This window comes from Clarias gariepinus, chromosome 8, assembly GCF_024256425.1.
Source record: "Clarias gariepinus isolate MV-2021 ecotype Netherlands chromosome 8, CGAR_prim_01v2, whole genome shotgun sequence".
NCBI classification, from domain to species: Eukaryota; Metazoa; Chordata; class Actinopteri; order Siluriformes; family Clariidae; genus Clarias; species Clarias gariepinus.
The window spans coordinates 34,105,341-34,177,429 of NC_071107.1; the positions used below are offsets into that span (position 1 = coordinate 34,105,341).

Genomic DNA, 72,089 nt, shown 5'->3' on the forward strand with positions numbered 1-72,089 from the left:
GTGCGCATTTTTCAACTCAGATTTATGTTTTTTTTTTTTTTTGTAAAATATTAAAATACTAAAAACCAACCTACAAACAAACGATTCTTTGTTAAACATACAGTCCTGTGAAGTGCCCTTATAATCTTACATTGTGTTCTAATATAAGTAAGGATGCTAGCAGTATTTCATATCGCTCTGTTATAAAGCATCATGCCAGAAGTTACAAAGCTAGACATGTTGTTTCTGGCTTGTGATAAGTGAAACACACAACTTTATGTATAATGTATAATAAAGAAATAAATTATAGTAGAAAAAGTGGGGAGGAACAAAAAAAACAACAAAGCACAATACTTATAAAATATTGAATATATAAAATATAAAAACAAGCTTAAATTTTTTCCCTCTTTAAATTTATTGCATAGTGTGGTGGTTAGCACTGTCGCATTGCACCTTCAGGGTCCGGGTTCGATTCCCAGCCAGGGCCGATTCCCACCTCTGTGTGTGTGGAGTTTGCATGTTCTCCCTGTGCTTGGTGGGTTTCCTCCGGGTACTCCGGTTTCCTCCCACAGTCCAAAGACATGGAGATTAGGTTAATTGCCGTTCCCAAATTGTCCGTAGTGTGTGTGTGTGTGTGTGTGTGTGTGCCCTGTGATGGATTGGCACCCTGTCCAGGGTGTATCCTGCCTCATACCCTAAGTCTCCTACTGTAGGATAGGCTCCAGGCTCCCTGAATACAGGATAAAGCGTTATAGAAGATGAGTGAGTGAGAGTGAATTTATTACATTTCAGCACCTCATCTTCCAAACTATTGTTTGTGATCTATTTACATTTTTTAATTCGGTTTTATTCGTTTATTCATTTATTGATTTATTTTTTTATATTATGCGCACTAACCTGAATGGTCCTTTTTGTTTTTTTGTTTTTGTTTTATTGTTTGTATTCTTCAAATGACATTACATTCCTAAAATTAATTCGGCTTTAGAAGACCAATTTTAATTATAAATAAATAAATAAATGAATAAATAAATAAATATATGGTTTAAAACAGTGTTATAAGTAATATTTTCAACATAAAACTAATCAAACTTGTTTTTTTCCAGTATAGTAACTAATTACAGTAGTAATTATAAGTTAAATTATAAAATCATTTTAAATCATCACTGGGTGATTAATCACATATGACTTTAAACTCAGCAGGTAGATTTAATGTAAACATACTGAAGACTAAGTAACTAGACAATAATAATCTTAATATTCATATTAGTCATAATGCAACGGCTCCAGCTTTTATTCACACTCAGACACTGGGCATGATGGAGGTTAAGTGATAGATATCTTTAAACTGGAGCGCCTCTTCATATTAATGCACTTATTTATATTAATAAGATTTAATAATAAATTCTGTAGTAACAACGTGGAGCTGTGCGATAGAACATAATTTGTTGTCTATAAAGAAATGTTTATTTATTTCTCAACATCTATAGGGAATGAGTCTCCAGTGTCAGTCAGGTGTAAATCGCTTAACGTTACTGTTATACTCTTACTGTTTATAGCTGCTTTAATTTAAGCATTAAAATGCTCTGGGTTGAAAGGAATGCGTAATTTCAAATATTAAGATGGTTTAGATGTTAGATGGAGAATAAGTGACTCCTCTATCATAATTCCCATCATTAAAGTCTCTCCATATAGCGATAATTCTCCACACGCACCGCGACTGCCAAAGAGGTGATCAGAGGTGTCATTAATTCTGAGGCGAAGTCCTCATTAACGCATAATCATCGTCTTTACCCAGGCGTATTTTAACGTGAGGGGTTTCGACCATGTCTGTAGGAGCACCTCTCGCTGAATCTGATTACAGGGCACTCGTGTGACAGAGATGCCGGGCAACTGGTGATGCAATCCCCGAAGAGAAAGCCACCATTCATTAGACAGGTCTAATGCGATCGAAAGCACTTGTGCAAATAAACAGGCCGCTTCGAGTCGACGGGGAAGAATCCCACAGTCCGCAGGCCTGCACCAGGCGGTGACTAATTCGGCTCGACCCCTTTTGTCGTATTAATCCCGTGCAGCGGCGTTCGGTGCTCCTTATAAATTGCATCTAATAGGCTTCAAATCAGGGCCTAATTAAAACTGCATTAGCTGTAATGAATCGGAAAAACGGAGAGCCCAATTTATTGAAAGCTGTGTTTAGACAAGAGGGCGCTTCGATAATACATGACGCAATCCCAGCTCTTCGGGATCATCTCCTCTTTCTAATGCAAACCTCCTGTGTGTGTGAGAGAGAGAGAGGGAAAATTTCAGAGAGAGAGAGAGAGAGAGAGAGAGACTGGCTAAGCATAAGTGTCATCCCCGTTTGGGCCCTAATCATTACAAGCTTTGTTAGAGGTTAACTTAGCAACATTAAGACATCTTTAGCATCAGGAAAACACAGATGGAGCGTGAGTGTGCCAATCAGCATCACAGGTGCTCATAATTGTCCGCCTAATTGCTTCATTATTCCTCGCAGGTCCCCGGTCTCGGCTCGGCATCTGCGGTTCCATCACTCCGGCGTTCGGCGGATCCCTCGTCAGCACCGACGAGATGCCTCTCCAGAGTTTTAACATGTATCTGCATGTTGCCCTTATTTCCCCCGAGGACCTCGCTTTTATTTATTCCTCTCGACTCGACGCAAATCAACTAGACTCTAAACCTCCCTCCGCCCCCAAAGCCGCGCCATACTTTTTTAATGCGGAAATTCCCACGGTGCAGGGAATGATCACGACGCTTAGGCCAAATTTGTTGTCGGATATCTTATTAGGGAAAAATAGAGAGCGCTGCGTAGAAGAGAAGGGGAAAATCCCACATCAATTATATCCGTTAAAAGTGCTGCGTGGTGTAGTGTGTGTGTGTGAATTAGGGCAGGCGACAGCTCATGGAAAAGACAAGAGCGTTCCCAGGAGAGTCCCTAAACAGAGCGAAGGTGGCGGGGAATCACACGTCTCGAGTGGGTTCGGCTCGGCGGAGATGATGGAAAGAGAAGAGAAAAAATTAAATAACATTGTGATTTTTGGTCAGTGAAGCAGCTGACAGGTTGCGAGTGCGTGTGTGTGTGTGTGTGTGTGTGTGTTTGAACTGACTTTGTCATGTGTGTAGTAAAGCAGTCACTACTGTGCCTGGGTGGTGTTGAGTGCATTAAAATCAACAACTCAGTTTATTTCACTAACATCGAACAGAGGAAATATGGATCAGCAATCAAATCCAGAAATTAGGAAAAGACATGGGGAAATTAAAAGGAAAAGAAATTTGTTATGGGGAAAGATGGTGTGCCGGACCAAAAAATGATCAATAATAATAATAATAATAATAATAATAATAATAATAATAATTATAATAACTAGTGCTGGATTCTTTTTTTTAGGAAAAAATAGATTATTTTGTCTTATTTAGTTGTAATCACTAAAGCCATGCCATTACGCTATGAATTGTTGTCTATGAAAAAGTTACAAACCAATTTGTACGATCCATTTATGAACCCTTGTAAATAACTAAAGAACGGGCCGCGGCGTACGATAAAGTGGGGATAGGGGTCAGGGGTAGCTCAGTGGTTAAGGCATTGGACTACGGTTCGGAAGATCCCAGGTTCAAACCCCACAACCACCAAGTTGCCACTGTTGGGCCCTTGAGCAAGGCCCTTAACCCTCAACTGCTCAGATGTGTAATGAGATAAAAATGCAAGTCGCTCTGGATAAGAGCGTCTGCCTAAATGTAAAATAAAGTTATGAACTGCCTTATATAATAAGGTCATGAACTGATGTTTTTGAGAAAGTTAAGAACCGTTAGCATACCTTAAAGTTTGATTGTGTACAACAAAGTTATGAACCCTTTTACACAATATAGTTACGAACTGTAGTGTACGATACATTTACGAGCCATTACGTAGACTAAATTAGCTCAGTGGTTAAGGTGTTGGACTCTGGTTTGTAAGGTTCCAGGTTCAAACCCTCGCGCAACCAAGGTGCCACTGTTGGGCCCCTGAGCAAGGCCCTTCACCCTCGATTGTTTAGATGTAAAAATGAGATAAAATGTAAGTCGCTCTGGATAAGGAAGTCTGCAAAATGCTCAAACGCAAATGTGTAGTTACAAACTATTGTGTACAATAAAGTTACAAATTCGTACGATAAACCTTTGAACCGCTGCATAGGAGAAGATGATAAGCTGTTGTTTTTAAGAAAATTATGAACCGTAAGGATGCCATAAAGTTACGAACCATTGTGTATGATAAAGTTATGAACGACCTTGTGCAATAAGGTCATGAGCTGTTTTTTTTATATATATATATTAAAGTCACATACTGCTGTAGATAATAAAGTTAGATCAAATCAATCATCGGTACAACAATGTTCTGCTGTATAAACAGTTTTAAAAATCATCACAGTCTGTAGCTTGCTCATAACCTACTTCATCAATACATTATAAAGTCATTGTGGGTATATGGGGAAAAAAACCCCTTATTGGAGAAACCTTTTTCAGTACTGTTTACTGCCCCAGAGATCTTCCTTTAAAACAACAGCATCCTGAGAAGGTGAGAAGTCTGGTGATATCATACGAGGAGCGATCCCTGTGCAGCCCTGAGCACCCCGCTGCCCACCCACGGAGTCAATGAGGCAGTCATGTATGCACGTTCATGCTCCAAGTCTGGGCTTGTGCAGCACAGGACCGGACCAATTATCTCAGGCCGAGTGGGAATACACACACACACACACACACACACACACACACACACACACACACACACACACACACACACACAGATGTACGCAGACTACACCCACGACCCATGATCCCCTGCTGCAAAACGCCTCCGTGTATCAATCACATGCCTTTTGTTTGACTGCAGGATCAAAATACACCCTGTTTGAGGTTTTTCTACTTCCCAAATGCATTCTGGGTACTGAATGACTCCCTTATTGAGTAGCATCATCCAGGATCACCTAAAAATCTGCTAAACTTGCTAAAAATAGCTTCTTCTTTTTTTTCCCTGAGCATATTATTTATGCAATACTAACAGCTGTGAAAGTTGAGGAAGGGTGGAGTTTTGGTGCGTTTCCCATCCTAATGATGAAATAAAGGATTGTTGCCTCAAATCAGGGCTGTGCAGGACCTTCTTTAAGCACTGACTTCAAAAAAATTTAACGTGGTAGCACTGAGATAGAAAGTGGATAATGATACAGTATTAGGTAATAGAGCTCACGTGTGGCAAATAGGACAATTTATAATCATTATAGTAAAAAACCAAACAAAAAAAAAAAGCTAAAATCACCTTTAAAAAGGCTTTTAAAAGTCAAATTGCCATTTCCCCCCTCTTTTGAGTAACATAGAAAACAGATGCACAGAATAACTACCACAAATCGTCGAAAGATCAGAGTTAGCTTAAAAAATATTTCATTACGTTCATTATTTTAATATAAAAGTAGTGCCTAAAGTTGGTTTTAATTTCTTAGCCAGTAACACATGTATGTTTTATCCATTTATACACAATATACATAACATTGGTATGAAATATCTATTAGAGAGATACAGTTGAGCGCAAAAGATGTTTTAAAATTTTCTTTCAAACAGACTTTCTTGCATTTTTAATGTAGAAGTAAAAAAAAAAAAAAAAAAGATCTCCAGGCTTCCTGTTGGAATAGATGAGAGGGGAAATGAGGCTGCTGCTGAGGTCGTTATATAAATAACAACTAATTTTTAAATCGTCTAAATCTTTCGCAGTGACACAACAAACCTTTTGTTCCCATTTCTTTAGTTTGGTTTACATCATTTCATTCCAACTGAAGAACAGGGTGGGTCAAGACTTTTACACAGCACTACACAGTGCCATCTTTATCACTCCTAAATGTTAATCCTTAAACCATCATTTCGTCACTTTCCCTTGAAGAATAAAACAAGTGAAAAACCACAAAAGTACCTTAAAGAAAATATTACCAAGAAACCACAAAAGTGTAAACTTCCTCCGCAAGACTTTCCCAAGGCTCAAGACATCGAGACCCCGGAGACTCCTTTTGGAAAATACATACGTAAACATTTCCGTAGACCGTGCAGCTCAGAGCCTTTGAGTCATTGTATGTTTGACTGTTATTTTTTTTAATATACATATATAGGGCACATATAAGGATATAGAGTTAAAAATATATATATATGAGTATCAATATGATGTAATTTATATTAACCAACTATACAAACTGAATAAAAACAGAAAAAAGAGGGTCAAATAGGCAAAAAAAAAAAAATAAAAAAAAAATAGCACAGATACACAAGATCATGTGTTTTTATGTTTGTTTTTGTTGGTTCTACTTTGGTTTTAAGCTTTAAGCAAACTTATCATATTAATAATTAATAATAGTTTGTAAAAATTTATTACCACATTTTGTAATAATTCTTCGATGATGAGCTGTTAAAGAACTTAGTTAGAGGAACAGTTACATATTAGAACATATACTGTGATTTATATATATATATATATATATATATATATATATATATATATATATATATATATATATAATGTATCCATGCAATCACACGACAATGCTGAGATTCTCTGACTTGCTGTAGGAGGGAAGCTCCTCTGGGAATCTGTTGTGAACGTGTTTATCCACTGATCAGTCAGGGTTATAAACCATCCTGACACATGTTTTTATTTGTTTCCAGCAAAACTTTGACAAACCTGTTGCCTGTTCACGCCGTTAAGCTCATCCTTAACCAATCCGACTCTCCTGCGGGGCCTGAGCGCACAAAACTGCCATCCGGTTTTGACGACACTGTCTGGTAAACAACAAGTCCCACTTTCTCATGCAAATCCAAATTAGCAACAGATGTGTGTGTGTATGTGTGTGTGTGTGTGTGTGTGTGGATCATCCTGCGGGAAGGAAAGAGTTAATTAAATTACCGTCTGTTTTTAAAAAGGAAAAAAGCCCAGGATGTTCGTGTCGCCGCGCCAGATGATGATGGGCATGTCTACACCTGTCCCCGCTTCCTTTTGGCACACGGGAGCTACCAAGTGTCACACACACTCAGGTGTGTTTCCATACTAGGAGCCTTTCACACACATTTACCATGATGGAGGGTGCGCGATCACAACACTCCGGGCGTCATTTAGAGCAGCGAACATGACTGCTACTGCGGAAAGCTGCCAGAGGAAGTGCAAAATCATTTAGTTTGGTTACTTTATATTTTATTGGGTTTAAAAAACAAATAAGGCCACCTGTGCTTACGGGGCTTGTAGCAAATATTACCTATACACCTCAGGCTGTTTATGAATGTGATCAAACGTAAAATATTGATAAAGACTCTTAAGGTACTGCACCCTAATAGCAAGCGTCATGGTGATATGTCTTGTGGGCGTGTACCAAGCGATCCAAATTTTTTTAATACAGCAAACAGCTAACTGTAGTATAAATGATTACTACCACTTTTGTTTTGTTTATTCTTGCTTTGTTGACAAACTAACAAAGTTGGCTTATTGTGCTAGCTTCAGTATGTACAGTACACTCACCAAGAGCGCCAACCATCTCTGCTACTTCCTTCCAAATGTTATTTTAAGGTTGAAAATGGTTATTCAAGGGCTGACCTTATTAAACATCCTCAATGACACAGGGTTAGGTGTAGCATTGTTGTTGTTGTTCTTAGTCTTTCGGCTACGCCCGTTGAGGGGTCGCCACCATCTAATCAGTGCAACAACTTGGCACAGATTTTTTAGCTGGACGCCCTTCCTGACGCGACCCTCTCATTATATTAGGGCTTGGGACCGGCAGTGTATCGCAGAGGCTGGGGTTTGGGCATTGAGTGGGAATTGAACCCGGGGCTTCCACATGGTGGAAAGAAACCTACCACTGAACCATCAGTGGCCCTTAGGTTTTGTGTAGTATCATTTGTCACTTTAGCTCCCTCTGTCTTACTGATGTGGAACTGCAGATAAAGCTAAGATAAAGTTTGCAAGCTTCTTAGCATTTTTGTACTCCTGACTGGTCACGGTACTGTATGGGCTCAGAGGTGAAGTTTTAACCCACTTGGTTCAATAAGAAACTGAAGTCAAATGATGGTCAAATAGGTTAAATTTATATTTTGATTTAAAATGAAATTTGGTGTTCTAAGATCGAATCAAATATCTTAGATGTCTCACTTAAAATTTGTATTAAGATGTGGAACTAATTGGGGTTAATGAATTAATGAAAGGTTTTCTGAATGATTTAAAAGGAAAATGTTATCTTCCCAAGTCCAAACTGTTGTTTTGGGAAGTGATTATATTTCTTTGAGCAATTAAATGCCTACTAAAACTTTATAGATTTATTTATCTATTTGTTTGTTTGTTTGTTTGTTAAAGGAGCTCTCTATGGAAGCACTCATCCTCAGGATTGCATAGAGAAGTCATGTTGATTGCTTTAAAAAAAAGGAAAAAAATCCTTCGTCTGTGGTACGAGAGAAGGAAGAGAAACAATATGAAAAACTCGATTGATGCCAATTATTAATTTCAATTCATGTAACCCCACTTAGTCCCGCAGTTTAATTAATGAGCCTCGTTATCATCTGGGTTTAGAGGTAATGGACAATTGCTGAGTGTTTACCATGCAGGAGCCGAATCCCGCCTCACCTCCTTGTTTTTTTTTTTCTAATGTACTGCCAGCAAAAGCGAGGGATTAACCGTGTTTGTCATTCTTCCCGCAGCTGTTTTCTAATGCAAAACATGGAGCTGAAGGAGGAAAAGTATTGTGCGGCGATAAAATTGGAAGCGCTGGTTTGAAACAGCTCCCATGGTCAGAGGAACGGGCTAAGCTCAGCTTCACCTAATCCACGCTGTAATTCCTGATCTAATTAGTAAAGAGGGACGGTGAAAAGAGAGTGAAAGAGAGATTAGTTCTGTGCAAACACGGCTCGAGGAACTCCTGCAAAGTGTGTGTGTGTGTGTATTCTGTATGAGAGACTTGTGTGTATTTATATATATATAGGTATGGGAAATTCTAGAATTAAGGATACATTTTGCATCCCCCAGATAAACCTTTTGTTATTAAAAAAAAAAAAGTTATTTAACCCAGTTTTAAATAATAACACAGATAATATTAACTTAAAGACTTCCACTACAGTTATTATTGAAAGTCTTTGCCTCCTGATTCATACTTTTAACTGGAATAATCGTTAAATAATTAGGTCGAATTTTTATATCTTTCGTGCGTTTTTCTCCATCAACATACATAAACAAGTGCACCAAATATCTATTTTGTGCATCATATGTAATTTCAGTAATCAAAACATACATTTTGTGTCTGTCCCTAGGTTCTGGTCAACTCTGTTATCTTTGGTATAAAAAAAAGCATAAAAATCTTTAAAGCATTTATAAAAAAAACATTTGACTTTCACCAAGTGATATCCCTTCTTCTGGCGGGAAACTCTGGATATGTCATTATTCTTCTCTTACTAATTTGTACAAAATGTTTACTATTAGTATGCACCAATAGTATATTAATTATCTGTCAAATCTGTTATTGTGATATTGCAGTGAATCTCTCATTTATCTTTTAAAAAACAATAATATCATGAAAATCCATAAAATTCTGTTTTTAATCATGCCATGTGGTATCTGGCTTGAGGCTAGCATCTTGAGCTAAAGCACAAAATAGTGGAAAATGTCAACTCTGTTATTGTCAACTCCGTTAGTGGGTAAAAATGTCTAAGAATAACAGATTTGACAACGTGTCAAATATTCCCAAATCACATTTAAACATTTTGCATCACTTTATCTTGTTTATGGATTCTGGGTAATTTTGCTGTACTGTAAATTATTTTTTTTTAATTGTCATTAGGAAGAAAGAAAATTAAATGATAAGTAAGTGAAGCTGTCAGCAGCAGAAAGGCACAGGGCATGGCGAGATGGCGACCCTGTAAGGAAGGCGGAAAATTTGAAAAAAGAGAGAGATGGCACAAAAGAAAAAATGCAATGCATTTTGTCCTTGGACAGTGGTACAGTATACTATCAAATATGATGTTTACATTTTTTGAGACCATTGTTAAGCTCAATGAGACCCATACAAAGGTGACATGCATAAAAAAAAGTGGGAAGAAATCGCTTCTTCTGGCCAAACCATGAGGATACTTTGTGATATCTCATTGATCATCCCTCAACCAATCATAGTTATGGCACATCATGTAGAAATAAACAAAAGAAATTGCCAATAACTGGTTTGCATGACCAGGGTGTGAGGGAGCAGCTATTGCATTTTATGTTCCCATTCAGTAATGCATAAATTACATGCAGTTAATTTTCAACTTCGTGAAAGAGCTGTAATTCACATTTATTTTTTAGGATTAAATAGTTGTTTTACATTTCAAATGGTTTCAATAGTTTTAAAGACTGGCAAAGTTTTGGTCTTTTAAGTAGTTGATTGATACCAAATCTGTTAACCTAAATGTCAACTCTGTTCGTTTAAGGTTTTCCTTAAAAAATGTATTTTTGGGTTGGCAAATCGATCAGAAGCTGATTAGCCTAACTAGTACTCTTACTACGTAAAACATTACAGAATTTCATAATTGTTTAAAGCTACAGTATGCCTCGAAAAAAATGCGCACCAGCTTGGCAACTTTTCAGTTAAATGTGTTGATATTTTTACTCCAAAACAAAAAAAATTATATCTTATTAGTCTTAAAGTTAATTTAATGGATGAAAAGACAGATTATCTCTTAGGGAAGACCGGGTTTTAAATTGTACCACATTTAGTTTTACTGTATATTTGATCCATTTTGTCTACAACAGAGTTGACAGATTTTTCTGTTAGTACATTGATTTTTAGAATAAATATTTTAAATCTTACAAGTTTAAGATCAGCAAATATAGAAAATGGTAAGTTTGAAATGTGTTCTATAAAAATAAACTAGTTTAACCAAATAAAATCCCATTTAAAAAATTCTAATTGAAATGTACCTGCAATTCTGGAATTAGTCATATACAGTGGTGGGAAAAACTATTTGCCTATTTCCTGATTTCTTTTTCTTTTGCATGTTTGTCACACTTAAATGTTTTTGCTCATCAAAAACCGTTAACTATTACTCAAAGATAACATAATTAAACACAAAATGCAGTTTTTAAATGAAGGTTTACGTTATTAAGGGAGAAAAAAAACTCCAAATCTACATGCCCCTGTGTGAAAAAGTGATTGCCCCCCTTGTTAAAAAATAACTTAACTGTGGTTTATCACACCTGAGTTCAATTTCTGTAGTCACCCCCAGGCCTGATTACTGCCACACCTGTTTCAATCAAGAAATCACTTAAATAGGAGCTACCTGACACAGAGAAGTAGACCAACAGCACCTCAAAAGCTAGACATCATGCCAAGATCCAAAGAAATTCAGGAACAAACGAGAACAAAAGTAATTGAGATCTATCAGTCTGGTAAAGGTTATAAAGCCATTTCTAAAGCTTTGGGACTCCAGCGAACAACAGTGAGAGCCATTATCCACAAATGGCAAAAACATGGAACAGTGGTGAACCTTCCCAGGAGTGGCCGGCCGACCGAAATTACCCCAAAAGCGCAGAGACAACTCATCCGAGAGGCCACAAAAGACCCCAGGACAACATCTAAAGAACTGCAGGCCTCACTTGCCTCAATTAAGGTCAGTGTTCACGACTCCACCATAAGAAAGAGACAAGGCAAAAACAGCCAGCATGGCATGGCAAACCCTCAAATAAAGCTGAATTACAACAATTCTGCAAAGATGAGTGGGCCAAAATTCCTCCAGAGCGCTGTAAAAGACTCGTTGCAAGTTATCGCAAACGCTTGATTGCAGTTATTGCTGCTAAGGGTGGCCCAACCAGTTATTAGGGTCAGGGTGCAATTACTTTTTCACACAGGGCCATGTAGGTTTGGATTTTTTTTCTCCCTAAATAATAAAAACCATCATTTAAAAACTGCATTTTGTGTTTACTTGTGTTATCTTTGACTAATAGTTAAATGTGTTTGATGATCAGAAACATTTTGTGTGACAAACATGCAAAAGAATAAGAAATCAGGAAGGGGGCAAATAGTTTTTCACACCACTGTATATACATAAAGATTTCGTTTTAACCAGTGTAATTTAAGTATAATTTATATATAATACTGGAAATTTTAAATTAACTGCACCATAATTACAAATTTTAAATATTTCTAAATAACATGAATGAGTTCTACATGTTCTCTGTAGTTCCATACTAGCCTTTTTTATTTGCATTAAAAAAAATAAATAAAAGCAAGACCAATTCAGGAAGAAAAAAACATGTTTGGAGGGTGTGATTTATAAGTACAGTATGGGCAGTGGGGTGCACAAACTTTCACAAACAATGTTAATTTTTTTTTTCAATGAGAAAATGTGAATTTTACCATAAAATATACCTGATTAAAACATTCAACAATTAATTAAATTAGGAAATAAAACAATACTATCATTAGAGTGTGTATAACTTACCAGTCTAAAGTTTGGACACACCTTCTTTTTATTTAGTGATTTATTTGCTATATTCTAGAACAATACTGGAGATTTCAAACCTATAAAAAAAAACACACTAGTAATTAAGGAATGACAAAGAAAAAAATTTTAGTTGTTATTTTAAGACATAAAATAGTTCTTGCAAGAACAGTATTGTGTCGAGTGCATTTGCAAAACCTACCAAGCTCCATGATGAAACTGTCTCTCATGAAGACCTTCCCAGGAAAGCAAGACCGAAACTAACCTCTGCTGCAAAGGAGACATTCATTTAGAGTCACCAGCCTCGGAAATCACCAGTTAACAACCAGCACCTCAGATTAGAGCCGTTATAAAGCTTTACAGAGCAGAAGTAGCAGATATACATCTCAATATCAACTGTTGAAAAGAGCAATACACACATACACACACATCCACTCCAATTCTAGTCATTACTCTGCTATTATTTATTTAACATAAATGTGGGTAATACTAAGTAACCCCTTATATAGTAAGGGTAAGTTGCAGCCAGATTCTGCGAATCATCAGCCCTTGATTAAGATCATCAGCAGGTGTACAGATATCTATAAAAATTTGGAGTTTTATGATCTACCTTGAGAAGATTATTTAGATTATTTGATATCAGTGTAAAGCATTCAAGACAGTTGCCAATCTTCCCAGGAGTGGACGTCCCAGCACATTCACCCCCAGGTCAGACTCCGAACACAAAAAAGCCCCAAGAGCTACATCTCAGACTCTACAGGCCTCACTGAGCAAGTTAAATGTTAAAATTTAAGAAAGCCATTTAGAAGACTGAGCAGACCCTCTTGTGTCTGAATTTTGCTAAACTGCATCTGAACCAACTTCAAGAATTCTGAAAAAAATGTTCTCTGGACAGATGAGACCAAAGTGTAGCTGTTTGGCATTAATGCCCAGCACTATGTTTGATAAAAACCAAACAGCATTTCAGTAGAAACAGCTTGGACCCAATGTCAAGCATGGTGGTGGAGGGGTGATGATTTGGGCTGGTTTTTGCAGCGACAGGACCTGGGCACCGCACAGTCAGACTGTTGTCTGACCGCTAAAACTTGATTGAAATTGGGTCATGCAACAGGTCGATGATTAGGGCCTGTATTCACAAAGCTTCTTAGAACTCTCTCAGAGAGCTAACCTATCTTAGCTTAAAAAGTCATAGCTGGGATTCCTAGACTAGAAGTGAAAAGTGAAACTTCTCAGAGCAACTTCGAGTAAGAAAAGTACAAAAACCTTTATCTTAGTAAGGAGGTGAGGTCAACCTGTTGTTACGGATGATGCAGCAATTCAAGGACTGTGATTGGTTGATAAAAAAATAACCTCTGACCTTTGTAAAGGTCTTGAAAAGCGCTCTTTGTGAAAATGGAAAATATGATAAGAGAATAGTCAGTGAAATCATCGTGTTTGTATATAATGACATTGTATAATCATGACTACAGGCTACTTTATGCAAAGTTTCTGTTATAGGCCAAATATATACGAGTTAATTAAACAACCAAATGTTGAAAATGTGTCCACTTTTGAAGCAACCAGTTTCCACGCAGTAGTTACTGTATTTATTTATCATACTGATTTTATTACTTTCAATCCATTTCCGATTGATGGGAGCGAAATGGCTCACATTTCACCAATTTACATGACTGCAGGACAGTGTGTTTAAGTTTCACTTTTAGATGGTTCTTTATGTTCAGTGAGAATATTTTTTCTTTTCATTTTGTCCTCTGCTATAGAAACTCTTAAGCCTCTTAAAAGTCCTCCTCTCTTCTCTTAGCTTAGGAGCTGTTTTAGGGCTAAGATGCTTTGTAAATCGTTTTTTATCTTTACTAATATTAAGTCATAAATTTAAGGAGAAATTCTAAGAAAATTTCATAATTCTAAGAATAAAAAAAATAAAAAATAAGTCCAGACCTCAACCCAATTGAAATGCTGTGGCAGGACCTTAAGAGAGCGGTGCGTATGCGAATTAACGAAAACTTTGATTAACTGACATAATGTTGTAATGAAGAATGGGCTAAAATTCCTCTACAATTATGTGAAAGACTGATATCTTACAGTCATACAGGGGAGAATTCCTTTAAGTTATTGCTGCTAAAAGTGCATACAAAAACTACAAAATTATTTTTATTATTTATTGTTTTTTGCTTCATTTTTGTTAAATAAATAATGTCACATTGAAAAAAGTTAAACATTGTTTAAAAAAAGGGGGGAACTAACTTTTGAACAGATAGATAGATAGATAGATAGATAGATAGATAGATAGATAGATAGATAGATAGATAGATAGTGATCAAATGTACAATATTTATACAGTGGCTTTTGAAATAATAATAATATTATTATTAATACTATTACTAATAATAATAAATAGGAATAAAAAACAATATTTACTTTAATAAGTATTTATTTACTTATAATCTACAATAATAAATAAATCAATATGTTATGTACTTATTGAAACAACAGGTTATGTACTATTGAAGGTTATGAGCTCAAGTCCCAAAAGTAAAATTGAAAATATTATAAAACATAAGTGGTAAAATTCCGTCCGCTTCCTGTGGGTTTTAAATCAAAGACTCCATTTATAGTCTGTGTGGAAAAAAAAATTAAATTACTGCACATTTGAAACTGTTTAGCATCCTGAGTGTTTTATTCCAGCGGTATTAGTTTCTGTGTCTGACTGAATGGAGAACTGGAGTTCTATTAAACCTGGCATGAAACATAATTCAAAGGCAAAGCTGTTAAAATAAAGGAAAGTCACAAAAACAGGATTAATGAAACAGCTTAAAACACTTTACCAGCATGTAATCATGCGCTGACCCACTTAGCTCTGTGTAATGTTTTCTCTGGCATCAGAATCGTTCTTTTTTCTTTTTTCATGATGCAATGCTCTATGTGCAAAATACGATCAAAGATTCATTACACTGAATGTGTGTATTTGTGCTGTGTGTTTGGTTTGCCGTAAAATGAACATTTGATGGTGACGGGCAGTTTCGTCAAAACGGCATAAAAGAAGGTGAGTCATTTTAGGGGATGAGTTGAATCCTGTTTAACAACGATCAAGTCGATCAGAACGTCGCACTTTCCTGGAAAAGCGTTAATTCACATGGACAAAAACAGGGTTTTCCACTGGAACGTGCTTTTGATCTGCAGAAACCAGTTCCGTCGCTCATCAGTGGACGTTTAATAACATTTAGCTTGTGGAGGGAGCCGGGGGCCCTGGAGGGTCAGACGGACGCTACTCGAACATTCCAAACACTCGAGTCTAGGAGAGGAGGTGTGCTCAGAAGTGCCACCTGAAAGATTTCAATCCTGCACGCTTTGTACCGTCTCACTTTCCTCAAACGATTGAAGCAGAGAACCCTAATCCTGTCTTTGTCACCCAGGCTGCTTCAGGTGCTCTTAAGTTCGGATGTTTTCTGATGAACTCTTTCCGTTCGGAACGGCTATTCAGCTCTGAAAAGTCTGCTTGTGCTGTTTGAAAGCGTTTCTGATATGAATATTTATATGGGAAAAAAAAGTGTCTTTTAGAGCCATGTTATTTAGAAAATAGGTTATTTGTTGTATTAATATTGATGGAAGGAGTCTCAAGTGTCAGCACTCTGTAACCCTTCAGTAATAACACTATGTTTTACTTTAAACTTAAAATGCGACCATAAACAGATAAAAAAAATAATTATGCCGTATTGTTCTTAAATACCAGAAATGTTAAAATAAATAATGGAGCAGTGAAAAAAGTTATATGTAGTTGTTCGTTTGAGGTTGTATTGCCCGATTTAATGTAATTGAAAGACTGCAATTAGGCGATGCGACCTACTGTACTGTAAAATGCAAATTGCTGTGTTTAAAAGGAAATATGTGCAATTATTAAAGAATAAATAAACTTAAAAAAAATTCAATCGTTTTTGCCAATCTATTTTCCAATAACAGTATGCTCCCAAGTGTTTTATTCCTTACTTTTATATTAGTAAAGCTTTTTCCTCTGGAAATAATCCCATGACTCACATTAGGAAATCTGCAGACGGTAGTTGACGGGAGTGAGAACAAAATTAATAGTCATAGCTTTTATACATTGTACTTATTAAAATTATTACGGGCGGCATGGGGGTTTAGTGACTAGCATTACCCCTTGCACCTCCAGGATGCGGGTTCGATTCCCACCTCGGGGTCTGTGTGCATGGAGTTAGCGTGTTCTCCCGGTGTTTGGTGGGTTTCCTCCAGGTACTCCGGTTTCCTCCCACAGTCCAAAGACATGCAGGTTAGGCTAATTGCCGTTCCCAAATTGCCTGTAGTGTGTGAATGAGCATGTGTGAATGAGTGTGATGGATAAGTCTCCTGAGATCCTGAGGCCCCCCGCGACCCTGAATACAAAATTCTTATCACTTATTAGAGTTTCTTATGAAATTTGCGGTAAACTAATGACAACATGACGGTGCCTTTTTTCCATATAAACATCATTATTAAAATAAAAAATCCATAAACGCCGCCCTTCCCCCACCTCCTTAATCTTTATAACGTTTTATAAGAATAAAAACTCCTTAAAAGCACATCGCTGTTTAGACTGTGTGTCCTGAAGCCCTGCGGTTTGCACAATAGAATGGAACGTTAATCTAAATGAAGGCTGAAAGAAGAGTGGGTTGAGGTCGTGGTAGGCCCCTGTGTGTGTGTGTGTGTTAATAACACATGCGGGGCACAGCGGCATTGTTCCTGCACGAGGATAACAGCAGATATTAACAGGACACACAGGAGTTCCTATCAGGAGAGCGAGAAGCCGGGACGCCACGGGGCACGCAGCCCATTTAGTCCACTTATCTAAAGTCTCTAATTACTGGCGTTTATTTGATAAACAGAAAAGGAAGAATGCGGAAGATGGTTCAGCAAGGAGCCGAAGGGGATTAATCTGAACTTCTTAAACAGAGAGACAGAGGGAAGCATCTTCACTGCAATCCCTGATGTGCTTCTTTAATCACGCGGCAATTAGGAGCAGTTTCATTCTGCACTTTCAGAGATTGGGAGAAATAAAAGGGGAAACACTATCACAGTTTTACGCAAATATGATGTGCTATTGCACTTAAAAGTACGGAGGGAATTAACACTTTTTTCTTTTCTTTTTTCTTTAACCAGAGGCCACAACATGGTGCTTGTGTTCAGCACTGAATGCATTTGTGGTGTCAGTCTCTATAATAGTGATCAAGAAAGTAAACACTGAGGGGTTTAGAAATTTGTACCTTTTCCATAATATAAATATATTTATAATCTAGGTTTCAATTTTTTATAATTCAATCATGGCAGGTGTATGAGGGACGTTCAAATGAAACCAGGAAATTTCTGTTGAATGGAGGTGTAAAACAGACTGACATTTACATTAGACTGGCGAGTTGAACGCCTGATCGTTGAAAATCGACAGATAACTTATTGCTAACTTTTGGTAGAGATGCATCTGTCAGTGTGAACTGTACACACAATCATTCACCAACACCATTACAGGGACTCGGCTGGCAGTTATTGCCACGTCCCCCATACGGTCCTGACCTCGCTCCAAGCCATTTCCACATGCTCGGCCCATTAAAGGAGTTCCTGGGAGGCCAGCGTTTCAGACATGAAGCAGACAGTCCGATCCTGGCTCTGGCATACTGAGAAGTCTCTCGACTTTGATGGTGTTCCGTTGTACTGCACAAGCAAAAGTCCTGGTTTGACTGGTCCAACACTGGTATTTTGTGGAACAGTGTGCATTGTTTGTCCAGCAGGAGGGCTCGTTCCCACCCAATTTCAGATCATCCTGCTCACCAGCAGCTTAACACAGGATCATGATACTCTTCACACAGAAACCCACCTGTGTCCTGGTCAATGGGATATCAACCTTGTAGGCTACGTACTGCTAGAAGGGGTTAACAAAAGTCTGTGTATAGCTATACTTTTACGTATTGTGATTTTGTACACTATGTATCAAACAAGAATCAAACAAGACAAAAAGAAGAAGCAGGAAGTCAGAACTTTTCCGTTTTTGATTTCCCGCCAAACTTCCAAGGTACAAAGAGGAGCAAAAGATGTCTTTATGTCTTTTTATCTCTTTAAAAAGTGAACGCTATATTCGATGTTATGGGTTGAACAGGCGAATGTTTCACTGTACGTTGTTTGATCTAAACAAACACTCGGCTTCACGGCTCAGAGTTAAGGAGACCATCTTGAATCCCTGAGAAGGAGCTCGGAATTTTTATGTCGATTCTGTAACTCAATTAACAATCACAAGTTAAATAAAAAAAAAGTAATAAAAAGAGAAGAACGTCTCCAAAAAAAAACAGACTAACAAACAAAAAACAACAAACAAAGTAAAATGCTGAAATCATACACGATGCTGAGATTGTTCCACGTAGATGTGCATTTAACATTTACAGAAGGAGTCTCCGGTGTCAGTGCTTTGGAACAACCGATTATAGCTGCCATAACATAAATGACAACAGGAACCAGGAGCAAAGACTTGAACCATAAAGTGAGTTTATAGGCTACAACCATCTTAAAAACACAAAGAAGCAAAGCATATTCTATTCAATCAGAAAGCATTTACAAATAGAACAATTCAAGGAAAAAAAGCTCACTCGTTCTTGTGTTTTGAAGTCAGCATTCTCTCTCTCTCTCTCTCTCTCTCTTTCTCTCTCTCTTCAATTCTCCTCCCCACCCCTCTCTCATTCTGCAGCAGCTAAAATAAAGAGCCGGTTTCACAGGCAATCTCAGCCTTGTTTGTGTAAGGTAATTACTACTCGTCCTCCCGTCACGACAGTGCTGATGATGCATGAAAATAACCGTTGCCCTACTTCAATCAGAGCCGAGAAACAGAAAAGAATGAGAGAAAGAGAGGGAGAGAGAGAGGGAGACGGGGGTATGGAAACAAGGGATGAAAGACGGAGAGAATGAGAAGGAGAGAGAGAATCAGTCTCTGATTAATTAGCTGGAGTTTGGTAATCAGTTTAATAAGGCTGAAGTTGCCGGTGAGAGGTCCCCTTTGGCCCGGACCGCACTAAGCTGAGCACGTTCTCCCGTCGAGTAAACACACAGCACACGATTTACATAAACAGTTGCTTTTATTATTTATTTCTTTTTTCGCTTTCGGTCTCTCGGTATGTGTGTGTTTGAGTGTCTCTACTTCAGCGAGTGAGCCAGCCTTAAAGCCGCGCGCCAACGCTTAAGTCGCTCGCGACGAGGGGGCAAGGCAAATTCATGAATTTTTCAGGGGATTTATGGAGTAATTAAAGCCGGGAATTGCTAGCGCCGCGTCCTGCATGCACAACAGCATGACGTCAGACTGTTAGCGTTCGGCTAGCATTCAAGTCTTAGCATTCAGCCGAACAGGTCACTTTATGAGCTTTATTTGAGTAAAGTCTTATTCATTGCTATTAATATCACATTAATTCAAACATTTTAATATCCATTTTTAACTACACACTATATTAAGTGTTGCACATTTCTGTACTCTGTAAAGATTCAAAAATAAACTGAACGAGTCTGATACTGATTAAAGTACATAGTGCAAAACCTTTCACAATGATTGTATTTAATGCTCATTATGACTTTCCGAGAGAGGAAAAAGAAACTTCTGACAAACTTGAGGTGGCGAGGCTTTAGTAAGCGTCTGTGTAACCGGCACGGCTCATGCTGGTACGCCGTTACAACACGGGGAAATAATTTAAGCTGTGTTAAGTGGCCTTTTGTAATTCAAATGATTATGCTTGGCAGAGGGTTTAGAACGGCTTTGACAAAGCGACGCCATTGTTTGCGCCAGGACGAGGTTTTAGGCAGCCCCGAATTGAGGGAATTACTTTAGAGAGTTCCTCGAAGTTCCTCAGGGTTTTGAAGACAAATTGGTTCGGCGCTCACTGAGCACGCTCGAAGAGTCAGCCCTGCCCTCTACATAAACGCTAACGCTCAAGCCGGAGCGCCTCATGCACAAAGCCTCATCTTGTTTTTGCCATTGTTCTACTTAAAGGCTCTACTTTTTCGGGTGGAGATCACTAAGGTTGTGACAATTTAGGTAGTGCTTTTGGTTCAAGATGAGGTCATATCAAGTCGATTCCACAATGTGGTTAAAATTAACCTTAGCTAATCATGCTAATTCCTCACCATACCAGGACGCTGTGTGCTCTTAAGAAGTCGATAAATACAGGAAAAAAAAAGAAATAAAGCTAATGTTTAGTACATCATGTAAAATCATTACATAAGGCAAATCCCGCCGCAGGCCATTTGGAGAGTGTGGTGTGCGACGGCATCACCTTGATGGGATCATGACCCTGAAGCTCTTGGTGAATCATCCGCCTCGGGTGTGTTTATAAAGCCAGTAGGGAGCGGCGTCCCGGCCATTCGTTGTGATCAGCGAGCCTTGCCTACACTCAAGTTTAAAGCTAAGTAGACGCTGGCCTTTCTGTGCACGCCGGTTTGTCTTGCCTGCAATTAAAGGCAAGCTCTGGAGAGTAATCAGGAGCGATATACCCTTTCCATCAAGACGCTGTATTGATCTTTGATCCTACTTATTTAGAGCTTAATCACATGATGCAATAATGCTTCCTTAGATCTTTAGATCACTTACTTCTTCCCCTCTTACAGATAACAACTTGTATAAATAAAAGATTAAATGGGAAAAAAAAGAGTGGTACATGCTGGCTTTGCTCTTTCGAAGGACTTTCATAAACTTAACCACATGGCTCCATTTTGCAGTTACACTATATGGACAAAAGTATTTGGCTAAACCTGATAATTATTTATTTCAGGTGTTTCAATCAGGCTTCTTACCCCATGAAAGCATAGAATTGTCCAAATGACATCTTGGACAATGCTATGCTTACAACTTGTTTGGTGAAGTCCCTTTTCTATTCCAACATGACCGTTACCCCAGTGCACAAAGCAAGGACTATAAAGATATGGTTTGATGAGTTCGGTGAGAACAAAGAACTTGACTGGCCCAGAGCCCTAACCTCAACCCCATCCAGCACCTTTGGGATGACCTGGAAGGTGGAAGATTGTAATTCAGGAGCCTTCTGGTCCAACATCAGTTCCCGACCTCATGGACGCTCTACAGAATGAATGGACATAAATTCTCACAGAAACATTTCAAACTTTTGTGGACAGCCTTCTAAGAAGATTGGAAGATGTTATAGCTGCACAAGGGGGACCAAGTCTATAATGAAGTACAGTGGTGTGAAAAACTATTTGCCCCTTCCTGATTTCTCATTCTTTTGCATATTTGTCACACAAAATGTTTCTGAACATCAAACACATTTAACTATTAGTCAAAGATAACACAAGTAAACACAAAATGCAGTTTTTAAATGATGGTTTTTATTATTTAGGGAGAAAAAAAATCCAAACCTACATGGCCCTGTGTGAAAAAGTAATTACCCCCTGAGCCTAATAACTGGTTGGGCCACCCTTAGCAGCAATAACTGCAATCAAGCGTTTGCTTTAACTTGCAACGAGTCTTTTACAGCGCTCGGGAGGATTTTGACCCACTCATCTTTGCAGAATTGTTGTAATTCAGCTTTATTTGAGGGTTTTCTAGCATGAACCGCCTTTTTACGGTCATGCCACAACATCTCAATAGGATTCAGGTCAGGACTTTGACTGGGCCACTCCAAAGTCTTCATTTTGTTTTTCTTTAGCCATTCAGAGGTGGATTTGCTGGTGTGTTTTGGGTCATTGTCCTGCTGCAGCACCCAAGATCGCTTCAGCTTGAGTTGACGAACAGATGGCCGGACGTTCTCCTTCAGGATTTTTTGGTAGACAGTAGAATTCATGGTTCCATCTATCACAGCAAGCCTTCCAGGTCCTGAAGCAGGAAAACAACCCCAGACCATCACACTACCACCACCATATTTTACTGTTGGTATGATGTTCTTTTTCTGAAATGCTGTGTTACTTTTACGCCAGATGTAACGGGACACGCACCTTCCAAAAAGTTCAACTTTTGTCTCGTCGGTCCACAAAATTGAGACGAGCCTTAATGTTCTTTTTGCTTAAAAGTGGTTTGCGCCTTGGAAATCTGCCATGCAGGCCGTTTTTGCCCAGTCTCTTTCTTATGGTGGAATCGTGAACACTGACCTTAATTGAGGCAAGTGAGGCCTGCAGTTCTTTAGATGTTGTCCTGGGGTCTTTTGTGGCCTCTCGGATGAGTTGTCTCTGCACTTTTGGGGTAATTTTGGTCGGCCGGCCACTCCTGGAAAGGTTCACCACTGTTCCATGTTTTTGCCATTTGTGGATAATAGCTCTCACTGTGGTTCGCTAGAGTCCCAAAGCTTTAGAAATGGCTTTATAACCTTTACCAGACTGATAGATCTCAATTACTTTTGTTCTCATTTGTTCCTGAATTTCTTTGGATCTTGGCATGATGTCTAGCTTTTGAGGTGCTTTTGGTCTACTTCTCTGTGTCAGGTAGCTCCTATTTAAGTAATTTCTTGATTGAAACAGGTGTGGCAGTAATCAGGCCTGGGGGTGACTACAGAAATTGAACTCAGGTGTGATAAACCACAGTTAAGTTATTTTTTAACAAGGGGGGCAATCACTTTTTCACACAGGGCCATGTAGGTTTGGATTTTTTTTCTCCCTAAATAATAAAAACCATCATTTAAAAACTGCATTTTGTGTTTACTTGTGTCATCTTTGACTAATAGTTAAATGTGATTGGTGATCAGAAACATTTAAGTGTGACAAACATGCAAAAGAATAAGAAATCAGGAAGGGGGCAAATAGTTTTTCACACCACTGTATGTGTGGTTGAATACAATGGCATTACAAGTTTGGACAAATACTTTTGTATCTATACTGTGATGTATCAGTGTGTAGAGTAGATTAAATTCAGAAACTGGACTGACCAGACTGAAAGTGCTCCCAGATCCAAAAAGTCCGATCATATGAATTTGGAAATATTATGGATGTCGGGGCATTGTTGGTATCAGTTTTTTTTTTTTTTTTTTAATTACTTCAATAAAATGACATTGGTCAATGATGACAACGTGGGATAACGTTGAATGTCCCTAACACAATGTTACAAAAGTGACTTCAAGATCAAAGTAATACCAAAACGTTAGCCTGAGCAGGACTTAAATCTTATATCCAATCCCTGTGGCATGCTTATCGACTTAAGCGACTGCTTGCCTATCACTACATCAATATTATTTGTTAAAGCTTGTAAATGTGCGTACATAACACGTATGCGTTAGATTTTCTCACCAATTAAGTCGTATCCTATTTCCCCTGGCATTAGGGGCTCACACATTAAGGCTTTACTACCAGTGAGTCAGGGAAGGCCAAAGACTATCAGGTGTTTTCTCTGAACAACATGACTCCAGCCGACTGCATCTTTTCGAAAAAAACTGCTCATTAAAGCACTGTTGGGGGCCTTTTGATTGATGTGAGAGCGCTAAGTGCCTCCAATCCCACCCCGCTGAGAGAGCCCAGCCAATCAGCTCTCTTTAGGCTTCCGGCTGTGGGAGGCTACAGTATCACCCGGGAATCGATCTAGTGATCTTCGTATGATAGGGCGGGTCCTTTACCACTGTGCCTTTTACCACTCGTAATATTTATGGAAGAAAATAAAACAGAGGTAACGTTGCAGCACTAACAGATGCCTGACATGAGATGTGTGTAGTGTCCGTCCCAGATCATCACAGATCAGAATTCTAAACCCTGTTAGTAACTTAAGGGACCTTGAGACATTGAATGGATGTTAACCTTGGATGGGTCTGGATCATTCATTTAAACTTAAATCAATGTCTTTATATCAAAGGCACTCCAATCTTTAAAGAGAACGTCAATCAACGTCATTGCAACGTCATTACAACTCTCATCCAACATTAATGTTCATGCTGTTGTGTGGGTGGAGTCATCCTGTAAGATACCGACCCCATCAGGATGGAACTGTTTCATCACAGTTTAAAGGTCATCAGTCTATAAATATATTTGCAGACTAACTTTTTTCACGGACCTATCCGTACACATGGGTGTACTTTAATTAAGCAACACAACTGTACGTTTTTATGTAACCCTAATGAACAAGGCAGCTTAATGATTTCTTGACACGTCCATAGTGTAAAAAGACTCGGCAGAGTGCGAGCGCATTAAATAGAAATAGACCTAGCAACAGTTCTATACAAAGCTCTGGCCCTTTGCAGCCTTTTTCACACATTTTAATCAATAACTTCTTCCATATGGATTCGCTTTCGCCACTCTGAAAGCGTGGAACGGCACCAACACAAATATTTAAACGGCATTTTCCTGAGAGGAGAGGGTAATTTGCGGGCGTAATGAATGTGCTTTATTTCATCCAAGAATCTTTTGTCTTGATGCAATTATTTAATGAGCAGCTGGCGTCAGAATAAATGACGTTCCTATTCTGCTCCCGATCTTGACAAACAAGTCCTGTCTAGTGACCTGCTAGGCTTTCGAATCCAATGCCTACGAACATTTTATTTGCAGAACATACAGTGCCTTCCTTAAGTTTTGGTGGCATTTGTGACTAATCTCCTATTTATATTATCCCCAGTCGCTGATTTTTCATAGACGGCATCCTCGAGTGCCATATTCTTTCCACTTTCTAAAACGGGATGTTATGGTCACAGATGGTCAGAGTTCGGAATTTTTACCTCATTGATACTTTCTTTTTTTTTTTTTTTTCCAGGGACTTGTTTTGATAGCTCCATGAAGTTGTTTATCCTTCCAGGAACAGGTGTATTTATATTGTGACACTATAATTGCACCCAGTTGAACTCCATTTAACTAATGACATGACTTTTGAACACGTGGGAGGTGGGGGAATACTTATGCAATTGTATGTTTTGTTTTTTTTCCCCAACAAAAACCTTTAGATTTATACCTTTCACGTCAATATTATGATAAATGCTGTGTAGATTTGTGACATAATCCAATTTCTGGTGCAGGTTCTTATACTACAGAAAGGGAGACGATCGGAGGAGGGGGTGAATATTTATGCAAGCCACTGTACTGAATGGCAGAATTAGGCAAGCTGTTAATACAAAATCTTGTTCCACTTACAGAAATACTGACCATATGTGCAATACTCAAACCCAGCTATGGACTCCGTAGGTTTTTCAGACATATTAGAAAAGTTTGTGACTTTTCCAAGTTTCAGAAGTTCACTTTACAAGACGTTTGCATAAAAAAAAAACAACTGGGAGACGCGTTTATCCAAAGTGACTTATGTGCGACTTACGGTATGAGCGCGGCTGGTTCTCTTGTAATCAAGAGATCTGAACTCCCAGCATTCTGGTTCACTCAAAAAATTCACCTCCTGATAAGGCTCATGAGGTCTGGTTTAATTGTAATTTCACATGTCGAATTTTTATCAGGAACTCCCTCGGTTTGTTTTTAATAATATCATGCAAGTGGTTTTATGTTATTGTTCCTAACACCCACCCTTTTTTCCCTTCTAAATGCTTCAATATGTGTACTTGGAGTTGCTTGGGGGGGAAAAAAATAAAAAAAAAAAACAACTATAATGGACATGACAAAAAAACTCATTAACTGCAGTCTCATTTAGACAAAAGATACTAAAACGTCTGAATCGCCGAGGACTGCCATGTTCTCCGGAATGTTCCAACAACAGGTAGAAATTATTAATGTACCCCCCTCCAGACAGACATTTTGTAAATATTCATTCCTTCCATACACGGTAGCTCAGAAATTCTCCAGCTCTCCCGTACCACCGGAGCCGAAATTAGTGTAAATGATGAACAAGCTCGCTAGGACGAAACGAAACGAAGCATCTCGGACAAAATGTCTAGTCAAGGAAGTTGACATTTGCGGAGCAATCAGACGTAACAAATGCAAGTAATTTGGATGACGTCATTCCGGTGGGAGTTTCAGTACAACGCTAAACACATGGAAAAGTGTGTAATCCGTGTCATTCGACAAACATTTGGGCTTCCACTCAAAATAACACCAGTGGCTGCATGAAAAGCGAGCAGACCGGTGCTGTTACACGGATATGAAATCTTTCTAATCAGCCTAAAATCTGTAAGAGAAGTTTACAATTAATAGAGACCGAGCACTTTGTCTCGAGGGTGTTGTGAAATGGAGCATATGCAGTTAATGAGTGTTATTATAAAAGCAAACTAGTTGCATAAGACTAAATTCTTGGCCAAAAAAAAATGTCTTTCAGCAGACAAAGCCGAAAACGATGACAGATAATATTACGGAGAGTTTCCAGTTCTCCGTTCTGACGTGAAAGCATTTGCACCTTGTCTTTGTTGGCGAATGAGACGGCGGTCATTAGAACCGTTATTACCACGCTCCTTCTCGTCAGCGCCAGGTGACATCTTTATTATGATTAATAGCCTGATAGTTTTAGCACAAATACTCGCTCATCTTAACTGTTTCAAAATAATTCTGCAAGTTCTATACTTCTGCCTTTCACCTGCTTGGTTGAGATATCTGATATCTAATTTTCCAGACAGACATTGGAACAAATGCTTTACAGTCAAAATGCAAAAGGGTTTCTCCATCTGGAGGAACACCTAAACATTTTGTTAGAACCGTACAACAAAGGATTTAGGCAATTTCTATGCCTGGAATGGTATATGACCGGATATATTTTAGGAGCTAAGGGTTTCTCAAGGGTTCTTTGGATGCGTAATGTTTCTACTTGGAAACCTCATTGATATAAAACCCCTATTGTGTAGGGTTCTATAGATTTGCATTCAGAAAGAGTAAGGTTAGTGGTGCCACTGGCGTTCCTGTTCATTCCAAGGGAGTTTAGTGGGGTTAAAGTCATGGTTCTGTGTAGACCACTTAAGTTCTTCCACTTCAACCTTGGCAAACCATGTCTTCATGAAGCTCGCATTGTGCCCAAGGTCATGGTCATCTTGGAACAGGTTAGACCTTCAATGGACCTACATTGAAGTGAAAATGTAAGACTGCAGTTGTAATGTAGCTAGAATTGCAATCTGGTACCAGAGCACTTTCTCCATGTTCAAGGTTTTATCCCACCTCCCACAAATATTCCAGAAGGTTGTTTGGCTATGCTAAATTGCCCCTGGTGTGAAAGTGTATATGCACTGGTGTAGAATAAATGAAAGAACCATTTAATGAACATATATTGTAGACTCTTCTAAGGGTTTCATCAACGAACCACTAGACATTATGATTAGACCTTTTTAGATGGCAAAGAATCTTTTTTCAAAAACACCCTGAAATTTACTAGCCAAAGATCGCATGAGGAACCCAAGTCCAGGCTTTTAGTTAAACAGAACTTGTTGCCGTTATGTAGCTAGCCTTAACGCGGGCAGCTGATGCATTAGCTGAGAAAAATAAACAGTGATTTACGTGTTGTGGCAACACCCAAGACGTGTCACATACTTCCAAAACAGCGCTGCCAAGTTACCCTATTATTAACAAACGCTAACGAAGCTTAATTACCTCATTTACACTGGCGCACTGACAGCTCTTCTGAAGTGCTGGCACCGATCCATATTAGTCGCAATCAAAACAGACTATCAGCCACGCTTCCTCGTACGATCTCTTCCCAAGACGCATTAAAGGAGCAAACGGGACAAGTCATCGCCACCAGGACGCCAATTATTTCATACAAGACGATCTGTTTGAAAAGGAAAGCTTTTTCTCTCACATTCTTGCTCTCGCTTCTTTCGCGAGCTGTCTCCAGACCTGACAGAATGCTGCGTGTGGCTCCAGGCTAAACAGAGTGGTTAGTTCAACAGTTATCAAACGGATCTCGCAGCATGGGGGAACTCGACAAATTGCTGTGTGAAGTGCTATTTGAGACACACCGGCATTCAGACTTCCACATATCCAAAAGTGTATAATTGGCTTAGCTTTCAGGAGGTGGAAAACATGGTCTTATTTTCCCTCTCCACTCGTCAAGGAGCAAAATATAAGTCACGCGTGAGGATCTTTTTGCTGGTGAAAAGAAAATTAGGCAAGTTAGGGCTCTCCTCCCAGTGTGTTCAGCTGACGTGTAAATGGCGGTTCAAAAAACGTCGCTACTCCTTCATGTTCCTTTGTTGGAGAGTAATGGGATTCCTTCCAAACGTACTCTTTCTTGTTGTTTTGTAAGTACAGAATAAATCTCTTATAGGAAAACAATCAACAATAGTAGTGCTAGCACTAGTTAAGGTCGTAGTCAATGCATACGCTGTCATTGCAAATAATCTTTTTTTTTTTCTAGAAAATGTTATAACCATTCAAGCTCAAGCTATCCACTTCAACCATCCCTCCTTTCCAGTTTAATCTTGGGTATCCATTGCATCAAAGGTAAAGGCCAGCTGTGTAAATGCAATCTCTATTTCCTCACACACACACACACTCGCGCACACACCTTGCATGCTCTCCCGCTATATAACCTCCCCGTTTATTCCTGCTCAAACCTCCTTACAGCCAACAAATTTCATTTTGCTCAGGCAAATCCTATTGCACATTATCCACTACATTGCATTAGGGCCCTAATCTCCTACCCTGCCCCCGTCCCCCCCGTCCCCCTCTCCGCCTTTCCTCTGCTCTATACCGCCATGAAAGAACAGGGAGCTGCTGATTAACCCACTTATTCTGGTAACTTTACACGGCACACAGATTTAATTAGGAGGAAAACAGCATAACTGAAGTCAGAATGAACATTTAGACCAAAGAATTTATTCAACTAACCATGTACAGTTTTTTTTCTCCCTACCGTTAAAAATACAACAGAAAACAAATGTATCAAAACTTTACATATATTTGTAGAAATTTCTCTTCAATTCACATGTAGCCCATGTTGCTTTTGGTTTCCCATCTTTTCTTTGCTTCAAAGCTGGAAAAAAAACATGAAATATTTTAATGAATATGTAAAAGAGTACAGCGGTACCTCAGCATACGAACACACTTTCTTAAGAATTTTCACCTTAAAAACTAAAAGTTTGCAAGTAATTTTCCTCGGCATACAAATTATATTAGGCTTACAAGTGAACAAATCGAGTCAAACCGATTACTTAATGTTTTTACTTCATGTTCATGTCTTTACAAAATGCTTTGATTGTTTATATAGGCAAAATATAGTGTTGTAAATCGGTAATATTTGTAATATTTTTAAGTGGCTGTGACGGATTATCTACAATTATATTACTTTCCCTTATATACATAGAACTTCTAGCATTCGTCTCACGGAACAGATTAAATTTGTATGTCGAAGTACCACTGTATATATGTTTTCTCAATGAATTTAAATAAACTATGGCTTAGCTAATAAACTATGTATTATAAATTATTGTTGTAGCTAAAAATATATACAAATGCCTTATTGGATATTCAATAATTAAACAAAAAACGAAAGTGGTAAATGAGAAACTATGTGGGTGTGACCTAATATTCAAACAAGCAAATATGCTTGATTGACATTTGAGATGTCTTCGAGTTATAGCTTCAACATTTGGTTGGTACGTTACCAGCTTACTTACTTTGTGACTATGTGAGAGTTTAAGTGCGAAGAAGACATACTTTGGCTAAAAGTTAAACAGTAGTAAAGAGTGAAATGATTTGTGTGGGGGTTTACATAAATTAATGGTTACAAAACAAAGACAAGCCCCTCCCACTGCCCATGCAAAAGGGAAGAAAGTTAAAAAGGCGCCACACATATAGAACGATCATAGATGGAGAGAAAGTGACAGACCCCCATGCGATCTGTTTCCTCTTTTTCCGTGCAGCCCGAGAATCCTCCTCTTCCCGTCTGGCTCGGGCAAAGTCACGGCAGTCGGCAGCTTCTGCGATTTTCACAGCGAGCTGTTGAACGAGACGAACTCCATTAGTTATATCCTGTTTCACTTCAGACCATATCGGAATTCAGTGTGTGTGTGTGAGTGTGTAAATAAATCCTTCATATGGCTAACACAAAAGCTCTTAATTATTGTCAAGTCCATTTAATCGCTTCATCTGAAGAAGTGCAGGGTGTGAAATAATAATAAAATTAGGGTAAGTGTGTATAGAATACACGAAAGAGGGGGAAAAAAACACAAGGTTTTGGAAACAAAAGGAGAATAACGCCCTTTTCCGCCTTCTGAAATGGGCTTATTATTGAACCCTGAGGAACTTCGATAAACACGTTGAATAAATCACAAAACCTTTTTCCTTTTCTCTTTAGTTCTCTCTTTTTTTTTTGAGAGGGTGGAGAGTGTGTGTGACGGGAGGGAGGTAATTCCTTCTAATACTGCTGAACACAATCAGAGAGAATGAAAAAAAAAAAGAATTTCTAGGGTTGAAAAACCTGGAGAGAAGACGTGTGAGAGAAAGAGAGAGAGAGAGAGAGAGAGAAATGTTTTAATTATAATTAAGTGGGATAAACTTTATTAGAAAGCCTGAAAGTAAAATATCTCCTAATGCATGCCAGGATTAGGAAGGTCAGAGCGAGCAGGCAGGAGAAATTAAACTCTAAAGGCTTTTTATCGCCACATTTCAGGAACCAAGGGTGTAAAATGTTCTAATTTGGGATACATTAAAAGCCATAAAGGTCTTTCAAAAAGATTAATGCTACTTTGCTCGGATTTAAGATAAGGCCTTTAGCGGGCTGAGAGAGCGTCGCTCTAGCTGGGCCCTTGAGCCATTCATCTATACAGTCGCTTGGAAGATTTGTTTAAAAAAAAATGCACCCACAGAACCTGAAGCTAACACACTATGACAGTTTTTTAATTCCTTGCCATCTTTCTTTCCCTCCTCGAGGTTTTAAGAGGCATAAATCATGTTTTCTAGTCATGCTAAGCCATAACGGGCGATCGGGCTCGCGTGTACCAGAGATCCAGCGAGAGATAACTTACAGCAGGGTGAGTGCGATCGGGACGGTATTAAATTGTCTAGTTTTTGAATCGAATCAGTGGAAAAAATAAAGCTGTAGGGTAAGAGATAGAAATGGGCAAAAAGAAAAAAAAATAGAAAAAAAAACGAAAAGCACCACCAATTCCTCCGGACCTGTCCTATTTCACACACTCAGCCACACTGGTGACTACGTTTAAGGCACTAGGATTACCAAGCAGACAAAGCTGATCAAAGACACACACACAAAAAGCGCCCTCAAATGTCTGATTAATCAAGCCTCGCAAACAGCTTATTTCTTTTTAGCCCCGCATGCACGTAGGAAAATGAGATTGGGCGAGCGGCGCATTGTGCAGATTTGTTCATTCTTATCAGGACAAAGCCGGCGGCGGCTTATTTCATGGATCGCTGGAGCAGGTGTCGCCTCCTCTCCTCGCAGACGAAATTAGCAAAAAAAAAAAAAAAAAAAAGGAAAGAAAAAAAGGAAAGAAAAAAGTTGCCTCAAATTAGCCTCTTGTATTTGCAGTAATGTGACATTATTTTGATCCACTTTTGAGGATTTCCAGCCGTCTCTGAGCACCAAATCCTTTCACATGAGGGAGAACGCCGGTACCAGAAATGTAAATAATTAAATAAATAAGAGCGAAAAAAGAGGAGGAAACGGAACAATATACATGACACAGGCACTCGTGTTCTTTGTTCTATCCGTCGTTTCTGATCGAATGGCCTTCAGGGAACAGTTCCCATCTCGTTCCTTTCTTCGTCCCGTCTGTAAGGCATTGTGCCGTGTGTGTGCAGCAAAACCTGCCGCCGCCGCCTTTATTCACTGCTGGGTTTATTTGGAGGGATTAGTGATGTGACCTTTGAAAGGCCTGAGAAGAGCCGGTTCCTGTGCTTCTGCCAGGCAGCTGCAGTCTAACACACACCACTAGGTGGGTTGAGGGAGGAAAGGGGTTTCTAGTGAGGCTTCTATTGATTTTTGTTTAAAAACTAAGATGTAAATTTAAAACAGAAATCCTTTACTATGCTGTATGAGCGTCTTAAATCAATAAGGCAGGAAGAGGAAAAGTTTAATTTAATACTATTGAGATTACTTAATAATGTTACATTTTAATATATTTTATATTCTTGTGGTTTGTCCTCAAGACCTAAATGAATAAATGAACAACTAATAAATAATTAAAGCTAATGAATTAAGTAAATAAATAGACAAATTCGCCCCATTCATTTAGCTCCATTTTAGAGGCTGCTGTATGCTAAAGATGGCCAAACAAAGCCCCAAAACACTGCAATACACTCCTTAGGGTACCATTATAATGCAAATAAAAAATCTCGACTGTTTGGAAATGCTGCCAATCCCACACACTCGCACAAACACATGCACATGCACACACACACACACACACACATGCTTACAAAGCAAGTGTTGAACACTGCATAAATCTTCTAAAAAGGATGTTTTTAGAGGAAAATTGTCTAAAATCCATTCATAAATTTACTCCCCTCGGTGAAGCACCTTCCAATTAAAGCGTGTGAGAGCTGGATTAGCGAGACTAGCGCGGCTCCAGGTGGCTGAATCGGCAGGCTGAGCCGCTCGGCTGCGCTTGACGTGTGGGCGATTAATGACCGGACTAATTCCCTTATCGCGCCACATTAATGCTGAAATAATACGACTTTAGTCTACTTGGGGAAAAATAAAAAATAAATAAATAGAGAGTGTCCAGACCCGGTACGGGTATCAGATCAGCCTGCTCGCTTGGCCTTGTCGAGAGCTGAGTTGGTGTGATTAAGGTGAAAAGTTGTTGCATGGAGGAAAATTTGTCTTTGCCAAAAAGTAATAATAAAAAAAAAAAAAACACTGCAAATACTCTACAAGCATTCCAATCTTGTGTCTGTTGAATTCCAACACAAGCACACCTCATTCTGCTTCAGGAGGTACTGATTAGGTTATCACCTAAATCCAATTTTATTTAATGAGGAACAGTATGAAACCCACTGTGAACATCACTCTTGCAATGCGAGCAGCTGGATGGCTAAAGCAGTGCTTGTATTACTGTAATGGTAATTGGAATTTTATAAATACCCACTGACCATGCCAAGAGAGTTGAAAAGTAAAGTTTTAAGTGACTAAAAGAAGGGTTCAGCCCTTGCTTTACTGGCACAGTGAGGGTGAATTTCAAAGAAAGCAGTATACAAGAACAATGTTGAGCAGTGGACACTAGGGACAACAAAGCTACAGACTGGCAGAGGGCAAAAAACAGTCTCTACTGACAGGGATGACCGTGAAACTCATTCGAGTGTCACTCAACAACTGTAGGACAACAACGAGTGACCTTCAAACACAGTGGCAAACTGAAGCTAGGGCTACAAGCCATAGTGTCTTGCACCTACACTGAAATGTGGAGGAGAAGCTGTGATGATCTAAGGTTGCTACCCTGGAATCGGGCAGATTTGTCTTTGTGGTGGACGCATGAATCAAGCTTATCCAGGAAGAACATTTACTACGTTTCCCAACTCTGATGATTGGGTTTTCCGACAAGACAATCCTCTATGCCACATAGAGAGGTCAACCAAGGTGTTAGACGAGGACTACCGGATCAAGACCCTGTTATGGCCGGCATTGTTTGGAGGCTGGATCGAGAGCCTTGGGCTCGGGGTTAGGGTTAGGGTGCGGTAGCCTGTGGCGCCCCGGCTGTTCTGGTGCCTTTCTATTATGGTCAGTATTGACTTTTTGGGCAATTTGTTTTGGGCATTGGGTTTTCATTGGGATTTTACCAGAAAGGGCTAGAGTTTGATCTGTGTGGACATGGGTGGGTGAGCCTTGAGTGCCCATGATCCTGTCACCAGATTGGTCATCCATGTTGTCCCCTTAACCCGTCAGTGGTCATAATGTTAATGCTGTATGCACAGAATAAGTCATAGAAATTAAATCAATTCCTTTAGGTCAATCAGAATAAAAAACCTAAGCGCGCTGTGGTTGAAAATAAATGAAAGTCAATGTCAAATGTGCGTTTTTTTTTTTTTTATGATATTATAACACCAGACTAAAACCCTCCTTTATCAAAGTCTGGAAAGTAAACGCTTCTTTTCTAGACATGGAAGCAAAAGAACTGGTTGAAACCCCATCTTAATGAACATTACATGTTTCTGTATTATCCTGCACTCCTCTACTGAAATGTAAGACACGATGTCGAGCCCCGCGGCGACGATCAAACCGCTAAAAAGTCTCATCTTTGTTCCCAATTTATCATCAAATTAACTTTTATTATATCTCATGATGACTCACGCTACATTTCAGCCCATTAATTTTTGAAAGCAGGTTTAAAAACCCCGGCCCTAAGCTTTTATCAAATTGCTACGGAATCTCATTTGGATTATTGTATCTTATTAATTACCCCATAGACAAAGCATACTTTTCAATGTAGATTTTTTTTCCCTGTGCTGTTTAATTAATTAGCATGTTTTCTCTTTTAATTAAAGCTTTTTTAAAAAATTAAAGCCCACAGCAAAACACATATATAATTTGTTTGTAATTAGCCCTTAATTGGTGGTAGTGGAAGCTTAGCACCCTCGGTTTCTTTCCATCTTTTTTTCTCTCCCCTTCCTCCTTTCCTGACGTGCCATTTTATTGCCAGTCAGTCATTAATTAAACTGTTTTTTTTTCTAATTAGCTTATAAAACTGTTGATGGCACATTATTGTAAGTGCGAGTTCAAAGCTCGCTAATAAGCCTCGCCTAGTCAGAAGAGGGAAGATAATGGGACGCGTACGAAGCCGAGGAACTTTCAGACTTTTTTTTTCCTCCCCTCTGTAGTTCCCTGAAGATGACAGTCTTATGTATCTGGGATCAGATTATTGAGTCTGAAAATAATAATAGCTTTTATTTTTCTTCTACCAGATCCCCCTCCGAGAGACTTCCTCCGTCTGTGTAACGCTGTTTGTGGAGATTATATGAATCCTTCATCTTCTTCTCCTCCTCCAGGGCTCATATTATGGATATTATGGATATTTCTATGCGGCCAAGAACAAGACCCGAGTTTCAATAAGACTGGCACACATCCGTAAAAAAAAAAGGGTTAGGGTTAGCATTACGTGCATTACAGTTTACAGGATCTTCACACTGTTGATGATTGTAAATAGCATTTTATTATTTTGTTTTATTCCTTAACCTATGGTACAAATTGGTTTGGTTCTCAAGTCACAATATTCCTCCACACCTTCTATCGAAAATACCATAAAAATCTGTATGGTATCATATCTTAAAAAAAAAAAAAAAGTGAAAAACACTTTTTCTGGTTTCTTGTTAACATGACAAGTTTTTTTTTTTTTTTTTGTCTCATTATCTTCAAAAGCGAACAAAATAAAAGTGCTGGTGGGGAGTTAATCTTGATCGACGCTTTGATGCAGTACAAGTATTAACAGGAAGTAACTTAACTTGGACGTTTCCTTAAAAAAAAGAGCAGTTTCATTCCTCTATCAACTCTTAATGTTTTTATGGTACACGTGGACCATATCAAAATACCCTGCCGTTAATTGTTTTAACACACAATGTGTTCAACCCTGATCGATGACATGGACATGGCCTGGTGTTTGATATCCCTTCCTTTTCATTCCATTTCCACTGATACGTTTTCACATGCTTGAGAGAATTGAAATTGGAATTGAATTTTTTTTTCCATTTAGATCAAATACAAAAGATCAGCTTTTGCTTCTTTTAAGTCATTCTGATCTAAGATGTCAACTGAGTGCAAATCCACTCTTTTTGTTAATTGAACTATAAAAGCTCAAAAAAGTTTGATCATGAATGCTATAAGACAGATTTTACCTTATAGCAGTAAGTGAACAGGTTTTATATCAATAAAAGTGAAACAGACATGGATATTAAAAACACAAGCATGTCTTAGCCCGAAATTATGCTTCTTCTTTTTTTTTTTTAATGCTAAAGCTGCATCACATAAAGTCTCTTGACACTGGGTGAGCTAGTTATATTTAGCAGCCACTTAACGTTATGCTAATTAGTGAAATTAATTGCTCTTTATGAAACTTAAAGCTGTGTCACAGAATGTGCAATAATGAAAGTATGGAGACACGTGTGTCCCTTAATTGGAACGAGCGCGGCGCTTAATCTGGCAAACTAATACAGCCGAGTGCATTGAGGGCTGTGAGCTATTCTCATAACGCCACGACTCGGGAGGATTCACACGGGGGAAAAACATCAACAGCAGAACAACTTGCTGCTGAACTTCTGCATATGTAAGAGACACAACACGACAGGGAGTGCGGCTATAGAAAGATAATCAACAACTGCGTGTCGTGAAAGGGAATTATTGACCAAAACCAGCATGTCCCAAAGAGATCTATTTATCTTATACATATGTGACAATTTACTTATATTTTATGAGGCGCGTTCAAGTCAAACCAGGACTTGGCTGGATGTTATTGCCACACCTCCCGTACAGTCCTGACCTCGCGCCAAGCCATTTCCACATGTTTGGGGCATTAAGAGAGTTCCTGAGAGGCCAGTGTATTAGACGTGAAGCAGGCGGTTTGATGGCTTTGGCCTACTGAGTAAACTTTCCACCTTAATGGTATCCAAGCACTAGTGAAACCCTGGGATAAGTGCATTAGCACAACAGGGGATTACATAGAGAAATAAAGGGAGTTTTTACCCTCATAAGTCCCAGTTTAACTTGAATGCTATTTCCAATTGGTTATCAACGCCTTCTGACCAATCAGAATCGAGCATTCACCAGAACTGCAGTAGACTTGCTTATCATAATCGTCTCCTGTAAACATTCTGTACATCCATAGATTCAACGTGCAATTTTGCGTGTCCAAATTTAGGAAACAATAGCTTTAAGCATTTAAACGTTTCCACAGACGGCCTTAAAAAGACCTGTTTTATGTCTTTTTATATTCGGACAAAGATGAAAGAACCATGAGAAATTTTAAAAACGGCTTCACACAGACAGATTAAAGACACGGAACCTTATTAAGTGACTAAAGAGGCTACACAAGAGTTTGGGAATTTCAATCATCTCTTCAAAGTGCACTAAGATATACAGGCGTGTTTGAAGGGTTTGAAACTGCACCAGGAATAATCCATATATAAATATATAATCCGACAATAAAACACCACGAGACTTCAGCTATCTCTGTGTTTCACTCACTGCTAAGCACCTTATTGTCATGGTATAGAAATATAATAGAGAACGCACGAAACCTCCGATACATACAGTACGTTATTAAGACCTTGAAATGGAGGCTCGCCACAGTCGGGATTAGTCATTATTTCGTGTCGCTGAGGTGTTCCGAGCGCTGTTTAGGCACAGGGAGCTATGATCGTCGACGCTGGCCGGATTAGAAATTAAGGCGTAAAATGCTGCACTGTAGCACCCGCCCCGACCCTGAGGACCGGACGACACATTTCTCTTTGTTTATCTCCGGCTCACGGCTGGGTGTGACGCTGGACTAAACCGTCTTAGACAAAAGAGTAGAAGAATCCACAAAGGTTTGGATTAAACCATTAGCCATGTTGGGTAGAATCTTAAAGGAGGGTTCTTATTTAAATCAGGAGTGGAAATAACGACTCAGTAACAAACAGTCTGGACATATTGGCAAGAAGATTTAAGACCATGGACTATGGATAAAGTGGTTTTTGTTTTTTGTTTTTTTTAAAAAAGGAAAATTGAGGACCCCCTACTTTTAGGACTTTAGTGGGATATTTAAAGAGTTATAAAATGGTTGTCTAACAAAGTTCTACTTGCAATCTGTCCTGATACAGAAACCCTCTGTTGTAAGACTCTACATACTGAAGATTTATAAGAATTTTCTTAATTTAGTGATCAATAATTGTAAAGTTTACACCAAAGTGCTTTTTCAAACATCTTACAATGAATTATTTTAATATTTCACAATAACTTGTAAGCATTCTGCAAAGTTCTTTTAAACTAAAAATCCGCTTTTCCTAATGAATTCTGGGATTGCTTTCAATGTAAGCAAAGCAGGACAATTATTATTATTTTAAAAACTTTATATTATATTGATTATGTCATTAAAGAGCCAGGTTTCTAATCAAAAATTTAATCGTTACATAGGATATACTGTGAGTTAATATGAAAGTTAGATTTTTTCATAAAAACTTTTTTTCATTGTTTCATAAGACGGTAAAGTTCTTACTGACAAATATGTCACCTTCTTTACTGCATCCAGACAACTTGGCACATCAAGAAGATGGTGTTTTATTCAATGATTTTTAAAATACTGGTATGTTGAATTACACTTTATATTTTTTTCGTAAATTTCATTGTTTACTTGTTTACTGTGTCTTTACTGCAAAAAAAAAAAAAAAAACACATCTAACAAGGACTATATCCTGGATCTAGTCAAAGTTTTATTATTCTTTACTATTTATTGTTAAATTTCTATTACTTCTAATAAAAGCTTAGAAGATTTAGGTTAAAACATTTTTAGACATATAGAACAAGGCAAAAGTTTGTACACACCTTCTAATTCAATGTTTTTTCTTTGGTGATTTATTTTTTACATTCTACAACAATACTAGAGATTTCATTGCTATATGGAATTGGGTAACTAAGAAACAACAACAGTCAGTTGATATTTAAAAGACACAAAGGTCAGCTGGCCTGGAATAGTTCTTAAAACAACACTATTGTCAAGGACATTTGAAAAACTGATCAAGCACCATGATGAAACTGGATTGCAGGAAAGCACGAGCAAAACTTACCTCTGCTGCATTTAGAGTCACCAGCCTCAGAAATCACCAATTAACAAACAACAGCTCATATTAGTGCCGTTATGAAAGATTTACCGAGTGTAAGTAGCAGATACATCTTAATGTCAACTGTTTAAGGGAGATTATTGTACATTCAGTGTTGTTTTACAGTGTAAAAAGAAATAAAAATAAAAAAAGACTGTGGAATCAGAGGGCGTGTCCAAACTTTTGACTGGTGGTGTATTTAACGATTTTAAGCTACAGATTTTCTTGTTCTACTGGCAGATTGTAATTAGCATTCGCTTAAAATAGGATATGAAAATGTAAGCTTAAAATAGCTAAAAGATCTAGAAATATGCCAAATTATCTTTAACTCTTCTAATCAAAAACCGTTGAATAGATTTGATAAGATTAAAGATATTATCACTATATTATCATTATATTTTTAGTATTATTTATTTTTGTTTTAAATTTACTATAGAGTGTACCGTCTCTGATTACTGTGAAGGTTATAGCTATATTATTTATAATAAATCAATTGATGTTACCACAAAATAAATGGTTGTTATTATAGTTTTCATGTCGCTGAAATTTGTATCAGGTGCCATAGCATTATTACAGAACCTATTATTTAAGATTTGTCGGCTTAGTACAAACAAGTTTGAACCTACAAAGTTATGTAATACTAATTTGAATAGAGTAGATGATAGTGACAACTAGTGACTACCAGTTCAACTGGTCATTTTGAAACTGAAGAGTACTAATCAACTGGTACCTGGGTTATGTTCTGCCGCTTGTATTCCTTTAACTTATTAATAATCAAATATCAATAATCAAACAGGCTTGCGCGTGTTAAAACCCAGCCTAGAGAATGTGTGAAACCTGAGAAAAGCCACTCGCTCTAGGTCAAATGTCTCACACAGCAATTTGCAGCATATTAACTAATAATCTAAGAGAATGCCGCATTTAGGTTACATTGGCTACGTTAGGGAAATTCTATCAATGATGGTCCATGAAACTAGTCATATTTATAACAAGGGAGAAAAAAATAATAATCACATTTCAGCCTGATAAGGTTCGATGAGGAAATTGGTCTGCAGTAAAGGTTGTGAGTTCAAATCCCAGGATCGCCCCAGGAGCCATTGCTGAGTCCTTAAACAAAACCCTTCACCCACAATTCCTCGGCAATGTGATTGGACCGTATAGTGCCTGAAGCACGAGTCAAATGAAGAAATGTAAATATGGAGAAAGGTAGAGATTTCAAGGGCAATATTATAAACATAAAGGAAGTTGTGCTCTGTACTTGTAACGCTATCCGTGTAAACACTAATGTCTAGATCTAGTTCGAAAAGATTAGATAAGACTGTCTGTGATACTCTGGAGATAAGCTTAGGGATTATTCTCATAACCAGCACCTTGAGAGGAAAATTGCCCGAATCGTGAACATGTTGTCTGCATTCTTGAAGTATTTAACGCTTGTTCTCACGGTTGCGGCATGGCTGTTGGTGGCATATTTATCGCATTGCTTTGAACAAAAATAAAAACCCAATGGGCGATTATTCATGCAGGGCAAATAGTGGCATTTTCACACTCTCACTGGAGGAAACACAAGCTGTAATTGATTACGGGTGAAATTATTATTCGAGGTTAACAAAATTAAGGCTGCTCCACCCAATTAAGCTGGGTAAATGATTAGTTTATGGGAGCGTGAGCCCAGATTGTCGCAGGCAAAAAAAAACTGAAAGCGAATTTGGCTTGCTTCTCAGAAATAATAAGCTGAAGAAATGTGACATTAACTGGTGCATCACCAGTGCAACTGATCGCCAAAAAAGGAAAAGAAAAGCTTTTTAAACGTTTAAGGTCAGTATTGGCTTTAATATCAGTCCATCGTTAATAGTTCTAGCTCAGAACGGACCTTCAACACAGTCCGCAGCAGAATCAAAGCCTTGTGCTATAAAACGGCACATTGCGTTTTTAAAAAACGCCTCTGAATGAAAAGTTCGGAGACATAAAACTACTTCTTGCTACCAGTGCAGAGTCCAGGAGCCGGGAACATCTTTTTAACTGCAATTACACGTACGCGAGTGTTACATTTTCTGCCAAATTAGCTCCGAACCGCTTGATCCCGCTCACCTTCCCTAAGAGGTGCCGTTTTCAAAACTGCAGGCGGTGTGTTAAGTTCTGAGCGCACTTCAAAGGTGCAAACTCGCGCCTGAAATATAAAAAAAATAAAAAAAATTTAAGAGACCATTGTTACTGCTGTTAGAAATACAAGCCGAAAGTGCTGTAGACTTCAAAAAAAAAAAAAAAAAAACTGTGAGGAAGGGCTTTCTATTAACTCCAATAGAAAAGGGCTTCGGGATGTCCGGCCCACGAATAAAAGGGAGTGTATGGTATGTGTGTGTGTGCGTGGTTGTTTCTTCTGTGTCTTTGCGGGCAAAATGGCGGCCGACCCATTAGCTCAATTCGTCGCGCTCAGAGCGATGTCTTATCGGCGTGACGTACCTCACGAGTCGCCAGCCGGTCGCTCAGCTCCTCCGCCTTCCCATAATCCCCTTCGGCGATGGCTCGCTCCATGCTCTTTTCCAGGCCTGACTGGAGATGAGAAAAGGATGGGGGGGGGGGGGGTGAAATGAAGTTATTTCCAAATAGAAATAGAAGAGGAGAAAGAGCGGAGAGGGGGAAAAAAAATATCAAAGACGAACTTAAAAAGCGCCTCGGGCTCTTTTTTTTTAATAGGACTTCCATTACAACAAATATGGAGATTTTTTTTCGTCTCACAAATGAAAATTGTTATTCGATTAAACGCGGAATCCTTCAGAAATGCTGTAGATTATCGGAGGCGTACACTGGTCTTTAATTACACATTTCCATTCCACATCAAACACAGAAGTATGTTTGATGGAAAAAAGGCAGGAAAAATAAACTAAACATCCGCGATAAACCTTTTTAAAATAAATATATATCTATAGTGCAATTTAAATTAAACCAAATACACATTGTTTTGTGGGAACTTTTTAAGAATGCAATTCCTTGATGTACAGTCGTGTAAAAAAGTCCTGAGCCACGTCTCATTTCTTCTTATTAAATAACATTAAATTATAGTGCAGCAATTCATTGCATTAAAAAAAAAATTATAAACGAAATAGAAATATGGGCTTTTTTTTAAAAGAATTACTTAATCACAAAAGGCTGCAATGTATTACAGGTAATTTAAGCATGGGCAGGAATTTATGCAGTATGACAACAATTTAAGCATTTGTTTATTTTTGTGCATCATTTTGACTTGATAAATTAAACTTGGCAAACGTCCTCTTAATTAGATCGTTTGTCACATTATTTGCTGATAGCCTAGATTAACACACATTTATTCATCACATCTAGCAGTTCAAGTCATAATCGTAATGTGTGTTAAAATAATTACAATGTAATTAATAATGTGTATTAATATATAATTAATAAGTGCCTCAAGATACTATTTTAAAACTTTCTTTGTTTATATCTCAGCAGCAACCTCATTTCCCCTCTCGTCTGTTCCAACCACTCAGCATTCAGCAGTAAACTAATGATCATCTGCACCTGTTTCTCACTGGTTGAGTTAAATAGTTTCTATGACTGAATGAGTCATAGGTCACTGTGTGGCTTTAACAAACTGCTCAGGACTGGACTGAAAATGAAGCCTAGAGAACTATTCCTCAAAACTACATTGAAAATATAATATGGTGGTGGCTGAAACGGTTAGGGTTCAATCCCCCGCACTTCCACCAGAACCCTTGAGCAAGACCCTATCTGCTCCGGGGACCGCTGTCTCCTGGCTGACCCTGCACTCTGATCCCATCTTCATAACTGGGATATACAGGGGAAAGATTATTTCATTGTGCTTTACAGTACATGTGACAAATAGTTGAATCTTAAAAATACAATATAGTCTGGCTTAAGACTTTTGCACAGTACTGTATATGCAAAAAAATTAGGAAAAAACCCTGCAGCACAAAACACAATTATATTATTAGATTAGAATTAAAACTCTTTTTATCACTCGGCCTCTGTTTTCATATGAACCAAACTGAGAAAAAAAGGTTGTTTAAATTGTACCTGTGGTGAAGGTCGGCTACTGGCTGGGGGCTGAAATCTATCGTTGGTGCCGAAATACTTGGTCAGTTCTTCCCACTGCTTTACCCGAACTTCCTCACCATCATCCCTGAGCAAAAACAACCGAATGACAACAATGTTTTTTTTTCCTTCTTTACCTTATTTAAGTTCATTACTGTTTACTAGCCCACACTGGTCAACAAGAACGCTCCAATATTCAGCCATTTTTAACCAGACTGAAGTGGTTGTATAAGAGTAACATAAAAAAGTACATTAAGTAAATTAGAACTTAATCCAGTCTCTTAAACTTAAAGCTAAAATCAGTGCACATGTTTTTTACAGTCAGGTATATAGCTGAAAGTCAGTGCAAACTCTTTAATAAGACAGTGAACCTGCGTGTGATCTCACACCTACATCAGGAGGTGCAGGGCGAACACTTCACACACATTTCACGTCAGCATGATGCTTAAGTTGGCTACTGTAGCTACATCCTGGTGTTGCGGCTCTTCGTTAGCACTTGGTTGGTGTGGGGTTTTTTTTGAAGGTGGAGGGAAGAGGTGACCGCTAGATCAAGGTGCTTTATTGGAGTTAGAGACAGCATTAGAGTCGGTCTGGGGTTTAAGACCATAAACCCAAACTGAAAATGTAAAATGAGCATTTACTCAACTTTTTCTCTTCTGCATCACACGTCTGCTTTAACGTTCCACCTGATCAGATGAAGGAAAAATAAAACATTTCATACGGTACATCACAGTGCATGTTCTGTCAGCACGTACAGTGTGTTTACTGCTGTCATGTTGTTTTATAGTTTGTTGCTTGAACTGCATTCTGAATTCTAATAAATATATAAAGATAATATAAAGGAGAAATGAGCATTACCTTTCCTGTGTCGTTTTCTTCTTTGTTTTCTAACTGGAGGTTGATCCATCTGAAGCTTTCTCTCCTCTTTAAGGTTTTTGAATTTCTTTAATGGAAAACATGTGTTGAAATACAGAAAAATACTGGACTGCATTATTTGCTTAGGCAATAATATTAACAGAAGGTTACAGATTTCAAGTGAGAAAACTAATGTTACTACATGAATGAGCTAAATTTAATCAATCATTAAGCTTTCGTAAAGGTTTAAAATTTTTACAATATTGTAACAAAAATGTTATATAAAATCGGGGGAAGTTTTAAAATCTGATATTTTCAGAATTGCAATATTAATTGAATCTGCACCTAGGTATCGTGATAATATTGTATCAGGACGTGGTTGAATATTCCCATATATAGTCAGCAAAATGATTGTTATTTTTTAAAATATATATTTTATGTAACATATAATATAATAAATTTAGTATTAAAACTTTATACAGGTTTTTTTTCCCTAAAGTGTGTATGTTTTTGGCTGACTGTATATATATATATATATATATATATATATATATATATATGTGTGTGTGTGTGTGTGTGTGTGTGTGTGAGACAGAGAGAGAGAGAGAGATGATATGTAAATTGCCACACAATAGAATAGATTTTTTTCCATCTATCTTGAGCAACTTCAAGCAATGATACGCTCATTATGTGGAAATTAAATCTACATTAAGTTTCAAAGTGATTTATATAGTATTCTTCAAGACTCTTAAATGTTTTAACACATAATAAATAGCTTAAAAATATACATGAAAGAAGTTGACAAACAGAAGTCAATAGTTTTTAACTCAAAAAGGAGAAAAGGAAATCAACATTACATAAATACACTTGGAATATCACCAGGAATGTGACTAATATTAATCTGGTATAAAATCAGCAAGTCTCAAGAGTTTATGATGTTTTGTTTACATTGTTAAAGTGTTCAAGTTAATGCTTCAAAGAGTCAAAGCACTCAAATTAATAATAATAATAACTAAAGAAAATAGTTAAAAATGTTGTTTAAAGTTTTGAAATGTTATTTGTCTTATTTAAACTAGGTTTTAAAACCTGTTCTATAACTGATGCCTCTTGCAGTTGTATAAAGATAAGAAGGTATTAATACCCCCTTAATATAAACGTTGTGTTGTGGATATAAATGTAAGGGGTGTAAACCTGCCACAGATCCTCAGACACTCCTGGCAAACAGCTGTCAGGGGGAGATGAAGATGACGAAGATGATGATGAGTCATTCTGCACATTCTGGTCTCTCCCAGCAGGACATGTCTCGGTTTCAGTGGCAGTCTGTGTGTTCTGCGTCTTGTCCTGAGTGTCCCCCTCCTCCTCTTCATCATCATCATCATCAGGACTCAGATCAGCCTCACTGAGTCCTTTCGGAAGGAGACCTCTGTACATGTCGCGCACTGTCTAGCTCTAAACCCTGTTTTCACCTGTTTTTATAAGTTTCGTTCCACGTTTGCTTGATTTTCAGGTTTAAAAATACATCCGGTTTCATTTTACATAACTACAAACATGCATTTCGGCGCTTTTTTAACATTACGTTACAATTTGGTAGAGTTATGATGCGGCTATAGAAACAGCCATTGTTTATGTTCTCACTTCCGCGTTTAGCAAAAGAGGCTGGCGTTGATTGGCTGGATGGCTCCGCTTCCTGCAGCAACAACAAAGCTAATTGGTTACATAGGCAACGAGCTCCTCCCAACCGCCGACTCTCAAACGGCTTCTGATTGGACGTGTAGTGCAGGAGGGCGGGCGCAGAAGCCGTTATGCCATCAGTTACCGCATTGCACTCTCACAGGCGTTAGGGATTTACTGAGTATTTACTCTTATACATCTGAAACTCAGTCAGCCTTAAAGGTTATTAATAAAATATGATATTAACATTTTAGCATAGTTATTTTATGAACAGAAACAAATAATAATAATAAATCAGCCATCACACAAGATGAAACAAATATTGTTTTTTTTAAAACAAATATAATTTATAGTAACATTACAAAATAAACAACCACCACCACTAACAACAACAATAATTAATAATAATAATAATAATAATAATAAATCACCACATTAGATGAAACAAATTATGTTTTTTAAAACAAATATAATTTATAGTAACATTAAAAAATAAACAACCACCACCACTAACATCAAAAACAATAATAATAAGAATAAGAATAAATCACCACATTAGATGAAACAAATGATGTTTTTTCTAAACAAATATAATTAATATTAGCATTACAAAATGAACAACACCATAAGCCCAAACAACAACAAGAACAAAAACAATTATATTAATAATTATTATAACAATTAAACCTAATGAACTACCATTCGATGTTCACAAAATGAATAAAGACAAAAAATAAATAATCACATTTGACTAAACTAATGTTGTTTTTTCAATTAATATATAGATTACAAAGTAAACAACAACCACTACCACAAAAGCAACAACAATCATCATTCATAAAATGTAATATAAACATATTTCCATATTTATCTGTGAGTTTCTTTTTGTAAAAAAAATTAATAATAATAAATAAAAAATAATAAATAAATAAAACTTCACATTTGACCAAACAAATTGTGTTTTCCCAATTCATATTAACATTACAAAAAAACAAAAACAAAAACAACAATGCTAATAAGAAGAAGCAAATGTTATAAAACTAATTAATTGAAAATTTAATTGAGTGAAATTAAATTACAGGCATCACATTAGACCTATAGACCTCATTATGTGTTCCAGACAGGTTATATAATATGAAATGTATTTATATTATACTGTATAAATTAATTTTACGAATAAAATACTAAAAATGTTGTTAGTTTTTTGGCTGTTCTTGTTGACGGGTCGTCTATATAAATAAAGCTTCCCCTCTTGTGTTGTTGAAAATGTGTCTAGGTCTTAGGCCTTTATAATGAAAACAGATGCTGAAGTAAAACTCATCCGTCCCTGTGTGTGTGTTGCCTGGTTGAGTTTATCCCCCCAGCTGAGCGTCGCTCATTATCATTCCCATGATTAGCATGTTAATCTTGTATGGCCCGTGGCACTGCAAGCTGAAAACAGCTGCTTAAATTGCTTATTTATATCAAATGACATCAGTGTTGTTTTTTTCTCCCTCGCTAAATGGGTTGCGGGCTTTGTGCCTAATTGCAAAACCTATTGACTTAAACGATTTGTTTACCCTGCTCTGATACAGGAATGAAATACCCATGTATATTGTTTTGCAGTAATATAGACAGTTTATAGACAATATAGACAAGGAGATGTCATGCACCATGGTACGATTAAACTTCAAAGAAGATGCTTTTATAAACATTAAACCACAGCAGAGACAAAAGTATGTAACTTTTTTTTCCATACTGCTTATCCTGTGGTGAGGCAGGGTACACCCTGGACAGGGTGCCAAAACATTACAGGGTACACACACTGAAATGGGAATCGAACCCGGATCCTGGAGGTGCAGGGCCACAGTCCTAATCGCTATGCCACCATGCTGCCCTATGACATTTTATCTCGTGCTTAGGATGAGCAGAGCTGGTTGGTTGCCCATGTTCACTGTGGATTTGACACTAGAGTGCTGATGAATCTCTTATATTTAATGTGTTCATGCTTGCTAAGCCTACAAAGGTTATTGCTGCTCAATGGAGTGTCACAAATATACCTACCCCCCCCCCCCCCTCTCTCTCTTTGGGGAGCCTCTGAGGAGTCCTTGGCCATGACCCTAAACCAGATGCCCCATATAACCCAGCCACTTCATGCAGTGCCAGTCCCAAGCCTGTTGAGGGTTGCGTCGGGAAGGGCATCTAAAATGTGCTAATTTAAACATTATCAGTGTTTTTTTTTTTTTTTATCTCTTAGTATTTTGCTGTAAAAAAAACCTACACAAATCTACTGGTGACCTTTGCGACATAAGTATCGTAAACTTCTGATTTATACCACCTGCTGCACTACACACATCTCCTGACGCGCGCTCAGTAAATCATTTAGAATTCTCCTAGACAGATTTAGAGGCTTGTAACTGAGACACACACTCATTTTATTTAATTACCCCTCTGCATTAATGCTACAGTTCCATGTTTACCATTTCTCAGTAAAAATGGGACAAGATCATTAGAGCTTTGATTTAGCTAGCTGTCTGGCTAGTGAAACTCCATCTATGACAAGAATCTTCACAAAAGACTTAATATTTTTTATATTATATATCGACTGTATTTCTTTTTTCCTGGATATCCACTGTATGTCAGGAATAATCTAAAAAGAAAAACCAACTCAAGGCATTAATCATACTGTATATCAGTAACTCTCCTGTATATTGCTATGGCCTTTTAGGTTGATTCACAGGCGTGAAGACTTATGACTTCTGAATGTAAAAGCGAAACCCGCCCTAAATCGTTCTGAACACCGACCACAATGTGACACTCTGTCAGAGTAAATATGGTCTAATAAATGAATTAGCTCCATAAATAATGCCTGTAATGACATTTTAACGGACAATAAGTCTGAGCGTTGTTAGGGGGGGAAAAAAAAAGAAAAGCGTGTTGATGTATGAGTTTCATGCCTCAGCAGTTCCTCGAAATGAATCGGCTCGGGAAGATAGCGGGGGCCATCGCGACGAGCCCATTTCCCTGGAATTATCGACTTGTTGTCAATTTGCACAGCGGAATTACACATGCAAATTGTGCTGCCTGCACAAACACCACTTTGCAGATGATAAAAACAAATTAACAGAGGCTATAGAACGAGGATTTATTTCACTCACGCGCCCGGGTCAAGCAAGACACGCGTTTGACGATTGTGTGTACCCAATTTTGGTGTAATTATATCTGCAAATTATTCTTTGTAATCTTATTATTTCTCGCCCCAGCCTTCTCCTTACGCTCGTAATTAGCATCGTGTGCTCTCCGCTTTTTTCAAAAACAATCCGACCGTCTGGATCAACCCCGGCTAACTTATCAGATTTGTTTTGTCCTCCTTTGTCCATCTCACAGGACCAAAGGTCAAGGGTTGTTGTAAGCTGTAGAACACCAGCGTCCACCGGAGTCAACCCACAATGGCCTCGTAATAAGGTTCATCATATTCAGGAGCCAAACGAGGAGTCCGTCGCCCTCCGAGTCGGCCATTAGATATCTCATTTACTTTGTACACACTTGGCTAATCTGCTCTAATGAATTCTGCCACCCCGAGCCAGATCCAGATGACTTAAAAAATTATTACCCTTCCCTCGGATGTGCTGCTTCAACCCCCCCCCCCCCTCATTTCGAGGCTCCACTCTGCCGCCTGTCACACTGAGATACTCATAATTAGGGGTTTAAGATGATTAGTTTATCGCACCGCACTTACCGCCTCTTATCCGCCACGGCCCCAAAAACTTAATAAGCGGCTCTGAGTTTTAAACTCCGAAATGACCAAGAAATGGCAGGAAATAATGAATTGGCGCTCGAGCCAAAGAAAAGGGCCACCGCGAGACAACAGTTATTCAACTGTGAAATAGAAACGCAGCAGCTGGTAATCAATAAGGAAAATAATTTGCTATAAAAGGCAGAGGAGGTGATGTAGCATGCACAATGTCATCTCTGAACCTTAAACGTTCATGCATGCTGATGTTCATAAAGTTGTCCAGATGTCACGGGTGTAATTAAATTGGTATTAAGTGCAGTGTCGAGCGGTGTAATGTAGACACAGTACAGTTAGGATTTAAAGCTCTTAGGGAAATTTAAGGTTCGATCAGGACACTCTAAATAAAGCTAATGTATTGCATATTGGTACCAGAGAAATTAGTTAGAAGGTGTCTAACAGCAGCTCATTAGACACAGTACAAATCAGTACAGTAGGAACTTATTAATACATTATCACTTCTATAGTGTAGTAACAGTTTCACAATGTCTCAGCATTAAAAACAAGCCAATTAAAAACACCATCTAACAAAGAAATGTATATTCATTAATGCTATCTTAATAATGAGATGTTAATTAAGCATGGAGGGAAGGAGTCTCCAGTGTCAGTGTAAGTTTTAAAACACATGGTAAGGGAAATCTTTAGGATGAAAAAAAGATTTTTGGGTTTTGAGTATCACTTTTTTATTTTTAAGCTGATGGTGTTAACAGAAACTAAGATGCTTCCACCGTGTTAAATTAAAAATTTTAAACTTAATTTTAGTAAATCCACTTAACATTTACAGACCTTCCATTATTCATTAGTTTCTTACCACGAAAGTGTTTTATTTTTTAAATAAACAAGTTTTAAGAATAATTAATAATCATTATCAATCCAGAATAAATTCTGCTGTACTGTATACAGTACAATCTGTTAAACCCTATGTATCCTTGTGAGTTTGGCGAAGCTCTCCAGCAGTCTATAAGTAACTGTAATCTCAGCTGGATCCAGAATGTAATTAATAATCCCCTTAAACCACCACGTTTATTCTCTTTCTGGTACAGAACTCCAGCACAGTATGTCCCAATTAACCATTTTTGCTCCTTCGTATTAATCTCGTTAGTCTTCCCTTTTAAACCCTCTTCCCAGAGTCTCGCACAAGAGTGTGAAATTAAGCTCGGCCTGAATCGAGCTCATTTCCGTTCGGAAAAGAAGAGGTTTTTAATTGCTCGATGGCCAGTGGAGCTAAAACACACCTCACACTTCCAGACTCGATTTTAAACCAGGTGACAGCAGGTAGCCATTCTTTCAGTCCTTTTTACTTTCACACTATTTTTTTTCCTCTGACACCGCTCATCTGAGGAATTTTGAAATATTAATAGCACGGCCCCGCCTTAAATGAAAATATGAACAGCAGGAGATAGGTATCATTAAAGATGAAAGAGGATGGCAAATTGAATTGGCCCCCGAGACTTTGCTTAATACACGACATGTGGAAGTCCGCTCCAACTTTAAAAGGAGTTTTTAAAAAAAGTCTTTCTCGCCGTAAATTTCTCATTTTCACAGAGGGAACGCTTTGCGTCCGACTGTTAATTTGTGTGCACGGCCCTATAATCATTCCATTACCTCCTCTGCCATAAAATGATGCCTTTGAATAATGGAAAATATTACCTGATGAATTCATTTAGGAGATAAAATCAGGGGTAAGGGGCTTAAATGCCATCTTAAATTACATGCAGGCATCAGGAAACTTTCAGCTCATCTCATTTGCATTAGCAAAGCATCGGGTTCTCCTCTATTTAAGAGTCACGCGCCTTCCCGCAGAAGACCGGATGAAGATTTTTTTAGCAAATCTAATACCAAGTGACTAGAAGGCGTTTGCACACATGTTGTCCTTGACTTGTATGCTGCTCATCGGTGAAAACACAGCAAACTGAAATGCAATCACTGTCTAGTCACAGCCTTGAGCTGTTCCAGGAGTGGTGCGGCTGTTAGAAGGACATTACTGCGTCTTCACGCTTAAGCAATAAAAAACTAAATCCAAACTGATGTACTGTACAAAATACACATTTGTTTCAAGCATTTCACACACACACACACAAACCCCTTGTGAATTTGTCCTTTTATGTTCCCCCCTCAGTTTTGGTTGACATTTAGATGAAAAAAAAAAAGCACTTGAACTGCTGGTATAGCTTTATTTCGTCAATAGCAGCTTTTATTTCCAGCAGCTGCCTTTTCTCCTTTAAAGCCGTAATTTCTGTCGGAAAGTCAAAGTTGCATGGACTTTCCACTGCGCTGATTGTCTTTGATAGATAACATTGAAAGCTTTTTTGAATGCTTTCGCACTCGTGGGCAAAAAACAGAGTGACTTTTTAAACGAGTCAAACAAACGGGCTACAATAATGGACCTTCGATCATTAAAGCGTTTTAATTAGATTCAATGGAAAGTCCAGTAATTAGTGTCAGGAAACAGAAATAAATTGGCTAATTCGCTGCTTTGCACACACTGCTTCTGATGAATGTCAAGCACCGAAATGCTGCTCGTTATGCAAAGCCAGATGTAATTTACATTTACATTCGTTCATTTGGCGAAAGCATTTGTCCGACATGACGTGAAACAAGGGAAAGGAGGATCGAGCCAAAGCACCAAACTGAGCTCTGTGAGACAAAGTGTTTATCGAATGATCGCGAAACGAGCGCGACTTACTGTCACGAATTCCCTGTTACTCAGGATATGATATTTTTGCTGTTAACTTGTGTATTGTATCGTTATTAGAAGATCATCAGTGACAAGCTCATCAAAATCAGGTTTTATTTTTTCACAATTTAAAATTTTATATCAATTAAAAAAAAATTATCTATCAATGATGTTCTCAAAACAAGTTATTTCCTGTTATCACTTACATTATCGCAGCTGTAAAGAGTTATGCTCTCTCTCTGGAACTTTTAAAAAACATAACCATAAAACCATAAAGCGTGAAATTCTCATTTGCAAAACTTAAATCTGCAGCTTTACGTTCAATCATTATGAAGTGCTGACACGGGAGACTCCTTCCTTAAAAGCAATGAATCATCTCATTATTGAAATACCATTGTTGCTCCAAGCTGTTGATTATTAAACAGTCATGTGTTAGAATGATTGCATCAATATCACCCTGTAATTCACAACTACAGTCAGAGCTGCTGTTAGAGAAAATTCATCACCGGCTTGTGACCAATCGGATATAAGGATATAACATCGCTAAAGGAGGGTGTAATGTGATACCATATTGATTACTTTAAATACCATACAGTATGATTAATTATGGGGGAGGGTGGTGCTTATTGTTCCCAGACACTCTCAACCCTCCGCATCCCCCCCCCCCCCGCCGCCCCCCATCGTTGAATGTAAACTTCCACCCTTGAATTTTACCATGGTCCAAGGTTTAACGCATCACTATACCATAATTATTGTGGATTTGACCTGTTTTGAACTCATATTATTTGGTGTTTCTCATGAATAAAATGGAAATTCATTGAACCCTAACTTCATTTTCCACAGTGTAAAAAATTTAAAGCCATTTTCATGGCCTTAACTCCCATTAGCGAAATACGCTTATGAAACTTATGAAAGATTCATCAGCTAATTGAACTTGTCTGCCTTAAAACACCAAGGTAAGCCCACCATCATGGTTCAGGAGTGGAGAGAAAAGAAGAAGAAGAAGAATCCCAAATTGTGGAAAATCTCCTGCCTCGAGAGAGAGAGAGAGAGAGAGAGAGAGAGAGAGAGAGAGAAGCATTCCTCATTACACTTCTGTCATTTACTCTTCATCCCTCGTCCTCTTTAGCGGCATTAAGATGGGATGTAAATTTGACAGTTAGCGCTGTTAGAAAATGGCTAGTTCAAGAAGGGCAGGAATTAGAGATGGGCATTAGGCGCCGATAAGCTCCTTCCCTCCGCCGCGCCAGCTGCTTAACATTCATAGGAAAGTCATCATCAAACAACGTTATCGCCGCTCTGTTGACGGCCGAGGAACATCATCACTATGATAATTTTTTTTTTTTTTTGCCATAGCTGTGAGCCAAAGAAGCTCTCTTTTATTTCAGCGGTGTGTTAATGAGATAGGGCAATGCAAACTTGCTGCCGAGTCACTCTGCCTGCAATGCTTCTCCCCTCTCTCTCTCTCTCTCTCTCTCTCTCTCCCCTCTTCCTCTCTTTCTCTATGTAATATTGCACAGATAGGGATTTATATTAACAAGCCAGTGTATTTAGTGTTTAGAGCACCGTTATATCAGGACTCTCAGCCACATTGTCCGATTACGGAGAGTGTGTTTACACATTAGAGTGAGATGATCATGCCATGTGTCTATGTTGTCCAGATGCTGGGGCTATATGACTCTATATGTGCTCTACTTTTTTTTTTTTTATTATTCATTATCGGTCTTGCTTGAAACCTTTATGGCTAATTTCCTTTCATCTTACCTTTTACATTTCTTCCTTTCTCACTTTCTGTCCTTCTAAGCTTTATACTCTCAAAGATTAATTCTTGTACAATCATAGCGTTTGTCGTGGAATGTCTATGCAAAAGAAAAAAATTAGAGTGGCTTAGTAGTTAGCACTGTTACTTGCATCTTCATGGTTGTGGGTTCGAATCTCATCTCCATGTTTTTCCCATTTTTGATGGGTTTCCTCAGGGTCCTCTGGTTTCCTTCCACAGTTCCCACAAAGACAAGCATTGAGCACCAACCGGTCTTTCATGTTTACCCGTACTATGTAATAGTAGGTGTGTGAGTGTGTATTCTTGTGCCCTGTGATGATTTGGCACCCCATCCAGGATGTCCCCTGCCTCGTGCTCGAGGCTTCTTGCGACCATACAGTATAAAGCTTTACAAATCTAGTCATTTTAAAGAATAGCAAGCTAATGATTTATTTTTAAATGCCATATACAGGTTAGTCATTTTGCATAGCTCTACCATACTAGATGTTCCTTCCTGAGCAGTTTCCTTATTAATCATACATTAAACCCTTTCCTATATCTTCAAGAGCGAACATGGCTTCACTTCAGCACTAATCATGATCGCTTAGTAAGAATTAAGCCACATTGAATGTGCATTAGTTCTCATACCCAGACAGATAGCAAGAACACAATGGTGAACACGCACGCTGCTGCCTGCAGATACCGGAATCAGATATAGGATTTATTCCTCTGCTTTTGTTTGCCTTGTGGTTTGGGGGAGACCCAAGCACTTCAGATCTTCCTGACATGTTAGAGTGCGTGTAGAGTCTAGAAAAGCTTTAACGAGTTTCAACAACTTTGCTAACTCAGAGTTTTATGGCTTCCATCTCCAAACAGGAAGGAAGAAGATGAAATATCGTTGTGTTCATTTTTTTCTCAGGAATTCAGATGTCAAAGTAAAATTTTGGCGTTTTGACAAGCGTGACAAGTATAATGCCGAGATATGATGACTGTGAAGAGGGATTTAAGTGACAGGGGGAAAAAAAAACAACGTCAACGACATAAGACTGCAGATTCAAGAGAAGTGTGTTTAGCTATGAGTATTTTATCTAGCACACACTAATGGTGTCTTTAATTCTAAATGTCAGTTGCTATTGCTCTGTGTTTTGAGCAATATCTATCTATCTATCTATCTATCTATCTATCTATTTATCTATCTATCTATCTATCTATCTATCTATCTATCTATCTGTCTACAGTATCTATCTATCTATCCATCCATCCATCCATCCATCCATCCATCCATCCATCCATCCATCCATCACTACAACAAGAAAAGAGAATGTTCAGTGTTAATACAAAAGATTTATCTTAATTCTTTTATTTGGCAATGCATGTACTTTAAAATAATATTACTCAAGTAATAGTAAAAAGTAGTCATGCAAAATATTACTCAAGTAAGAGTAAAAAAGGATTCGTTAAAAAGATACTGAAGTACTGAGTACTCTTTCATCATAATGTCTGATTTATGTTTTTAGAAATAATGTAAGCAGTATTTAATGATTATGTATTTAATGATTAAATAATGTACAAATTCTGACATTTCCAAATAATAAAATAAATGAAATAATAAAATAAAAATAAATATATTTACTAAATAGCAAATTAAGCAAAAAAGAAACACAAATTTCCCAATCCCACTTTTTTCACAACATAAAGCTGGAACAGTGTAAACTACAGTATTTCCAGCCACTCTATATGGCTTTGCAGATAAAAAGTAACATTAGAATACATGTAGAGGAGTTTTCACTTTACCATAAACTGCATACAGTAGAACAAATATAAGAAGCATTTTAGCCTCTAGCTTATTGCTTATCCTACATGTTAACATTGCAACGTGAAACAAAACAGCTAATCTAACCGCAATATGATAGATGTAACATGTCAGGTTGGACGTAGAGTTTTTTTATGCTGAAATGTCAGGGTTTTTCTTGGCAGACAGAGAAGACACCGCATTATAAAGCTGTTCTTTTGTATTTTGATGTTTTCATTCGCTGTCTACCACGGATTAAGAATTTTTCCCCATACTGTGCACCAAGTTTTTGTGTGGTCATGTGACTTTATGTTGATTGGTCAAATGAGGTCATGTGATTATTGTTGCTACGACTGATTGTTAAAACACAGTCGTGTGGTAGAGCCACTGGCTGCTTTTTTCTGACAATATAATAGGAAAAGAATTTCTAATGTGTAGAATAAATAGTTAGACAAGTAACGAGTCAAATCTAGTAAGAAAAAAAAGTAAAAGTAAAAAGTATGGTGCAGTAAAACTACTTATAGAACTTAATTTTTTAAGTAAATGTAACTACCACCTCTGATGCCCCCCCCCCCAAAAAAAAAAAAAAAATTTGGGTGATGCCTGGTGATTCCCACCCCTAATATATCATAACGTTTCATTGTGTTTGTATAGAATCAGCCAGGTTTGTCATGATTGAATAACGTATTCTGAGTTTCAGTATAAAACATACGGAAATGCGCAGAGAGGTACGAACACAAAGCAAACACTCAGAGCGGCACTTAAAGACGTCCTCTCATGGGTGACTGAGTAAATGATTGGCTGCTTAAAGCGCTTGTTTGTTTTTTTTTACCTCCTCCCATGAGCATCTTATTTTTACTCATCTTTTAGAAATGTTTTAAGACTCTGAGCTGGGTATAAGAGGCCTACAGCGCTGCGTATTGGACTCCAAAGCCACTTAAGGATTTGGACATGAAAGACGCATCCCTGAGCTTCTGAAATGAAGTTTATTTTTCCACCCTTCTCGATTAACTGAAAGCGGCACCTCTGAGCCAAAATGAGAAAATTGGATTGGTGTGTGTGTGTGTGTGTGTTTCAAGGTGTACATTAAGAACAAAGCATGCTGACAATGTAAGACATGTTGAGTACACTGGATATTTATGCTGCATAAGCTTGATTAAAATGCAGTATAAATGTACTAAATAAGGATTAGTACATAGATGGATATAGAGTCCTGTGCAATAGTAACCCCCACCCCCCCACTTATTCATATTAAATTAAATTACATGAAATTATATAAATTAAAGTAATAGGAATAAATGTTTTATTGTGACTGACTGCCATGTGTCTAGAGATATTCATTCACTCACCATCTATTCCACTTTATTTTGTATTCAGGGTCACCCGGGGGAACCCCACCAAGCACGGGGAGAACATGCCAACTCCATGCACGAGAGATGGGAATCGAACACGGACCCTGGAGGTGCAATTTAAAATGTATTTATTTTTTGTAAAGATACAATTTAAAAATAGGTTGTTTTACTGATGTAACAACCCCAGCAGCAGCCTCATTTCCCCTCTCGTCTGTTCCAACCACTCAGCATTCAGCATCACTAATTACTGTACTGTATATGCCTGATCATCTGTCATCATCTGCACCTGTTTCTCACTTGTTCATACATTAAGTTAGATGTTTCTATACTTGACTGATTCACAGGTCAGTGTGTGGCTCAACAAATAAAATCCATTCCTCTAAAACTGCTCAGGTACAGGGACTGGACTGAAAAGTGAAAGCCCCAAAAGTGCTTTAGGAAGTCTGGAGAACAGTTTCTTAATGCTAAATTAACAAATATAAGAAGCCTTTTTGAAACAACATATGAAGAAATGAGGGGGCATCAAAACTTTTTTTCACAGTACTGTATGATCAGAACAAAGGGACATAAACCTGACCCCTAATCCTAAGGAAATACTAACGAGTGTGAGCTAATGCATGAAGACAAGTTCAAATCTTATTATGTAAGTAGACTTACTAGTCCAAAATGTTTACTTTTATATCAAAATATTTCTTAAATACTGTTAAGTTAGTTGTGATCAAATTTGATCACGACAGGAAGAGACTCAAAGCAAGAAAGATCCTGTTAATACTGATGTTATACAAAGGGCTATGAAAAAGTTCAGTGATGAGGACAGATAGAGCTCTTTACAAGCTCTATCTGTCCTCCCTCAGACGCCTTAAAACCTGGCAGTAGAATTCGCTTTTGACGTTCTGGCTCCTGGAGAAGAATTCTCAATGCACAAGACAGTGAACGTGCACTCAGTCCAGCTGCGAACCCGCTCGTGTTTTAAAGTCATGGACATGATGGGAAGACTGTTACTTTGTCTCAGGGTCGTAACCATACACCCATGTCGAAGATCTTCGACATGAAGGACGGGTCATCCACGGTTCTTGGCAGACTTTGACGCAATGTTCCTTCTGCTCCTGGGTCAGCAGCCCGGGGAGCAAACTTGGCAGCAACACGGCGCATGTTCAAATCTCACGTGAGGATTGCCTGCAATGACAGACCGGCAATGACAGCAGTGTTACAGATTGTTCACCGAAGATCATCATGCACACATTGTCGAATGGTTTAGACAATTTAAGAGGTTTTCCTGATCTCTCACTGATGTTCTTCCACTCTTGAAGGACTCTCGAGCGACTTGTTGCAGCATCGCTGTAAATGTCTCTGTGGCAGATTTGCCCAGTTTCACGCAGAATTTCATGTTAGTTCTTTGTTCTAACATGCTGTCCATGAGGAAATTACAGACACTGTAACGCAAGTGGTCAGAATCGCACCAGTTGCACAGCTCATGATGTACACAGGATGATGTCTTTTTGGCACGCTGACTTATGAAGCTTGGTGCTCCCTGGACCCTTGTGCTGCCATCTTTTGGTATGTTACAAAAGTAGTCTTGAAACTTTTTGATACGACCTTGTAGCAGTGAAAATATATATATATAGTTCAATTTATGAGACAGAAACTAGACCTTGTCATAGCCCTTGAAACCCCTTAGAACAGTCTCAGTGAAAAATTTGTAGCTAATTGGCTCCACTAAATGCAAAAAAATAATACTAATACTGGTTTACATTATACTGACTGCTGACTGGCTGCAATTTCAACAAATGGATCTCAGGATATGGAAGGTTAATACAGTCGACCAAGCGCATTAACATGACCCTGAGGTTTGCATCTGGAACACCTGTTGTTATAGAGCCAGAATGTCACCATCCAGCAGGCGTGTTCAATAACCTGTTTCAGCAGTAAAAAATATTCCCGGTGATATATACTTATAGATTCTCATCATTCTGGTGTTTTTATTTCCAGAACATTTCCCCTCCTCCGTGTTGATATGTGTGTGAGGGAAGCCTCCCCCGCCCCCCTTTAAGACAACAGAAGGCTGTATTAGCAACGAGGGGCTTCGATTCGTCTCCGAGAACCCTCGTTAGGTTTCTTTAATAACCCCGTGTAAACCTAAACCCCTCTCTCATTAAGACCGAGTCGGGAGTAATGCTCCCCTGATTGCTCGGTGGCACAGCGAGAGGGAAAAACCAACAGGGGTCACTCTACTGCATTCCACCCAGCCATTACAGGGTGAAGCGTTTCCACCTGGGCCTGATAGAGTCAGTGTGTGTGTGTGTGTGTGTGAGAGAGAGAAAGAGAGAGAGAGAGATTGCACAGAAACTTATCGCAGGCCAAAAACAGAGCTCTCATTGTTGCCGAAGGTGGTGAGCACTAAATCAGGTCTTAACCAGCGCAATGAGTCTGGTATCTACAGACCTACTTGAGCCACTGACCTTCAGGGATGAGAGTGGAAATTCCCCATTCTCTCTCTCTCTCTCTCTTTCTTTTTTGCTTTTCCTCGCACACTTCACACGAGCTGCTGAAGCATTACTATGAGCCCATTACTTTCCTAATCACATTGTAAAAAATCCTCACCGCCTTTCATGCATCCCACCCTCCTTCTTTTTTCCTCTCCCTCGCTCCGCTCTGCGTCGGTGTTCGCATTCTCCGACTGTGAATGGATTACGCCGAAATAGCTGTTACTCAAATTTGAGGTCAGCTCCCAAATCCATTTGTGAGAGTGTGTGTGTGTGTGTGAGAGAGAAATACACATTGCTGTATTCCAGCTGTAGTGACCTCCTTTCCAGCACTTCCTGTTTATTTTGGAGCCGAGGTTTAGGTCTGACGGCCTCGATCAATTAATTGTTGATTGTAAATTAATTACAGTTACAATACTGAAACCTTAAAGTGAGTCAGTCTTGAAGAATTGCCGCCGGTCTCTTTGTTCTACAAAGATGGAGTCCGTGTGCGCACGTGCGCGCACGTGCTGTAACTCGGTCACGGCCGGCGGTAAAGCCGCTCTCAGCTTGCCCGCCGCCATGGAAACGAGTTATAATCTGGGAAATGAGGCGAGCGGGGAGGCAAGCTGACCTGGTGTGTATCGCCAGGTTATCCCGTCTCGCAAATATTAAAGCAAGAATGGCCGCTCAGGCCGGGAGGCACCGCACAATAGCTGCGTTTGTAGGAGGAGAAACCGGATCCCCGGGAAGGGAAAGTGTAAAGTGACTTGGCAAACACGCACAACAACTGGATATCATTGAGAGGAGAGGACCTCTGAACGTGTGTTTCCGTGCGTGTGTATGTGTGTATGCGTCTGTACTCCATCTATTGCTTTGTGCTGAGATCAAATAAAGTGCTCATTATGATTCTTCTTGATTCGGTGAAGCTGCTTTGAGACAATGATCACTGTTATAACGCGGCGCTATACAGTATGAACTGAATGGAATTGAATTGAGTTGAAGTTTGAGTCGGGAAGTTACTTATACTATTATATAAACATACAGTATGTATAGTATGACAATTGATGATGTTTCCCTGACAAGTTTATCTTAATATACTTTTTCTAATGCGTTAGTGTTTCTATGGTAACAGCGTGCGCAGGGACACCGCGGATGCAACACATCAATAGATTTATGTGTTTAATTGGGCAAAAGTGGAATTTTTTTTATTTATTTAACTTATACCCAAGGAGTCTCTAGTGTTAGTGATTTGTAACGGGCAGAGGTTTATAGGGTTTTTCCAACATGGGACGAAGGTGTTTGTTGTTTCTTTGTATCTGTTACAAATGATAGCAGGAACCAATCAGATTCAAGGGTTTCCTGCAATATTAACCGTAAGTATAAATAAAAACAAAGCTGCTATATTGTTGCATATAGTGAAATAAGCGCAATAAAGAGTGCATTGTTACTGGACAATAATCATCTGTTTCATCATCCACCATTATATTTTCTATTTGTACAGCATATTTCTATTTTCAGTTTCTATTTTTAGTTCTATTTTTCCTAGTTACATTTTATTTTAATTTTATTTTAATTTAATTTTTCTATCGTATTTCTTTTATTCATATCTATTACTTATATAAGCTTTAATTCTCTTTTTAAGGTCACTGGCGGTCGTCTAAGCATTTCACTACATTTCGTACTGTGTATGACTGTGTATGTGACAAATAAAATTTGAATTCGAATTTGATCTCTGGTATGGAAAAAGTAACATGCATTTCGTCCCCATCCAGCTGTTGATTAATTTCCTATAACAGCATGCACCCACATGCGTGTTGTTATTTACATACTGCACTGCACACACCTACCACACTGATTTAGTCTACATCTGCATCCCTTACATGCTTAAAATCGGATTCTTTTTTAATTCAAAACAATGCACGTCTCATTTCGGCTATTTCGTGAAAAAAAACCCACCAACAGACCCCTGGCTGGGCGTGAGCGTAATTAGTGAAGCGATGGAACGTGTGGGTTAATTTCATTAATTTCAAGCTTTGTTAAGACTCCTTACAGTGCACCTTGTCCCTGTTTCATTTATTAAATCCCAATTAGTAAACGCTTCCCCTTAATGACGCGCATACTTATTTTATTATTCTAAAGAAACAAATCCTGTCGTTCAAACTAAATATGAAATGAGACTAATGTGAAAAGTGCTGTTGTTAAGGAAAAAAAAAAAAAGAAGAAGAAGCAAAGTTCATTGAAGCTAGCCAAGTGCATTACACACATATTAAAGTCATTTTCGCTTTGCCTGCCAGAATTGGCCTCGGCTGGGGAAAAAAGGAAATCAATTTGAACTTCTCATTGTAGTTTCAGGTATATAGGCTCCTTTCACTGCTTAACTTTGAAGTTAAAAAAAAAAAAAAGTCTACCTGGCATTGTGTAAGTGTAGGCATGTTTTACTATCTTTACAGACCCAGATTTCCCCATAAGGGTAGAAATATTTGACAGTTTCCACCTTGAGGGGGCATTTCCCGAAGTCAAGGTAAACACTAAGCTGGGATGTATGTAGGCATAGCGTTAATTAGCTGCATTTATAATAACTGTGTCAGTGTAGGGTCCTCATGAAGATAGTAAGACAGACACGTGTGTGTGTTTGTGGTGCTGATGGTGGTGGTGGTGGGTGATGGGGGGGGGGGGAGTGGGGGTGCTGGGCGTCGAGGAGTGACATCTCATCATCAGCAACTTCAAAAAGCACGCTGCCACTTAGCACTCAGCAAGCTAATGTCCCCGAGCCATTGGGAATGTAAATTATTCAAACTCATTTAGCGCCGGCAAATTGGCCTAAGTTCAATCAAGAAAAAGCAGGCGCAAGAAGCGCGGCCTAATTGTGCTTGTTTGTCAAATGAAAAATTTCATTTGGCTGCGGAATGGAAGCTGCCAGCGGAAATTCTTTTTTTAAGGTGAGCTCCTAGCTGTATTATCACCTAAACGCAGTAAAGTCCATAATCACGCGGTGATAATGAAAATGGAGCCGGCGTTAACATTCAGGCTTTCGTGGCCCCTGGGGCGGCCGACGATAAAAAATTAAGTACCGTGCTCCTCGTGGTTGGCACAGTGACACCCGGGCTGCTCTCGAACCGCCGAATGCTTTTTTTTTTTTTTTTTTTTTTTTGCATTTAAAATAAACTTTATCAAAGCGCCATTGCAATGTGGAAAATGTCAACGCGGGATGCTCTGAAGGCAAATTGGATTTCCATTAATTGTAAAATTATTGCTTTTGACTGATGTATTGCTATGCTTGTTAAGAGCTGCCAGTGGAACGAGGCCCTGTCTCCTATTTTTTATTTTTTTATACTTCTCTGAAAAAAAAAAAAAAAAAAAAAGACTGGACAGCCAAGTTGAAGTAAAATCACCTATAAGGTAAGCTCTGGCCAAGTTTGGTTTTTTAACATCAAGTTACATATGACCGAAGCACAGAAATCAAATTCATAAATGAATATCTTTTTAAATAAATGACTACATGACCATATATTATTTTTTTTATTGTTATTTCAAGTAGCAGTTCATGAAATAGTCATTAGAACAGTTAAGACAATTTCCAATTCTTATGCTGTTTTAAGTAATGCAGTGTATAAAATACACAATTAAAATTTAAACATGCATATTCATGACTAAATATCTAATGATAAAGAAGCATAGTAATTATTGTTAAGAAACACAGTAAACATTTCCACATGTTTGGGCCGGTAAAGGAGTTCCTCGGAGGCCAGCGTTCCAGATGTGAAGCAAGCAGTCCGATTCTGGCTTTGGCGTAATCAGAAATATTTTTACCTTGATGGTGTCCAAGCACTAGTGAAACACTGGGATAAGTGAATTAGTGTAGCGGGGGATTATATAGAGAAATGAAGGTAGTTTTTATTCAAATATCTCTAATAATGTTTCTGTTATTCGACACAATTAAAAGTCTCTCTTTGACCACTTATATTTGTGATTAGAAAAAAATGTAAATATACATGGATATAGCTATGTTCTATATATATATATATATATAATGCCTGAAAAAAAGAAAAACAACAAAAATCATTTTTGTGTAAAAAAAACAATTAAATGAAATACACTTCAATATATTAACATAAAGCTTTTTAAAGAACAAACCAACCCTCGTTACATGCATTAAGGCAACTGTGCAAATGAGACATGAAATTAAAATGAAATTAAAATGCTAATGCATGATTTTTTTTTTCATAACAAAATATTTGGGCCTGCTAGCCAAATACTCAACATTTATGTGAATGATCATATCAACAGGCAAAGTTCCAAACAAGAATAAAACACAATCTTTATACTTTAAATTCACATCTTCTGCCAGCATGCTGTAACTACATCACTCTTGCACTGTTACTGATTCAACTCTGAGCTAATCCTGAGTCATTTAAAAGCTTTCCGTACAGCATTGACAGACACACCACACACACACACACACACACACACACACGCACAGAGCAAGCAAATGTTACGCCAAAATCTTGTTTGTTCTTATGCAGGAAACAAAGAAAGAGTACTCGAAATAGTTTGTTCTTGACATCTAATATTCAAATATAGGCAATTCCACGATTGCAGTGCTACTAAACTCTTGTCATTATTTTTGCCTATTGAATTTTAAAGAAAATAACCTCATAAATCCATTAACCAAGCCAAAAGGTTTTTACGTTTTTAAAGTTCTCTGCAAAAGTACTGAACCAGCCCTCTGCATATAAAACTTAAACTAAATAAAGTAGAATAAATGAAGGAAATTAAATGAACACATGTTTTACTGCGGCTGCAAAGTGCCTAAAGATGCAATAAAAAATTGGTTGTTTATGTAACAACCTCAGCAGCAGCCTCATTACCCCTCTCGTCTGTTCCAACCATTTAACATTCAGCATCACCAGTATAAACTAATCGCTGTCCTGATCACCTGTCATCATCTGCACCTGTTTCTCACTGGTTCATGCTTGACCTTAGGTGGATTTTTGTGCTTAATAGATTCATAGATCACTGTGTGGCTTAACAAACCTCATCTGAACCTGGTCAGGTACAGGGAATGGGCTTAAAATTAGAGCCAAAAACTTGGCAAAAGTGGGAGCCAAAAAAAGGCTTCAGGAAGCCTGGAAAACTATTCATCAAGACTCCATTAAAAGTAGAAGAAAGTCTGGCCATTTGGAAGCAAAATATGAAGAAATTAGGTGGGGAGCTCAAGACTTTTGCACAATACTGTATATTGTTTCTTCGCTGTGTTTTCTCTTAATCGAGTACCAGGATAAAGGTTCTCGGTTTAAATTTAGCAACAAAAACGTCTAGGCTGAACACATGGGGGACTGATGGGAGGAACTTTAAGAAGAATGTTTTAATTTTAAAATGAATCCTTTACTTTTAATCTATAAGTCAAGGAAATAGGGGTGCATGTGCAGTGATTTTTATGCAACTTTTATAAAAGACTTTATATAGTATGTGATAGTTGTTTTATATATATATGCATGTGTACATACAGATTTATTTCTTTCTTTATTTATTTAATTATTCTCTACTCATTTATCAAAGCAATATACTTTATATGTACTATAGTACATATAAAGTATATGGCTTTGATAAATGAGTAGAGAATATATATATATATATATATATATATATATATATATATATATATATATATATATACACACACACAAAAATGTACTACTATACTGTGTGTACTATATTCTTGATGATCTCTATAACTTTTAATCTGGCTATCAAACTTTGTATTTAGTGCACACGGCTTACACAGTTATCAGTCACTTATAATTTCTAATGAAATTAAAGAATCACAAGGAATTCTTCTTCCTTTATCAATTATCTATCAATTGCTATCTATCAATTAAATGACCAAACACATCACAGTTGGTATTGTGGTTTATTAATATTGAGGCTGTTTGGAAATAATTTAAGCTCTATTGTCCTATCACTCATCTGGATTAATCTAGATATTTAGATTAATTGGATTTTATAATGGCTTTTCAAAGTGAACTTATTTCTCTGTAGGTCTGGCCTGGCGTTGCTGCTCCAGATAAGCTGCTGTATTTAAAACCTGACATGCATAAGATGAGAAGGAGCGGATGGGGATTTGCAGTCGAGGTCTGCCCTTTAGTGGTCGCTGGATGGAAGTACAGGTGGATGAGACGTGGAACCATGGGGTTCTCGTACTGACGTTCAGTCTTATACATTTCATCATTTTTTAACACACAACACAAGTAAATGAAAATGTAAGTACTTTTAATGACCTTTAATCATCTTGTGTATAGTGTACATTATACAGAAATCCTTGAATCTGATTGGTCTGAAGGTGCCGAGGAATTTCCATTTGCTACTCTGACAGGAGTTCCAGCTGCAAAGTTTCATTTTAATAAACTCCTCCAAATACATTATCATTTCTATAGTTTACGGCTTGTATGGCAGATGATCCGTATATAGAGATATAGACATTTTAACAAAAATATTGACATACTTAATATTTATGGAAGGAGTCTCCAGTGTCAGTGCTTTGTAACACTGAGAGGTTTAGTTTATAAACATGAGACAGTGTTTAGGATGGAGTAAATGTCAATTTGAGTCTTATGTTTATTATTATTATTATTATTATTATTATTATTATTATTAATAATATTATTATTATTATTAAATTGAATAAAGGAAAAAGGATGGCTGCTACAGGAACGTTCATATCTTTTATAATGTAACAAGGGCAACAGTAAGTGTACGTATGATCAGATAAAAAATGAATACGTTTTTAGAATTAATTCTTCATCTCAGGCAGTGTCACATCACTCTGTCATTTATGATCTTTTTTATAACCACATGCACTTGTGTAATTTATTCCCTACTTATTACAGCATATACTAACATGTATACGTGGCTTATAGACTATTTCCAAGTAACATAGGCATTTTGTATGCAACATGGTGAGTAATTATTAGCGTAAACCTTTCTTTAATCATTTAAAACACACTTTATATAGCAGGATGGAAAACTAGTTCAGACTGTATATAGTATATAGTGTTAGAAATTGCATAGTTTAAAGAGCATACTTACATACATGACATACACGGCATACATGACTCTTACTGTTTATTCTGTTCTCCACTCATGCTCTCTCTCTCTCTCTCTCTCTCTGAAAAAATACCTGCAATATGTCCAAGCGTTCAGTGCTGTCTTTGTGCAAGCAGTCTCCGATCAGGCAGGCACGCGACCCCGGCCCTTGACCCGCTCTAATTAAATACTGGATTAAGCAGGAGGAAGCAGGCCGCCTATATTTCAGGCAAACGACCGTCTGCTCAAAGCCCTTTAAAATGAGCTAAGCGATGCGTTTAACTTTAGGAAGCTTACCTCCTCCACGTTGGGTGTCATGTTAGGGCCGATACAAAGACCCTGTTTGTTCGGGCTCTTAAGCGTTCGTACGGCATCGAGGATTTTGCTCAGGACCGGAGAACATAAAAAAAAAAAAAAGAGAGCTATATGAATCCACTGGTGCTGGTAGCGTTTCAAGGGATCTGCTCAATCTTACTGCTGCCTCTACTCGAGAATGAGGTAATTACTTATTGGACATCAGTATAATCACATTACTGTTCATTATCATTGTAAATGAGAGCATGATTAAGCGATGAAAAAAAGAATGCGATAGCAGCCTTAAAGTGAGGGTTATACACTTTGCTTTGTTTAATTCTCACTAGGCCTAAACCTCTTTGCTTCTAGTGATAAGAAAGTAAAAAAAGAAAAGTGTGCAGGCAGCGTATTAGTCAATTACAAGACCCACATTTTTTAACTTGTGTATAAACAGAATATTATGCTCTATAGACATGGTTATATTTTATATATATATATATATTTGCAAATTATGGTGGAAAATAAGAATTTGGTCGATAACAAAATTTCATCTCAATACTTTGTTGACGGAGGTCAAACGTTTTCTGTAAGTCTTCACAAGGTTTTCACACACTGTTGATGGTATTTTGGCCCATTCCTCCATGCAGATCTCCTCTAGAGCAGTGATGTCGCTGGCCAACACGAACTTTCAACTCCCTCCAACGATCTTCTATGGGGTTGAGATCTGGAGACACTGGAGACATCTGGAGCTAGGCCACTCCAGGACCTTGAAATGCTTCTTACGAAGCCACTCCTTTGTTGCCCGGCGGTGTGTTTGCGATCATTGTCATTCTGAAAGACCCAGCCACGTTTTATTTTTAATGCCCTTGCTTGGAGTTTGAAGTGTGAATGTTTAAGGTTGTGGACGGGTGTCTTTTATACTGATAACAGATTCCTTTAATACAGGTAACGAGTGGACGACAGAGGAGCCTCTTAAAGAAGAAGTTACAGGTCAGTGAGAGCCAGGAATCTTGCTTGTTTGTAGGTGACCAAATACTAATTTTCCACCATAATTTGCAATGTAATGGACCTACAATGTGATTTTCTGGATTTAGTTTTTTTCTTAGCTGACTAAATGCTTTTTTGTCCCACTCTCTCTCTCTCTCTCTATATATATATATATATATATACATACATGAGTAAGTTGGACAAAAAATATATATATTTCTTGCATTATGTAATTTATTGCATTTTATTTTCACAAACAAGACAGCCTATGTTTTCCCTGGGCACTCGCTGGAAAACATAATCATTTACCAAATTAGGTCTGGGAAGACACTGGTATATGGTAGGTGATATGGGATTTATCATAATGCAGGTACTGTATATCATACATGTCATGTTTTACCATTAATAATATTAACAAGCTTTTTTTGTTCTCCATTATTTTCCCCTCTGAAGTGTAACAATGCTTACAGTCCCTGCGTCTGTGATGGTGTGAGAAATAATCATTTGCCCTTTTATTTAAGTTTGTCATTTTATGGCACAACACCAAACACTAATACCATCACGAACACAGTCAGAAGGCCAGATTCACCCCCCCCCCCCATTGCAGGAGGTGCTAAGCCACAGCGCTAATCACTAAGTCACCTGCTACCAAGATGCTAATAAAAGAGAAAATTTCCGCACAAAGCTATCTTTCGAGGATGTACTAACATTAACTATAGCTATTATAATATATAGTTAGCTAGCTAGCTTTGTGTGGGGATTTCCTAATGTTGTCTAATTAGCTTCGATTAACAGTAAACCTGCATGAATAGGTTGGTTTGCTAAAGTACTTGGGAGCTGAATAGAGACAAGATAGCTAGCAAACAAAACTAATTAGCTAAAGTTTGATGACTTGCACAATATATATATACTCACTGTGAATCTAAAATAAACCATTTGTCTGTATTTAACTATTGTTTTTACTGGTTAGCGTTTAATTATTTATAATGGCATTAGCCAGTTGTCCAGCTGTGTGGGTAAAGAATAAACCATTTGGGATCGTGTTGACATAAAAAAAATAATTAATGTTGCTGAAACAGAGTTTCTGTTACCGCTTTGAATGTGATTATTTTCCATTAAAAGTGCATTCCAAAATGTTTTATTTCTCTTATAATGCATTGATTTGTTAATGATACTACTTTTCAATATATTAATAAATGACATGTAATACGCTCTGACCTTGTATAGTTACCATTAATACTGTATGCTGGACAATAATATCCCACAAGACCTATTAAGTATTATGAAAACATTATTATTGCACAGCTCAGTGGGCTTAGTGATTAGCACCGTCACTTTGCACCTCCAGGTTCTGGGTTAGATTCTCGCCTTGGGTCTGTGTGCATAGAGTTTGCATTTTTTCCCAGTGCTTGGTAGGTTTCCTCTGGGTGCTTCGGTTTCCTCCCACAGCTCAAGAACATACAGATTAGGCTAATTGGTGTTCCCAAATTGCCTGTAGAAGTGTGAATGAGCGTGCATGTTTGTGTGCTGTGCGATGGATTGGGACCTTGTCCAGGCTAAGTCTCCTGGGATAGGCTCCAGGCCCTCTGTGACCCTGAATACAGGATAGTGGATGAGTGAGTGAGTGAGAACATTGTATGAATGGATTAATACATGTTAGAAATATATTCAGGGCATTCATATAAAGCTTTACCCTAATATATTACTTTCGTACCTAAAAAATACAATAATGTTAAGCTAGCAGTGCTAATCAGTTTAGCTAAAAAGGAGCTTTTGGGTAAAGAATAATGTACCAACTTTCCATTCAGCATGGCGAGATTTCCTCAAACCACACACAGGCCACGTACAGATAAATAAGCATATAATCTCAACACTCAGCTCTTATCACAACCATCCGATTTCAGCGGGACGCACGCGGCCGATGAAAGCAAAATCATCTTTAAATAGTGGCTTAAGATTCTGACTTTCGATAAGTCGTGCCACAACAGGTTTGATCAATGAGGCATGCATTTGTCATATTGCCTATTTAGATCACACCGATTAGCGGAACCGGATGTTTAAAAGTCGCTGAAATTCTAACAGCAAATCTTTCCTTTTCTGAATGATTAATCTGTCTGACAGAGGTGGGACTCGACATGTTTATAATAGACCACATAAAGGTAGAATGGAGATAAAAGAGGAGAATACATTTAGGTATTTGATAAGAAGAGAGCTGTGAATGGGAGGCATTTTATCCCCTGCTTATATTTCCTCTTGTGACAATATCATTCTGTGTTTTATATACTTATTTATTTATTATTATTAATATTTTTTTTATAAAACCCCCTAAAGCCTTCGGTATCAACCTGACATTAGACTCCCGTAAGTACCCCATTTCTTCAGTTTACCAAGCACTTGAGCACTCTTGTATCTCCCCGCACTTACACACGCAGCTCTTGCCATTCCCCACCACCAGGGCTCCTTATCATCACTAGACAGTCTCAATGCTAATTTTCCGTTTACCAGGCAGTCCAGCGCTTGTCCAAATAACGATAGGAATCTCTCTGTGCTGTTTGCACGTCATTTCACGCGTGCCATCTCTTCTGAGCCTAAACTCCATTTAAGTTTTTAATAACATTTTATGATGGTCCACATACGGGTAAACACAATCTGATTACCTAGAGGAATTGAAAAATACAGGGCTGACAGCAATTGGTTTGATGTGACCCCCCCCCCCCCCCCCACCAAGAACTGGAGAACAGAAGAATCATTTTGTTAAATGTTACATATTTTTAGGGCTGTGTGTGAACGTGTATTTATAGCTGGGTAAGGACCAAATATCTAGGACCGTGCCTGATCCACACCCCCCACCCCCCACCCCCCACCCCATTCTTAAAATTTAAATTTAATTATGTAGCTTTAATTATAGAAATGGGAACAAATGTGACAGGCTGCAAAGTGCCTGTCGTTGTTGTTTTCTTGGCTGCTCCCAGCAGGGGGTCCCCAGAGCGGACCATCCGGTCCACGCATACAAGCTTGGCACATCAAGCTTATGCCCTTGCCCTACCTGACACAACCCTCCCATTTTATCCAGGCGACCACTGAGCCACCTAAAGATGCAGTTTAAAAATTGGTTGTTAATATAACAACCTCAGCAGCAGCCTCATTTCCCCTCTCGTCTGTTTCAACCACTCAGCATCACCACTATACTGATCACCGGCCTGATCATCTGTCATCATCTACACCAGTTTCTCACTGGTTCATGCCTTAAGTTAGATGTTTGTTTTAATCAAATGTCACTGTGAGACTTAACAAACAAATAAACATTCCTTTAAAACTGCTCAAATACAAGGACTGGACTGAATATGAGCAGAAAAACAAAGTTTAAAAAAATACAAGAAAGCGTCAAGATTTTTGCATAGTACTGTATATTTGATTCAATAATTTCAATAAATGTAGACAAACCTATCTTAGACTTTTTTGCTGACTAGCTGCAGGTTTTAAACAGAAAAGTAACAAATGGATAACATTGCATTAACTAGTATTTATACAGTATATGCAAATGTTCTGAAGATACACAACAATATCAAGGGCTGGACTTCATCAGTCATTATCACAATATAACTGGAAAAAAAAAGAAAAGAAGAACTTACTTTTCCTCTTCCTGTGATCTTCAGGAAAATCTTTCAAATATTGAGCATGTGACTTTTGGAATATTTCAAATATTTCATAGGGGGAAGTGAGTGCAGGTAAAAGGGTTGAAAGTACGTCTATAATGTACCTTTCTCATGAAAAGTCAAATTGCATCACATGATTTAAAGTGGGGCAATAAAGTATTTATTCAGCCACCACTTGTGCAATTTCTCCCACTTAAAAAGATAAGAGAGGCCTGTAAATTCTATCATAGGAACACCTCAACTATGAGAGACAAAATAAGAAAAAAAAAAGGTGGAAAATAAGTATTTGGTCACCTACAAACAAACAAGATTTCTGGCTCTCACAGACCTGTAACTTCTTCTTGTAGAGGCTCCTCTGTCCTCCACTCGTTACCTGTATTAATGGCATCTGTTTAAACTTATCAGTATAAAAGACACCTGTCCACAACCTCAAATAGTCACACCCCAAACTCCACTATGGCCAAGACCAAAGAGCTGTCAAAGGACACCAGAAACAAAACTGTAGACCTGCACCAGGCTGGGAAGACTGAATCTGCAATGGGTAAGCAGCTTGGTGTGAAGAAATCAACTGTGGGAGCAATTATTAGAAAATGGAAGACATACAAGACCACTG

The 72,089-nt window shown here is 38.1% G+C and overlaps 1 protein-coding gene across 1 annotated transcript; it reads right to left on the reverse strand.

Moving 5' to 3' along the window:
- Window positions 1-29,099: 29,099 nt before the first annotated feature.
- On the reverse strand, window positions 29,100-45,596 carry fam204a (family with sequence similarity 204 member A). Its single transcript, XM_053503088.1, has 7 exons — window positions 45,160-45,596; window positions 43,972-44,056; window positions 43,760-43,799; window positions 43,096-43,201; window positions 41,506-41,595; window positions 30,134-30,243; window positions 29,100-29,278 (listed from the first exon to the last, which is right to left on the reverse strand). Exons 1-7 carry the CDS (start codon window positions 45,397-45,399, stop codon window positions 29,227-29,229), a joined length of 723 nt encoding a protein of 240 aa, XP_053359063.1. The 5' UTR covers window positions 45,400-45,596; the 3' UTR covers window positions 29,100-29,226.
- Between the last annotated feature and the right edge of the window lie 26,493 nt (window positions 45,597-72,089).

What these genes read in the sequence shown, in the direction of transcription:
- fam204a (XM_053503088.1), bottom strand. Translation starts at nt 45,399, where the DNA reads ATGTACAGAGGTCTCCTTCCGAAAGGACTCAGTGAGGCTGATCTGAGT. An exon ending in TGTGATGCAGAAGAGAAAAA is followed by an intron (nt 43,202 to 43,759) that starts GTTGAGTAAATG and finishes GTTTTTGCTCAG; the next exon opens with GGATGATGGTGAGGAAGTTC. An exon ending in GTAGCCGACCTTCACCACAG is followed by an intron (nt 41,596 to 43,095) that starts GTACAATTTAAA and finishes TCTCATCTCCAG; the next exon opens with TCAGGCCTGGAAAAGAGCAT.